This window comes from Ostrea edulis, chromosome 1, assembly GCF_947568905.1.
Source record: "Ostrea edulis chromosome 1, xbOstEdul1.1, whole genome shotgun sequence".
Classification (NCBI taxonomy): domain Eukaryota; kingdom Metazoa; phylum Mollusca; class Bivalvia; order Ostreida; family Ostreidae; genus Ostrea; species Ostrea edulis.
Genome location: NC_079164.1, coordinates 39,510,287 through 39,582,375, shown reverse-complemented (window position 1 = coordinate 39,582,375; position 72,089 = coordinate 39,510,287). Strand labels below are relative to the sequence as shown.

General features: G+C 34.8%; 3 protein-coding genes across 5 annotated transcripts in view; all 3 read right to left on the bottom strand.

The window, feature by feature from the left end:
* Window positions 1-21,450: 21,450 nt before the first annotated feature.
* LOC130047746 (uncharacterized) lies at window positions 21,451-22,422 on the bottom strand. The gene has a single exon (XM_056143121.1). It carries the CDS (start codon window positions 22,420-22,422, stop codon window positions 21,451-21,453), a length of 972 nt encoding a protein of 323 aa, XP_055999096.1.
* A 5,543-nt stretch (window positions 22,423-27,965) lies between these two features.
* On the bottom strand, window positions 27,966-56,941 carry LOC125656685 (ultra-long-chain fatty acid omega-hydroxylase-like). 3 transcript variants are annotated; one of them, XM_056148372.1, is made up of 14 exons: window positions 56,862-56,941; window positions 51,589-51,798; window positions 49,808-49,952; window positions 46,573-46,754; window positions 43,505-43,588; window positions 41,104-41,228; window positions 40,595-40,657; window positions 38,098-38,221; window positions 36,365-36,497; window positions 35,052-35,181; window positions 31,245-31,529; window positions 30,739-30,804; window positions 29,827-29,931; window positions 27,966-29,657 (listed from the first exon to the last, which is right to left on the bottom strand). In XM_056148372.1, the coding sequence occupies exons 2-14, from the start codon at window positions 51,772-51,774 to the stop codon at window positions 29,651-29,653; spliced, it is 1,635 nt and encodes a 544-aa protein (XP_056004347.1). In that variant the 5' UTR covers window positions 51,775-51,798; window positions 56,862-56,941; the 3' UTR covers window positions 27,966-29,650. The 3 variants fall into 3 exon arrangements, with proteins under 3 accessions (XP_056004347.1, XP_056004350.1, XP_048743248.2); XM_056148375.1 differs by lacking the exon at window positions 56,862-56,941 and adding an exon at window positions 55,883-56,279; XM_048887291.2 differs by lacking the exon at window positions 43,505-43,588.
* A 13,187-nt stretch (window positions 56,942-70,128) lies between these two features.
* LOC125656957 (uncharacterized) overlaps window positions 70,129-72,089 on the bottom strand; it is a 4,563-nt gene continuing 2,602 nt past the window's right edge. Inside the window, exon 2 of the mRNA XM_048887578.2 lies at window positions 70,129-72,089. This exon is cut by the window's right edge and continues 834 nt beyond it. The gene's annotated coding sequence lies outside the window, so the exon portion shown is untranslated.

The window sequence follows — 72,089 nt, the reverse complement described above, 5'->3', positions numbered from 1 at the left end:
GTCAAAAATGAACGAAGGTTTGGAATGCGCTCCAAAATTATCTTTATTACTGAAGATTCAACCTGACAAATTCGATTATGAAAATCATTTTCTAAGGGTAGAATAAACTCTTTATATGAAAAATTAATTATGCAAATCAAGAATATCTTTCCAAACAAATTTCTATGCAACAAAATCTAACGGGAATTTCAAAGTTGGTATGGAAATTGTTTTGTCTACATTGTAACTTGCATGAGACAAAACTGCTGTAAGATTTTTTGAAAAGTCTTTTAGGAAAATGTTAAAATCCTGTACGATTTGTTGCAATGCTAAGTGAATCTTATTTGTTCTCCAGGAAATGATTTCCTGCTGGAATACTTAGAATTCAGAATTGTAAAAATTTCCATAGGAATATGCTGAAATTGTTTTGTACGGTGCATTCCTCATTGCCATGTTAGAGTAACTTATGACGAAGATATATTGTAGTTTAGAAGTCTGCAGATGATTATTCCGTAGATTTCCCTGAGAAAGGGGAGGGGTCATCACTGTCGCTGGTGTTTTGGCAGATGTTTAATCAGGGCTGTGATATTATTGTAATGATTTTATGCAATAAAACGATGCTCATGTTTTCCTTTGAGTTTAAAGCTAAATTACACATCCTACACACTCAGAAGAAGTCCTCATAATCACTGATCATTGACTTCAGCATTTCTCATACACTTGCATATATATATATATATATATATATATATATATATATATATATATCTCCAAATTGTGTTTTTAAAAAAAATCACAGTGTCCGGTATAAAATATTAAAAGAAATAGAATAAACAGTACACAAAGTTAAAAATTTAACGCAAGCGCTTTCATTTTATAATCCTCAGGCGTTACATTTTAAAATAGTTTAAAAACTATTTTAAAATGTAACGCCTGAGGATTATAAAATGAAAGCGCTTGCGTTAAATTTTTAACTTTGTGTACTGTTTATTCTATTTCTTTTAATATATATATATATATATATATATATATATATATATATACACACACACACACAAAGCACTAAAATGACCAACGACACGAACAACCAGACTGTCAAATTTTCGGGACGACCCGTCCCTTCTTCAGGACAAACGAAAAGACTTACATAATGTGGCCAATATCAACAGAGAATAATAACAAAAACTACATATAAATACATCTAGCACTACAACTTCACTAATCTACAAAAGTATCTATGTTTAATCAGGGCTGTGATATTATCAGAAAGTAAATTGTAATGATTTTATGCGTATATATATATATATATATATATATATATATATATATATATATATATAATGTTCTAGTTCGTTACACTCAACCGAACATAAATAATTTATACTATAAATAAACACAGTGTGTAGGTACAGAAGCGCTCTCAAGAGTGCAGTTTATTGACGTCTATAAGTATATATAATAACATCTTCTTAGAAAAAACACATCTTCTGTTCACTACAATGAGAAAATAAGATCAGTAATAAAACAATTCATAAATGCTTTGTGGGTGGTGGGTGGGTGTCATGTCAAAACGCACGGGAAGATAGCCTTCTAATGGAGCTAATTCCTTACTCGCAAAATCACGAGAAGCCGTGCGTCTCTAATTTAAATACCTGTATAACAGGTAACAGAAACTCAAATAGAAACCAATGAAATTTGGTTTCCGGTAAATATATAAACAAAACACGTGTTCGATATACACACGTGTAACTATAACTACGATAAATACATTTATGTTCTAATTCAATTCGTTACACTCAACCGAACATAATTTATACTATAAATAAACACAGTGTGTAGGTACAGAAGCGCTCTCAAGAGTGCAGTTTCGACATATAAAGAAAGAGCTATATACCCAGATTTTTGGTAACTGAAAGTTTACTTTCTAAATTTTCGTGAACGTAGCGCTACCATCTTTAGCTTTATCAGATTTCCATCGGCCATGTTTTTTGAAAATTCTATCATTCACTCCTGAAGCTGCAGCTGCAGTGACCCCCACCCGACCGCAGACTATGAACACCAAATTTTGTTGAATCTTAACCTAAAGTTTTTAAAGTAGACAAAACAATTTCTCTAACTCTGGTATATGACAAAGGCACATTTCGCTTTCTAATTTTATAAGTATCTGACTTCTTACAATATGGCATTTGTCTGAAAATAAAATCGTCTGAAATTTCTTCTATACCAGAGATAAGGAAGTACCTCTGTAGTAAATTAACCGGACAGTTTGGTGAAAATGTACGAGAAATATAAACATGGTTTCCTTTACTATGAACATCTGTTTTGCTTTTTTGAACAAATACTTTCACATGAGAATCATAAAAAATGATATGAGATCTTTGGATGTTGGCAATCTCTGAAAATCGCAGAAACCCTACGTAGCCCAACAAAAATATGGAGCATGTGCGTAAATCAAAAAGAGATGCTTGATTATTTCCAAACAGGGACACAATCGAAGAGGGAATTTCAGGTGTTACATGTATATGGTCCTTCTTTGTCACGTAAGCAACCTTCATTTCTATACTTTACTAAGGTAGAATCACAAGGGTTCGAAAAACTTGGTTATGTGCCCAAGCTATAGCATGGGTAGCCTCCTCTATTTTAGCAGCGGAGTTATAATTTTTCGCAATATTTATCAAATATAAAGCCACATTCACATCCGTTGTTGGAAAATGTTTTACATGAAAGTCTTGCACCATTTCGTAAATCTGTCAAATGCGTACCTGTATTTTTTCGATGTATTTTCGGCCCTTGCTATAAGACAGTAGGACGGAAGGAGCTCTGCCAATTTCTGAAGCTTTGGGTCTTGGGTGCTGTTAAATATATTACTCCACCTCCAAACCGAAAATATCTCTGCAAATCGTATAAATGAACAATATATATATATATATATATATATATATATATATATATATATATATATATATATATTAGTTTAAAAACACCGTTATCGTATGTATATATATTCCTCTGCAGAATTATCATAATACCAGGAACAATTACTCATCTCGGGGAACTCTTACGTTCTCGAAAACACTATAACAAACACAATCTTCGTGCATATCAATCTACTGAAAATCTTCTGCAATACATTCATCCAGGACCTTCAAAAATGTGTACTACGAATTACATACAAATATTTTATCTGCAGTACCAACGTACCAGGACCTTGTGTGTAAAATGAATACAAGTCTATATACATATATATGACACCGTTATCGTATATATTTATTTTCCTTTGCAGCACCATCGCAATACCAGGAACACACTCGTCTCAGGAAACTTACTTTCTCGAAAAACAACAACAAAATCTTCGTGCATATAAAGCAATCTATTGAAAATCTTCTGCAATACATTCGTACCGGGACCTTCAAAAATGTGTACTACGAATTATAAACAAATATTTCGTCATCTGCAGTACCACCGTACCAGGACCTTATCGATGAATATCCAGTGTACCAGGGCCTTTTACTGCAATACACGTACATGTATCCGAATAAACTTTACTTTGCTGTAGCGTCCAACCGAATTGCTAATACTGTGGAATTAAAAAAAATTGAACCAAATATGGAATTATTCATTCCTTGTACATAAATATTTCCACTATTTTTAAGCTAAAATATATCTGCTACATAAGCAAAGGTTTTCATGTTATCCTTGAAAACATGTGGCCAAAAAAGCACAGATACCCACTTTGGGACGACCAAAGTCCCCACTGCCTTACAACTGTATTTAATAGTTTTTAAAACTAGATAGATTGGTGGCACTAGCCAATTATTCTAGTTTTTCCAATCTTGAGTACAACAATCTACAGCTTCTGAACTTGGGTTCCAAAAAACAGAATTGAATCTACTCATCTTTTTGTTATTTGCGTTTGCAAATCTGTCAACAGTATGTGGACCCCATATTGAATCAATATACTCAAAAAATTCCACTGAAACACCCCAGTCATCATAATCAATTAATTTACTAAGATAATCAACTTTTTCATTATCTTCTCTGGGTATATATTGAATGTTAACAGAGATGTTGTGTTTTTTGCAAAATTCAAAAATGTTAAATGCCAATTCTTGTAGCTCCAATTTCATGCTACCTGACTCAAATATTTTAACACAGTTTTGATTACCTGTGAACCATTTCACGGACTTGCATATCAAATTGTTTTTAAAAGAAAACAAAGCTTATTCAATAGCTTTCATTTCTCTCCACGTGGAACTCTTTTGAACCTCGTGTTCATTCCACATCTGATGAAACCTGTGTTCATCTACACCCACAGTACACGCCGCCACTGCAACATGACTTGCATCTGAATAAATTATTATACATTCTTGACTATTATTATATACCCATCAATGTATCGTTTGTTGATACTGTGGATTTCACAGCGTGTGATCCGGTTTTCCGGATCACCACACTGTGGTTTTCTGATTCCGTATCAGTATCCTCTGAAACTGATGACGTCACAATGACGTCACAATGCATCAACGCAACGTTATTTGTGGAAAATGTTGACCGCGTCACAAACGAAACTGCGTACACAAAACATAATTTCATGGTATGTCTGTGTTTTTGATAATTTGGATTGCATTTAGTATCTTATAAATGTGGATTTAAAAGGTAGAAGGGGGTATATAATAAATTTATCATTACTACAGTAACTTGATCCGGAGAGTCGGATCACGTCTCGTTGACAGGCGCAGATCATCAGATCAAACTCGACGCTTCGCGTCTCGTGTGATCTGATGATCCACGCCTGTCAACTCGACGTGATCCGATTCTTCGGATCACGTTACTGTAGTAATAATATATATGTATCTGAGTTTTCTGATATTATACTCACGTATATTCTGTAACCAAAAATTCAATTCTCCAATCGTTTTTTCTTGAAATTTTAGATCAAGTCTTGTATCCCACGATTTTCTCAGAGCAATCTCCATGTAGCAGAATCTAGTCATTAATTTGCAAACGTTTCCTAAAACAGAATGTAAAGACAATCTTTCCTGCGGCCTTTGCCAGAAATCTTGCCGAAACACGAGGTAACATATGAATAAATTTTGATAATGTTTCTTCAACATCTTTAATCCTTCTTTCTGGAATAGAAATATAAAATTTCACTGAGTTCCAAAGTATGCCCAGCCATTCTATTTCTTGCACTGGCCTGAAAACAGACTTGTTAAAGTTAATAAATAAACCTGATTCTTGTAAGGACTTCTGTAAGAAATCTGAAATACTTTCACATTTTTCTTAAGTCTGAGCCATTGCTAAACCATCGTCTAAGTATAAGACTATTTTGATGTTACACGCTCTCCAGTACCTAACCATAGATCCAAGACACTTTGTAAACACGAATGGTGCGCTCGATAAACCAAAGGGCAGTACAGTAAAACAATAATATTTTCTTTTCCATTGAAAACCTAGATATGTCTGGCATTCTTTACTAATATCAATGTGGTAATATCCCGACTTTAGATCAAACTTTATACAAAAACAATCTTTCTCAAAATATTTAAGAGCTGTTTTGTAATCTTCAAATTTTATCTTTTCTTTCTTAACATACTGGTTTAAAACACTTAGATCTAAAATTAGACGTTTCTTTTCTTTGTTCTCGGCTACACTCAAAGGGCTGACTTAAACCGGACCTGTACAACACAACCCGATTTCAGCAATTCATCAATACTATCTGAAACAAATGTAGAATTAGACTCAGCAGACTTGTTATTTCTAAGACATATTCTGGGAGGATTTTATTCAAAATTGTTCTATTATTCGCAATATGTAATCATAAGTTCCTATTCTTTTCCAGAAATCTAATTTAGAATACAAACTTTTCTTGATTCCTTTGTTATTTTCTGAACCATCAAAATTCAATTCATCAAAGAAATGAATGTGCTCTTTCAGTAAGATATGATTATCATGGAATGGGTCAAACATGTCAAAACTGAGTAAATACTTATCATTTACTTCACTTTGATGTGGAGGATGCAGCGCTGTTGAACTGAGAAGGTCATCTTGATTTCCAGTGCCCTGTCTGAAAACATTTGTAGCAGACGTCACTGGGTTGCGGGGTGCGTCTGCTACCCGAAGGAAAGGGCTGAAGAAATGAGTTTGCCGATTGTAGAGCGTTGTTCTGCTGTTGAAAACCAAAAGAATGCAACTGAGCAGGAGAGCCAGCCGCGGCCGCTGATACTGGCTTCGAATAAGGCTGAAATCTGTTTTTCCCCTTGTTTGGTCTGCCTGAGGGCCCCGATTTCCGCACTTCTGATTCGTTTTTCATCATCAGAATTTTCTGCAACGTCGTTAAGTTTGTGCTCTTGGACGGTTTTCCATCCTGCTGGTGACCCATCTGCAATTCTTGTATGCTTTTGTCGTGTGTTAATATATTCTTTCAGACGTTTAACAATTGCCTGGTCAGTTAAACATACTACTCAAAATTTGATAAGGATCACTAGGTTATATGTGTGTAATTTACCACTAACATGACAAAAGACATAAATTTGACTCAGAAACGTGTTTACTCAGGTTATGAATGAAAATTCATGAACGGCATGAACTTTTATCAATACGGAATTCTTGAAATCTGATAACAACACCAAAAGGCATTTCATTACAAAAAGTTAACAGCAAACCAGAGAAAGAATTACACAGTTTTTGGGGATAGTCCATCATTACACTTAGTCGATGAAGTGTCAATACCGGGTATGGCCTCCCCTTGCATCAATGACGGCATGACAACGTCGAGCCATGCTGTCAATAAGCACCCGGATGTTTCCAATGGGAAGGTTGCTCCACTCTTCCACGAGGGCGTTTCCGAGCTCTGCCAAAGTCTATATATATATATAAAGCACTAAATTCACCAACGACACGAATATCCAGATTGTCAAATTTTCGGGACGACCCGTCCCTTCTTCAGGACAAACGAAAAGGATTACATAATGTGGCCAATATTAACAGAGAATAATAACAAAAATACATATGAATACATCTAGCACTACAGCTACACTAATCTGCAAACGTATTTGCAACGCAGACTACATGTTTTTTTTGGTTTTCAGGCTTGCCAATCAATGTTAAAAGAGGAGCGAATTAGGACATGCCCTATTCGTCCAAAGAGCTGATCAAAAATGTACGAAGTAATAAAAATAGACTTAATTAATCTCAAGTGGAACGAATTAACCATATTACGTTGACAAATAGCAAAGCTAACTTGATTCTATTTTAACTATGCATTAAGAATAAATAATTTATAAAAGATAATAATAAATAAAATATTAATAAAAAAAACTAACAATAGAAATAATATATGTATATGAATGAATACTATAAAATTAAAGTATAAAATAAGAAATGAACAAAAATTTGAAAGAAAAATAATATGAATAACAAGTTTGAATAAGTAAACAAAGTGGACCAACTCCAAACAAAAACAAATAAGCAGCCTAGGAAATCGAATCAACATCAGACATTCCCGTACTGATCACGTCTAGGGTAGACGTGTAAAAAACATAGAATCACGGTAACTGACAGTAATAATTAGAAAACGCGACCAAATGATATGGCAAATTGCTGTAAAGTTTTGAGGACTGTGGCAAAGATTATGATAACTGGCTTATCGCCCCAACAAATTCAGAAAAGGGGTAGTAGTGTCCATACTTAAATACGGAAGCGTATTAGTGCCACGTTTTTACTTTTTATATTTTATATTTTACACATTAATCTGTAAAATTTACACTTTAATCTGTAAAATTTACACTTCAATCTTAAAATTTTACACTTTAATCTGTAATTTTACACTTTAATCTGTAAATTTTATACTTTAATCTGTAAATTTTACACTTTAATCTGTAAATTTTATACTTTAATCTGTAAAATTTACACTTAAAACTGTAAATTTTACACTTTAATCTGTAAATTTTACACTTTAATCTGTAAATTTTATACTTTAATCCGTAAATTTTGCACTTTAATCTGTAAAATGTACACTTTAATCTGTAAAATTTACACTTTGATCTGTAAATTTTACACTTAAAACTGTAAATTTTACACTTTAATCTGTAAATTGTACACTTTAATCTGTAAAATTTACACTTTGATCTGTAAATTTTACACTTAAAACTGTAAATTTTACACTTTAATCTGTAAATTTTACATTTTAATCTGTAAATTTTATACTTTAATCCGTAAATTTTGCACTTTAATCTGTAAAATGTACACTTTAATCTGTAAAATTTACACTTTGATCTGTAAATTTTACACTTTAAACTGTAAATTTTACACCTTAAACTGTAAATTTTAGACTTTAATCTGTAAAATTTACACTTTAAACTGTAAAATTTACAGATTAAAGTGTAAACTATAAAATATAAAAAGTAAAAACGTGGCACTAATACGCTTCCGTACTTAAAGGTACCTGTGGTAATATTCAGAAAACACGTTGGAATAGTAAAACAAGGGTCATAACCCCGGACTGTATCAGTTGAATATCATGACAGAGATGACGGTCTTGGCCTGTTATGGTTGGAATGTTTAGTGCAAAAAGTTTGGCCAGAATAGTAATGGTTGGGATATTGAGACAGATTAAACCAGAAGTGATGAAAGAATTAGATAGATTACATTAGGAATATGTATTGTGTGAAAGGTGAAGATAACGAACAGTGATCAATCTCATAACTCCTACAAGCAATACAAAATAGATAGTTGGGCAAACACGGACCCCTGGACACACCAGAGGTGGGATCAGGTGCCTAGGAGGAGTAAGCATGTGTCTTTGTAATGCTCATTATTACAAATATATTTTAAATGAACTTAGCTTTGATTCCACGGTTGGTAATCCAACTTTAAATACTCCAAATTCTCTTTCCAACTATGAAATTCTTCAAAATTATGTTTCAATTCTATACACACTTAAGAACGCAGTCAATGGAACGAATGAATATAAATTACCGCGTATGATCAATTTTTGAATCCAGGTAGGATTCTGACAAATAGGTTGATGTTATGAGGATTTCAACAATTTCGTTTAATCTCAGCATTTATGTTCCAAATTCTACCGAGTTATATACTGATCTAATTTGCAAAAACAAGCTATCACTGGGTTGAGTCGCTCTTTGGGTACTGATTATAACAACCGACTACTCCGTTTGCCTGGTCAAGATATAAGGCTCACGGCGGGTTTGACCGGTCAACAAAGAATGTTTACTGCTCGTGCGCACCTGATCCCACCTCTGGTGTGTCCAGGGGTCTGTGTTTTATCCTTCTCTTAATTTTCTATTAATCTTTATATGATTTATTGAGATTAATCATTGTTCGTTATCTTCAATTGTTCATTATGGAGCACAGTTATTTATAGAACTGAGACAGAGATTATAGACCTGGTTATTTATAGAACTGAGACAGAGATTATAGACCCAGGTTATTTATTGAACTGAGACAAATATTATAGACCTGGTTGTTTACAGAACTGAGACATATATTATAGACCCAGGTTATTTATAGAACTGAGACAGATATCATAGACCTGGTTGTATATAGATTATAGACCTGGTGTTTATAGATTATAGACCTGGTTATTTATAGATTATAGACCTGGTTGCTTATAGATTATAGAACTGGTTGTTTATGGATTATATACCTGGTTATTTACAGATTATAGACCTGGTTGTTTATAGAACTGGGACAGATATTATAGACCTGGTTGTTTATAGAATTGAGACAGAGATTATAGACCTGATTGTTTATAGATGATATACCTGGTTATTTATAGATTATATACCTGGTTGTTTATAGATTATAGACCTGGTTGTTTATAGATTATAGACCTGATTGTTTATAGATTATTGACCTGGTTGTTTATAGATTATAGACCTGGTTGTTTATAGATTATAGACCTGGCTGTTTATAGATTATAGACCTGGTTGTTTATAGATTATAGACCTGGTTGTTTATAGAACTGAGACAGAGATTATAGACCTGGTTATTTATAGAACTGAGAAAGAGGTTATAGACCCATGCTGTTTATAGAATGGGACAGAGATTATCAACCTGGTTGTTTATAGAACTGAGACAGATATTATAGACCTGGTTGTTTACAGAACTGTGACAGAGATTATAGACCTGGTTGTTTATAGAACTGAGACAGAGATTATAAACCTGGTTGTTTATAGAACTTAAACAGATATTACCTAATCAGGATATAAGGCTCATGGCGGGTGTGACCGGTCGACAGGGGATGCTTACTCCTCTGAGACACCTGATCCCACCTCTGTTGTGTCCAGGGGTCCTTGTTTGCCCAACACTCTATTTTGTATTGCTTATTAGATTTATGAGATTGATCACTGTTCGTTATCTTCACCTTTCATATACCATCTTCAAGGAGGAGAAGAGTAAAGATTCTAGACAAATTGAAGGACTAATATATGTGATCTTTAACAATGATAATGAATTAAAATTATTTTTTTAATCATACATATATTCTTATTTATTAGATAGGATACACACCGTTTTATTGCACATCTGATATAGGGCAGCAACTTTTATTGTATTCTTAGATGATATAACATTTTTTTTTATATGTAATATGGAATGCACCGGTCCCCCAATAAATATTGACCACTCCCTTGTGTGATGGTCAAATTCAATCTTTTATGTATAACTCTAAAATGTAGCTGACACATGGGTGTGACTTTACAAGTGGTATATTTTTCTTCGTTCAATTTCTGCAATTAGTGGTGTAATGATAAGGTCTATATTGCTCGCAACTTTGGTGTCAAATTCAAAAGTCAGGATATTGACACTTAATGAATGGTTGTAAATAAATCTTCATAGCATACCGTTTTGTTATGATAGTTGGCAAGGCATGTAATTTACTGGCGTCATTAGATAGAAATATGTATATGTGGCACATTCTGATACCAGGAAACGAGGAAAGGATTTTTATCCCCTACTGATATTAGTCTACCAACCAGAAATAGACTGACTAGAAATAAGGGACATTTTTAATTCGTATTTGCTTGACTAATTGATTCTTTTGGTAGCGTGATGCTTTTGTTATTCTGTATTATCTATATGTATATCAATACGAAGGAATTTCATCCAACTACTCCTGATTACCAAATATTGGAATACTTTCAAACCACCCTAAATCCTCGTTATACTGGTGTTTTATTAGCATGCGCTTTCTTATTCATTCGATTGTTTCCTTATAGATGCATTTTAAAGGTTTCTTCAGTATTCTTAAGAATTCTAAGTCATTAGAAGGTGCGGCATTTATATGGTTGTAACAATTGATCAGGGCACAAGAAGATTGTCCTCTTTAGAATTCATCCCACAACTGATTCACTCTGTCGATCATGTCCGGATTTGCACAAATACAGAAGATATATATAGAGTGCATTCTTTACCGCTAGTTAAACAGTTGTTTTATTTGGAATGTTTGAAATGACGTTTGATAAAACTTCCGTTTTAGCTCACATGAGCTGAAAGCTCAAGCGAGCTTTTCTGATCACGTTTTTTCTGGCGTCAGTACGTCCGTCCGGTCGTAATGTTTTCGGATTTTCAACTTCTTCTCAAGAACCATAAGGTTAATTTCAACAAAACTTGCCACAAGCCATTATTGGGTAAAGAGAATTCAAGTTTGTTCAAAGGAAGTGCCACGCCCTTTTTGAAGTGTAGATAATTAAGAATTAGTAAGGGGTCATCCATAATTATCAACCATTTCCAAAGTGTGCAAAAAGCACACTTTTTGAGACCCCCCACCCCCCACAAAAAGTGTACATCAACCATTTTTAAATTCCCAACAAGAAGGTTGACAATCAAGTTTATGAGCAATTTAGTTCAAACAATGAGTTCTTTAATATTGGTACCCCTATTTCTTGTTATATATGAATGATATGTTTTATAAATGTGCAAATCTTGTGTACATAGTAGATTTTTATAGAAAAAAATAAAGATGTCTGTCTTATCTTGTCGTCTTTTTTATAGGCATTACACTTTTGTAACATGACCAATACTTTTATGAAATAAATCCGGAAGAGAAAAAAGAGCGTACGGTAAAATTGTCGATTTTTTTACCCCCTCCCCCCGAGCGTGCCTTTTGCACGCTTTGGAAAATGGTTGACAATTATGGATGACCCCTAAATAATTGTAGTATTGTTTAAAAATCATCTCAAGAACCACTGGGTCGATTCTCTCTCTCTCTCTCTCTCTCTCTCTCTCTCTCTCTCTCTCTCTCTCTCTCTCTCACACACACACACACACACACACACACACACACACACTTGGTATGGATACACTCATCGAGAGGAAAACAGAGTCGCAGTTTGAACGGTAAACATACCATGATTAAGCACTATTCCAGTCAATTTCAAATAAATGGGGTCAGAACATATACAGACAAATCCGATATCAACTTGGAAAATGACAAACAAGCAAGATACCTTTCCTGATGATTTGCAGTTTGATAAATGTATTTACATATCGGTTTGAGAGACAGTTGTCATGAGTGGAAAAATTCAATATCCTGGCGATCTTCCTAACCTTGAATCTCTGAGCAGTAATCCAGTAGTTTTAAGAATAATGATGTTTATATGAAAACAATCTGTGATTTTCGTGCAAAAAAGTCATTCATTTTTCTAAAGTACTATACAAATTTAATTTTATATCATACATATATTTTGTATATAAATATACAAGGTATTTGTCCTTTTTCAATATGCATATATTTTTATAAAATTACACAATACTACTTTAATTAACACACTTGAATAGCATTTTTCTGAACATCATGTAGTTTTAATATCTTACATATTTTCTAAACCTTTTATTTGTGGACACGCCCTGTTCCCTGAGGTCATAGTTTGCATGCAAGCATTTAAATCTACACAACTCGAAGATTCGTTGTGTTGCAAGGCCCCAAACACTAGGGGCCATCACTGACAAAAGTAGACCCTACACTATGTGAGATTGTTTTTACAATAATTTAACAAATGCTATGAGATGCGTGTTTCTTTTGAGAGAATATTTAAGGGGGGAAATATTTTTTGTGAATACATGAGAGTTTTAACTGCAAAGCATTTCGTTGTAGGCCATTCCCTCATGTATTTACAAAAATGAAGCTTATTTTCTACATTTACATTCTATTTTTTTTTTCTGTCAGAATTCTCAATCGTTAAAACAGAAGTACTATTTTTACCAAGATTCATACGCGCATTGTTCATAAGTGCTGTTCTTTATGAGGATTGATTGATTGAATATTGTTTAACGTCCCTCTCGAGAATTATTTAATTTCAATTTGCAAAGATATCAAAGGCAAAGGCATTGGAAATTACCTGTTGGACAAGTTTGTTAATTATTGGAAAGATCTTAAACACACAACATATTCCTTATTGCCCCCTTACAACTGAAAGCCCCCGAAAAATGGCTATATAGTAGTTTTCCCCCCGGAAAATGGCTATACAGTAGATCTTCCCCCACGGAAATGTGGCTATAAAGTAGAATTTTCCCCCTTTTATAGCCAGATGACCCCCAGGAAAGCCTACTATTACTACTATATAGTAGATCCCCCTTCCCCTCGTTTCATTCCGGTTACGTTTACGGTGGACCATTCCCATACATATTCTTTCCATCCTGAAAGCAATCCTTTTCTGGCTATTCATTTCTTTTATATCCTCAATGTAGAGTTAATTTCCAAATTCCCTTGATTGGGATTTTTGGAAATATCTAATATTCAGGAAACAGTTCATTCAGTCGAATGTTATGTAAAACAATTATATATTTAGAATATAAAATCAGAATATTTCGTGCTTGTAAAACAGTACCTATTTAGGAAACTCAGAATTTGTTAGTTAAACAAATAAATATTTATCGTACGAGGAATCAAAATTGTCTCTCTCCATTTGATTAACACAGAAACTTTTCATACAGATAGTGGAGTAAAACTTAAATTCTACAACTCTGTTGATTGTCTACCCCTGATTCCAAATTGCCGCTACTAAGGAATCAACTCACTCTCTCGCTAGACATGATTCTTAACACCTCATTAGGAGAATGTGGAATTTTTCAATTAAATTAGAGGTTTTTGAGAGGAATCCCCCCCGCAACTTTTCTCGGGTCATTGGTGGATTAATAGATGTGAACATGTTATCGATATAATTGTAATTATTCCAGGCGGTGCAACTCAGTCCCAGCTGTACTGTCAGTACTTTGATTTATACATATTCGTTTACAAAATTTCTCCAAAGATGAATATATTTTGAATCTGACAGATGGACAACGTCATCATACTTTATTCCCATACGAAGAATATTCTGGAAAAGTTTTGATTTTTAACATACACTCCTAAAACTTTTAGCTCACCTGAGCTGAAAGCTTTTACAATTATTCATTTTGCCATCTCAATTTATTACATGTACATGTTTATGCATGTATATTACATGTATCTGCTATCCTAAAAGATCCTAGATTGTTTTAAAAAATGAAAACGAAGGCTCGGGGTAATATTTCGTCCATTTTGTATTAAAATATGTTGAACAGTACCCCCCCCCCCCCGCATGGAATTTTGAAATTTAAGTTTTTACTACATATTTGCACCCAAAAAAATGTTGGACCCCCTGGGAAAATTGAGTTTATACCTAAAATATTTGGACCCCATGAAAATATTGCCTGGATCCACCCCTGACTTAGGTTGGTTTTGTTTCGTTTCGTTTCGTTCCTACTTAGGCCTAGGCTCGTTTCGATTTCGTTTCGTGGTTTTGCAGGTGCCCTAATGATCAACATATACATGTCTATATATATACAAACAAACAAACAAAAATGACCAAAGTGTCAAAAGAACGGCCTCAAACCATTTGTTTCATCTAAAAATTTGAAGTAAACATGTTTTAGCCAGTAATAATAATGCATTGTACATTCATTATTTCAAAACATCGAAAATGAATCCTCATGAGAATATAAAAGTTACGTAAAATGATGGTACATACAATCTTTCTTTTTACATAATGCCTTTTGTTCTGCAGTTCAGACTTTGCGTTACCATGGTTATCAGGAAACGTTTTCTTTCTTTATTTTTGTTCTTACTTATAGGTTTGTCTTAATACATGAACAAATTCTTAGCTAAGAAACACTTCTACTTCACAAACGATGCGTTAAAATAGCGCAATTGAAACGCACAGCTACTTACAACTTGCGTATCCATACCGACCGCCTCATGTAGGCCCGTAAAATTTGTCCATCAAACTCATTCATGATCAAAAATTCTAATAATTATATGCGCTTTTCATCAGATGTGTTCAAACATGGATATAACATTAGAAATACCAACAAATTGAATTAATAATGTACATGTACTCTCTAAATTGTACTCGAAAATACAGATATCCTACCATTGAGCATGTTTTCAATGAGAATACAAATTAGAATTGTGAACTAGCTAATTCTCTCTCTCTCTCTCTCTCTCTCTCTCTCTCTCTCTCTCTCTCTGTGTGTGTGTGTGTGTGTGTGTGTGTGTGTGTGTGTGTGTGTGTGTGTGTGTTTATACATGTGTATTATGTGATGAATTTATTAATTTTTTTTTTAATTTCGTATGTTTTATACTTTCTCAGTAATACAGTAAAGCACATCTCGAAAATACATATACATGTATCTACATTCAAACTATTGGCAATATACTCTTTTCGATACTCAGATCTATACAATATTAATATTTGTTGTACAAAGCCCGACTGACTTTCCATAGTCTGTTTTCTAAATTCAAAACCAAAAACGTGAGGGGGTAACCCTACTATGGGGGAAGATCTATTATATAGTAGCCTTTCCCCCTAGGAGAAGGGCTACTATATAGCCATTTTCTTGGGGAGGGGAACATCTACTATGGGGGGGGGGGGGGGGAGAGGCTACTATAAACACCCGGTCACACCCGCCGTGAGCCTTATATCTTGATCAGGTAAACCCACAACGTTCACGTGATTCACATATAGAAAATTAAATCAAACTTGTGGATCAGCTCATTGGACGAACAGGACGTGTATTCATTCACCCCCCTCGTTCGTTACCCGCGGGTACTTCTCATCGATTCTATCCAGTATCACGTGGAGGAACATGTACGGCCTCAAAACCGTGATTTGCAACGACGATTCCGCTCCCTAGTCGACATATCGAATAACAAGCCAAAAACGATAAACATGTGATTTATAGTAGATCTATGATTTTATACGTCTGTAACTTTAGTGTAAGTTTAATGCTAGCTTTTAGTATATCTTCTACTATCACTAGTAATGTTGTATATAACTTAGTGAGCAGTATGATATTAAAGGCTTCATGCAGTTGTGTGGGATAAATGTCCATCCTAACGAACCTTAAACTGAATGAGGCATACACATAATGCTTAATTGTGTTTAGGAGGTAAAACCTAATTGAAATCAGACAATTTATATGATGTAACAAAAGAGTATAATTTAGATTAGACTGCTTGAAAACACATTTCTGATTTTCATTAAATGAAATTTTTGTGGTGGATAATTTTCGTTGTTTGTGTATTGAGTATCTCCTACGTAGACTAATGTTCTGTTTAGTTGATCACTTTGTGCATGCCAGGTTTTGAAAATTCTTTAAAAGAGGGCTTATCAGAAATGACTGGGATGCATTCTAGCATTTAACCATGTAATCAGAACATAGTACATATTCCTGTCCAAGTACATATGTTGCTGAATGGATATGGTTATGTAAATGGCTGCATGCGTACATACGCGTGTTCGAATGCATGCGTATACAAAATATACATATCTTTTGGTGCAATTAAATTGACTATACTTCCATTTAAAGGTTTTACAATATGCAATTCTTATATTCCATAAAGAAGTTCTTAATCGTAATAACAATAAATAAAATCGAGAGACTCCCATCCACGCCCCCCAAAAAATGAAAAATAAAAAAGAGTTTGTCGTATTTCGACAGCTCCGTAAATAATATGTGGATTCATATTTCTGTCATACACACTTACGATGATAATTCTTGCTATAAAAATATGATAAGAGAAAAAAGTCGTTTTTAATTAAAAACGTACATCACGAACTGTGAATTATTTGATATTACAGATTATGAATGTCGGATATAAATTGATAAGAAATACGAGTACTACAGTACGAGGGATTATATGTTGCAAAAAACAAAAAACCCAACTGCGATAAATATAATATCTCGGCAGTTTTCCTGTGTAGAAATTCATCAGTATTAAATTTATCACAACAGTTTCAATGATAATATCTCTACGAGGGCGAGTCAACAAGTGTCATTAGCCCAGAACTCCTCAACTGCCGTCACGACTTCTTCGCCAAACCGGATATGACGTCCACGGATATCCTTTTTCAAGTTTGGGAATAGGAGGAAGTCGCTAGGAGCTAGGTCAGGCGAATAGGCAAGATGTGGTATTAATTCATACCCGTTTCCCTCTACAGCATCCGTTGCAACTTTGCAAGTGTGGACTCTCGCGTTGTCCTGTTGCAGTAAAACACCTTTAGAGAGTTTACCTCGGCGTTTTTCACGGATGGCGGTTCTCAACTGGTCTAGCAAGTTTGCATAGTGTACTGTCTTTGTAGATTATTAGCTGTATATTCACTAATCAAAACACACTATTCATGGGTTCCGCCATTTTATTCCATGCTCCCTCTATATATTCAAAACCAATCACATACAACATTATAAATTCCGGATTCATTACATCCCTCTCCTTTTTGCTTTAGATTTCCATCCTAAATTTTGGTTAAAGTTTTTTTTTATAACTGTCAAGTACAGATGAGGAATACAAGATCACAGAAATAAAGACTTTTACCCAGTTTTTTTCCCTTATTTTTCATAAAATGATTAACATGTTGCTTCACATTCAATTAAACAAATGTGATACACAATTAAGAGCTTAATTAGCCCTCATTAACCTACTGGGGATTATTATGCTCCGTTCACTGTAGGTTCCCCTAACTCACTATAGCACAAAGTCTTTCAGCTTGACCGGTTGTTTCCTTTCCCGACCGTTACGGCGCACAACTGGTGTCTTCGGGCTCAAAGTAACACTTGGAGTCGCTTTATCCTTAGGCGATACAGACACACACTGTTTTGGATTAGCATCAATTGGATTCCTCATGGAAGATTCAGGTAACTTTGATTCTGGCCACTTTTGATCTTCATCCTCGAACTTTAACGTCACTTTGTCCATAAGATCACTACGAACATGATCACTGATTTTCTTGAAACTCGATGCATTGCGTGTAACAGAGTCATCTACGGTCACCATCGAGCCTTTCTTATCTGACACTCTCCTAGGGGTTTGTGTCATAAACTGGTTGCAGTTTGTTTCCACGAATCTCCTTCTTCATCAAAACAGTATCTCCAACTTGAATATTCGAGTTCATCGCACGGTTTCGTTGATCACCATACTGTTTCATGATGCGCTTCACTTCACTATCGCGTGTCCTCACCATCTCATCAAGAACTAGTTCAACTGATTTCTCCGAGGTCTGTGGTAATTTTGTTCTTGGTTCCCGATTAAAAAGTAGTCTGTACAAAGTTTGTCCTGTTGACGTATGTGGAGTTGCACGGTATTGCCGTAAAAATTTGTACATTTCCTGTTTCCAATTCTGCTGATTAATATGAGCAGAGCGTATCGCTTTCATGAGTGGTTTGTTAAAACTCTCAGCCTTGGCATTGTCCCGGGGCCATCTGGGGGTGATCCGTCGATGTACAAATCCCATGTTCTCTGCAAACTGCTTAAATTCATATGACAGAAATGGGCTACCATTGTCACTTTTTACAGCTTTTGGTAATCCAAATGTACTAATGACTTTGTCAAGTACCGGAATAGTCGATCTTGCAGACACAGACTTCACTATTTCGACAATAGGATAACGGGAGTATTCATCCACCATGACAAATAAGTAATCACTTGAAGGTAAGGGTCCACAAAAGTCTGTGCTGATGTTCTCCCATGATCCTGATGGTAATTCAGACATCTTATAAGGTTCAACGAAACGAAATTCCGGAGTGAGAGTTTAGCATGATGCACAGTTCTTAACTGCTTCTTCGATCATTCCATCCATGCCAGGAAACCACACTTTGGTGCGTAAAAATGATTTCGTCTTGGCCACACCCTGATGACCTTCATGTGCAATATCAATAGCTCTCTGCCTTAGACTTTTGGGTAATAGAATACGATGATTCCGAAGCAGAATATTATCCGAATGGACAGTGACCTCATCACGAACAGCTTTGATTGCTGTCAATTCACTCAAATCAAAATCTTCACTATCATTAGTCTTCATCATGTACCACGTTCCAAATCTTGTATAGTGGATTGCTCTTTGTAGGGTACTGCATTTCTGAGTTGCTTCCCGTACTGTATCCAAGTCAATAGCTTGTGGTAGTGGTGCTCTCGTAATAACGTTGACATAACTCTCTGCTAAATCTTCTTCTTGTGATTTCTGATTTCCGCTGACTGGGTGCCGGGAAATATAATCTGTAATATTCTCGCTTCCGGGACGATACTTTATCGTAAAGTTATACGGCTGAGGACGTAGTCCCCATCTTTCAATTCGCAAAGGTTTCTGAGGTTTGTTCCAAATTGTCTCCAAAGATTTGTGGTCAGTTATGATTGTAAAATGTGGTAAACCTCGCAAGTATAGGTCAAAATGTTCGCATGCCCAAACAACTCCCAATGCTTCTCGTTCGGTTTGACTATATCTTGACTCTACTGGTGTTAATGTACGGCTTGCGTAACTCACAACCTTGTTATCATCCTGGATCAGTATTGCACCCATTCCAACAGGGCTAGCACCCACCTGCACCGTCAATGCTTTGCAGGGATCATAATATAAAATTACAGTTTCGTCACACAACTTTTCCTGTAGAGTCCTGAATACTTACTTACTTACTTACTGGATACTGTTAGTGATTGTTATCACATCAGTGCCGCTATGGTATCCCTCCATGTCACACGGTCTTTGGCTATATTTTCGGCGTCCTGATATGTTAGGCCCGCAGTTGTAAAGTTTCTTGCCAGCGTGTCTCGCCATCTCTGCCGTTGTCGTCCTTGTTTTCTTCTGCCTCCGACCGATGTAGGGTCCCATTCGTACATTCGTTTAGGGAATCTTTCGTCTCCCATCCTCGACATGTGACCAAACCATCTCAGCCGATTCCTCATGAGTAGTGTTGAGGCATATGGTTGATCTGTGAGCTCTCGAATGTCACTGTTACGCCTTCTTTCCCACCATTTGGTCTTCAGAATAATTCTAAGGCATCTGGAATCGAAGGCGTCTAGTCGTTGCTCATGTTTCCTGGTTGTGGACCATGTCTCAGATGCATACAGCAATGTTGGAATGACAACTGCTCTATATATTCTCATTTTTATTTTGAGGCTGATCTTTGCTCTCCAAGTGTTGCGCAAGTTCTTAAAAGCATTGGCGGCTTTTCCTATACGAATGTTCAGCTCAGTATCGATGGAATTAATTGGTGTTACAGTTGAGCCTAGGTAGTTAAACTTCTCAACTTTATCAATGGTAGAGTCCTGAATGCGTCCTCACAATGTTTGTTCCAAATCCATGGTTGGTCTTTGTGTGTTAATTGCCTGAGAGGTCCACATATTTTAGCATAATCCTTGATGAAACGGGAACAATAATTTTTCAGCCCTAAAAAGCTTCTAAGGTCCTTCACACTTTCTGGTCTATTGAAATCACGTACTGCTTTAACCTTCTCTGGGTGTGGTGAAATTCCACTAGTTCCAAAAATCACTCCAAAGAATGAAATTTGATCTGTACGGAATACACATTTTTTATAATTCAAAGTCAGACCTTTTTCACTCAGCCGCTTCAACACTTTACGTAGAGCTATGTCATGTTGCTCCTGGTTTTCTCCAAATACCACTATGTCGTCTGAAATATTTCACACTCCCTGAATATTTTGGATCACTTGACGTATGGTTTCATGAAATATTTCCGATGCCGACGACACTCCAAAATTCAATCGTTTGTAGCGAAAGATACCCAAGTGCGTACTAAAGGTAGTAATATACCTTGAGTCAGGATGGAGTTCTAGCTGATGATAACCACTAAGCAAATCAAGTTTACTGAATACTTTGGATCCATTCAAGTCTAGTATCAATTCTTCTATGGTAGGCATAGTATGTCTCTCGCGTTTTATGGCTTTATTGGGTTGTCGCATGTCGACACAAAGACAAATTTCTTTTCCATCCCTCTTTGGCGGGGTCACAATTGGTGATACCCATGGTGTAGGTTCTCCTTCTATTTTCTCTATTATGTCCAATTTAAGGAGCTCATTTATCTCCTTCTCAACTTTGTCCCTCAAGTGAAATGGGGTCTTCCTTCTTTTCTGAGCCACTGCCTTGACTGTCGTATCAATGTGAATCTTCACTTGATGATTCATCAGTTTACCAATGCCTTAAAACAAATGCGGAAAGTCATATTCCACCTTTTTCTTAGTGCCATCAATACTGTTCACTACTTTGATTATCTCAAGACAATCAGCTGTGGGATATCCTAATAGAGAGCCGTTTGCACCTTTCACTACATAAAATTTAACCACATCATAACGCTTCTCCGTTTCTAACATCAAGTCACAAGTTCCTAAAAGTGATATTTTGCCACCTCCATAGGGCACTAGTTCACAACTTCCTTTCTTCTTCAGTAGCTGAGGACTTCCCACTTTCACATACTCATCTTCATCTAAAATGTTGACAGATGAACCACTATCCACTAACAACTTCAGTTTGTGTTTATTCAGAGACACAGTAGCATACGGACATTTCACACGGTTTATACCAGATTCCACTACTTTGATTCCATAACAGTAATCATCACTATCACTTTCAGTTGAATCTTTGTGCTGTGTCATGACCTGAACTTTCTCCTTTTTAACATTGTCTTTCTTACTCCTACACACAGATTGGAAATGTTCCATTTTCTGGCACTTATGACAGTTTTTGTCTCGAGCTGGACATGGTTTATTTTCCTTATGTGGAAACACACCACCACATTTCCAACATTGTTTGTTGAGTTTCTTCGACGAGTGATAACGTTTTTCTCCTCGCGCACTGCGACTGAACTGTTTGGGACCACTAACATCCACCTTGTTAACGGCTTGATCCACATGGCGCTCCATAGCTTGGGCCTGGGAATCAGATAATTCCATAGCACGTCCTGATTGAATAATGTCCTCTAATCCTTTGTCAGGTTCTCTCAGAGCACGTCTCCTGAGTTGATTTGACCTGCAGTGTTGAATTAACTGAGACAGAATTTCTCTGTTTATATTCGTAAATTCACAATGTTTAGCTAGTTTCCGTAATTCCGTAAGGTACTCATCCAGTGTCTGTCCCTCTTTCTGTTTACAATTTCTGAACGTATATATCTCCATTGGCGTGTTTTTTCGCGGTCTGAAATAATCAGTAAGAACCTTCTTCGTTGCAGCGTACGTAGTTTCAGTTTCCCCTTTTTGGGCCTCATAAATGTCAAAAGTTTGTTCACCCACGTAGTGCAATAGCAAAGCTCGTTTCCGATCATCTATGCTTTTAATTAAAGCTTCGTCGGGTTACTCGCCGTCCGGAACTATAGGGTTTACTAATTTTAGTGCCACAAATAGATTCTCTAAACGTCCTACCCACCTGTCCCATCGAGGGCCTACTGTTGACTTATCCACGTCTGCATCAAATGCTGGAAAAACTGGTATAGCGAGTTGATCCATCAGAAATCCGGGGTTCTTTTATTACCGTTCTCGTCGCCAAATTGTACTGTCTTTGTAGATTATTAGCTGTATATTCACTAATCAATCAAAACACACTATTCATGAGTTCCGCCATTTTATTCCGTGCTCCCTCTATATATTCAAAACCAATCACATACAACATTATACATTCCGGATTCATTACACATAGTACACTCCAGTTAGTGTACTTCTCTTGGGTAAAAAGTCTTAACATAATAACGCCTTTTGCGCCCCTAAATACTGTGGCCATCATCTTGCCAGCAGATGGTTGCGTCTTGAACTTCTTTGGCCTTGGGGACCCAGGCCCTACCCACTGACGACTCTGAGCTTTATTCTCTGGCTCATAATAATGAACCCAAGTCTCATCTACAGTCACCAGACGCAAAAGAAAATCATCTTTTAATATAAAACGCTTCAACAAGGCACTGCATACTGATGCTCTGGTTGCCATTTGCTCATCGCTAAGGGATTTGGGGATCCAACGGGCTGTTAGCTTGCGCATACCTAAACGATCATGTAAGATTGTTAAAACGCTACCATGTGAAATGCCTAATGCCTGCGTTATTTCTTCCACCTAAATTCGCCTATCAGAGTATACCAGATCTCGAACTTTCTTACACATTTCTTCGTCAGTGGCATCCAGACCTGGTTTCATCTTCTAAAGACGTTCTACCGCGTTGGAATTTCCCTACCCAGAATTTAACCTGAGTATAAGATGGTGCAGAAGACCCATAAACATCGTCTAACTCGCCGTGTATTTCCTTGCCTGTTTTACCTTTTAAATACAAGTACCGAATTACAGCATTATTTTCGTAAAGCAGGAAGTATATTCTGGTCAGATGTCTCGTTACGATCCCAAAGTTCACCACTGTGTACGTAGCAAAATGAATTGCTGATTCTAAATTAAAACATTTTTGTGACGTCGTTTTTATGTTCTACGAATCCTATATTTCTAAGACCGGACTGGCTCTAGTCCAATATTTATGTGAGGAGTCCAGTATTATCGCATTTTCCGAATTTGGAAAACTGAGAAATGGTGTTTTGGTTGAAATTTTGAAAACGGTAACCTTTGGTAGCAGGGGATAGTTCTTTTTTAAACTACTTTCTTTTAAAATGGAAATACCTCATATTTGACGCGATATTACATTAGGATATATGTCAACTGTAGTCAAGTGCTTAATAACAAAAAAGTTGATATGCAAAATGTTGGTGTCACCATGATTCCTAGCATGTAGATGGGTGCAAATACAAAACTAAGAAACGTGGTGAGTGGCTGAAGACATTCAGATGAAATCCTACATGGTCCAGCAAAACGTATGTAGCCGAGAGGGAAGGTGGATAGTCCTAGATGAAAGGTAGATTTTTAAGAAGGGCAAACAGACTTTTGATTGTGCATAGTGTTTAAATCCATTCGCACAATATGTTCTGATGGGGTTTGGGTGGTGTGGATATAACTCAAATGAGAGAAAATCAAAGCGAAATATAAAGGGGTACCTGCTCAGAGCATCTTTTGTGCACCAGCACCAGTGTGTATGGATAACGGGTCTCCCAACCCCAAGATGGAAATAACGTTTTAGAAAAGCACCCTCTCTACAGACCCAAAAGCACTTGGGAACCACCTCCGGGTAAATGCGGTGCTTTGGAGTCTTACTTTGATGCGGTTTAGGAAGAAATAGACAAAATCCTTTCAAAGCCAGATTTAACCCGTGTCAATCTAAACAAAGAAGAAAGGTCGGTATTGCAAACATTAATAAATCGGGATGATATTGTCATAAAAAAAGGAAGACAAATGTTCTACTGTTGTTGTCATGGACAAAGACAAGTACATAAAAGAGGATCATTGACGTACAGCTCTCGGAAGAAAGCTTTTACTAAATATTACGGCCTGACCCCATTCAATGGCAATAATCACCGTTGGGAGGACATGGCAGTAGTGGTTATTGACCATGACCAAAGTTGGTCAGATACCGAAAATAAGCAGAAGAAAAAATTCTGGATACACAGGTTGAAGTCATCCGAACCTCATGGTATCAACAAACCTACTGACTTCACCAGGGTGAATACGGGTTAAACTCTTACTAGACTATGAGCTTCATCTAGGCCTACTCGTCTGATAATGTTCCTAACAGTCGTACTCCGGCAGGCAGAATCACCCCCCCCCCCCCTTTTTAAAAATATGACCTTCATCTGTCATAACCAGCTGCTTATGTGTACATCTACCCTAGGCATGACCAGGACGGGGATGTCTGACGTTCACTGGATTTCCTAGGCTGTTTGTTGTACATGTATGTTTTTTTGAGTTGGTCCACATTGTTTTAAAATGTTTGTTTATTTCTTATCATATACTTTATTTTTATAGTGTCCATATATATACATTATTATTTATAAATGATTTATTCTTAATGCATATAATCTCTCCGAGTAAACTTTACTACATGTGTAATATACAATGTACATGTAGTTAACTCCTTGCACCTGAGATTAATCATGTCTATCATTACTACTTCGTACATAGTGGATCAGCTCTTTGGACGAATAGGACATGTCTTAATTCGCTCCGCTCTTAGCATTGATTGGCAAACCTGAAAACCAAAATCATGTAGTCTTTGGTGTGAATACGTTTGTAGATGACGTGTAGGTGTATTTATATGTAGTTTTTGTTGATTTGTTATTATTCTCGGTAAATATTGGCCACATAATGTAATTATTTCCGTTTGTCCTGAAGAAGGGACAGGTCGTCCCCAAAATTTGACAATCTGGTTGTTCGTGTCGTTGGTCATTTTAGCGCTTTGTATATTTTTTTGCATTTGACCTTGTATCCACGTTGTTGATCCGACACATCTACAATGTAGGTATTGGGTGTTGATGGAACTTAGTTTATATATATTTAAACAATTCTGTTCGCAAGTGTCGATGTCGTTTATATTGCAGAGGTATATGAATAACGGAAACCTGGGGTACTTTGTGTTTGTGAAATCGATAAATCCATATTATATACAGCACTTACCCGCATATTTCCATATGCCCATGATACGATTAATCTAGATTTATATATAAAAAAGTAAAGATAACGAACAGTGATCAATTTAAAAAAACAACAACATAAAAATAGTTAAGCAAACACGGACCATTGCACTCACCAGAGGTGGTATCAGGTGCCTAGAAGGAGTAAGCATCGCCTGTTGACTGGTCACATCCACCGTGAACTCTCTATTTTCAATAGGTAAACGGAACAATCCGTAGTACAAATCAGTGTGTAAAGAATGGCCTAAAATGGTATGGAAAACGTCAGACAGCATTCGCCCTATCGACAGGTTGTATTTGCAAGTACGATCATTATAACGACCTTTGTGAAATGCTGACTTCAAACGAGACTGTTGAAATCCCTGTAACATCAACTTGTTTGTCAGTAGCCTGCCTCGATTTGAAAATTCGTCATATGCAGAACATGCTCTCGCATCAATTGGGAATATAAACACCATGTACAGGTGATAATGGAATATTTCTACTTAAGTGTGGAAAGTCGACGATATATAAGCTGAAGTCATCCATTTTCTTATCAAGTTAAATTGTTACTTTGTAGTTTGCCATTAATATCCATGTTCAATAAAATATCCATCCCGTAGACATGGAAGCCTCTGCAGTCTTTTATTTCAGTTCACCGAGATATATCGAATCGACATATAAATGAAAATGAGTATTGTTAATGCATAAAACGTCGTCAATATACATACATGTAATATCAAGTTGAAGGTCATAGCAAGAACTTTTTCCTTCTCATTCAGAAGCTTTTGAATAAAGTCTACCTCGTAAAAATATAAAAACAGGTCAACTAGTAAAGGAACACAATTCGTGTCCATGGGATTCCCAACAGTCTGTTGAAAGAACTGATCACCAAAGACTACGAAGATATTGTTAATGAGGAACCCCAGCATCTTTTAAATATCAACTTTAGAATACTACCTTGTACGTAGAACCAGAATGATGTTTAACAACGTACGTTGTTGAATGTCTGATCACAAGATATGAATATTTCCGTGTTATATTTTATATACATGTAGAAGATGCGTCTATGAAGTTACAAAGTCTAGTCTAGTCTTTACAAAGTCTAGTCGATCTTTGATTCATCGCGAGGAATGGCCATGTAATGTGTTGAAGTCATACGTTCCGACATGATTTGGAAAATGATTTGCGATTTCAAATTTACTATATATAAGTAAATCCACTCTTCCATTGAAAGTTTTGAGTACGCTATTTGAAGAAGTCGAAGCTAGTCCATTCTTGGATTCTTCAAACACCAGAATACAGACTGAATTTTATGATTATGGAGGCTGTCCATTACAGGCTCCCTAAACCACCGCGGGTTATGGATGATAATCCTTTCGAATCATGCGGTCAATTCCTTAAATTTGCATTTACTAAAAATGAATAGATGCTTACTATTAACATAAGCAATAATTAGTTCAGTCTTGTATTCCAGCATATTTCAACTTTTAGGTTTACACCCTGAATCTCCAACAAATATACAGTGAACTTCTACTATTGCATCTAAAATTTTAATTACAAACTTTGCAGGGCTTTAGATATAGAGCATCTTTTACATAATCTACCTACATGTTTTTCTTTTAACTGTCCAGCTGGACATGCAACTGGTAGTGATGTCAATATAATTGAAAACGAGGACTTAAAATCATTTAGTTTTGGAGGTACTAAATTTCAGAGAATTAACGACATAACTTAAACTCTATTATGAATTCTTTCAGAGATCATTCCAGACGATGCATAATTATATGCTTATCTAGAAACTAAAGTTCCACCAAGACGTAGAATTTAGGCCTTAGTTTTAGTCTTTTAGTATACATGTATATACATGTATAAGGTCATACTAATCTCTACACTAGTACTAGCCCTTGATTTACTTCCGGACTAATGTTATACACGGGCTTACATCCTTTCATGAAGAGTCCCTAGAACCAGTTTCTATGTACATTTACAAGAGGAGCTTGTGTTTGATATGTTGAATGTATATAGTGCCGACTTCAAATAAAATTTACTTTACTTTATCGTACTTTAAGAGGGCGCCACGCAAAGTAAAGATTCCGTAGCGCCCTCTGGTAGAGAATGTCCAATGACAAGATCCCTTACTGATCCACGGGAATACGATTTTACGAAAATGAATAAGAACAAGAAATACAGCAATTGAAATTATTTAATCAAATAACATTTGCATATCATTATATGGTATTTGGCACAATGGATATGATCATTGCTGGTTATGCAAATTTATTCGTTTTCCAGACTATACAAACGTTAACATGTAAATTGAGAGAGGACCTTACATGTATCTACATAAAGTTTTCTTTTAATCTCAGCCAGTGATAAAATTCATAAGACCAGTATCAAGTGCATCGTCGGATACCCACGGGTGATATCGTCTTTTACTCATCACCCGTGGGCAAACTCGTCGAAAAATCATCGTATGTACATGTAATTAATATGCGCGGATCATTTGATTGGCTGCTGCACAGAATCGCGATGGCAAATCAAGGAATCAAAGTTAATTTGATGAGTACCAAACGAGATTACTGTGGGCATCCGACGATGTGTCAAGTGTTGCTGTAAATATAACAGTTCACTTCAATGGTACTGTACAGAGGGAAATGCATTTCAAGTAAATTTTCTCCTAATCATTATAGCTGGGCCGGGTGAACTTAAATCAACTCATTGTTCTACAATAGCAATAATAGTTAAAGTAAATTTGAAGCAAAACATTTTTTTCAATGCATGAGAGAGAGAGAGAGAGAGAGAGAGAATACGGGGTAAATTTCTTGAAAACATCTCCATTGTTCTTTTCTAAAACATATATACTTAGCAAAACTTTCCGCACAAATTATGTTTGTTCTCTACACTAACGAAGACAGGTATAATGTACTTTACTAACTATGGAATTCATAAGCTCTGAAATTTGATCTCTTATAAAATAATGTCATCACAAGTATCCTATTCATCTAGCAACGCAGGTGTGTGTCTGAACTATGTGCACCTTGTTTGAAATGTGAGTAACCAAAACGAGGCAGAATGTTTGAAGTGAGGTACTAAACATTCTAAAAATGCAAAATATACAAGTTCTAGATTTCTCAATAATACCATGACTATGACAAAGAATATTCCCCAGAAAATATATCCACGACATATTTTTACTATAACATTAAATATTTACTGTAAAAAGATTTTCACGTTATCCTCTTCATATAATAATTACCAATAGTTGTTATAAACGAGTACCAATCTGTTATAAACGAGTACCAATGGTTGTTATAAACGAGTACAAATAGTTGTTATACATGAGTACCAATAGTTGTTCAGCATAAATTACATGTAAAAGGTCACATTTCTAGATGACGCATTAGCATTGCCATTAAGCTGCACTCTTACTCTATGGCACACATTATGGTTATCACAGGTAAGGTGCATCCCTTATGCATGTACATATACAAATATATGTCTATTAATCATATTGCAGTTTCTGGCAAGACATTAAAATCTCTAAGTTGATAAGTTTCTTTTTTCATTAAGTGCATATAAACTGTAAAATATTTTGTTATATATCTATACATAAAAAAAAATCATTTGAAAATCACTGTCATGTACCGGTATGTAATAAATAAATAAACAAAAAAGCCCTGCGTATTTGGAATCAATACATGTAAATAAGAGTATAACATTCACAGACTAGCAATCACAACTACCGGATTCAAGGAGCATAATGGAATGGAAATGGAATGGTATGCTATGGAATTACAATTTATGAATCATCATGATAGTCCTATTTGATAAACTTTCCTTTAAAGTAATAATTGCTTGCTGTCTCTTTAGATCTTTAAGAACTGCAATGATCAAAGAAAATCTTCAAAAGTTTTTCTTTAAGTGTTTTCATTCAAAGAATTTTCATTTATTTTCATATTAATTTCCTCTTGTGAAGCAGCAGCATTTGTCAAATTCTATAGAATATTTATCATTCTCTTTTGAATGTACTTCAGACTTTGCAGACATTACATGACATGTCTCCTCTTTGCTTTGACTTTTATTCCGTCTTTGGTTCTCAAGACAACCCCAATCTTAATGTTCACCTCATGGTCAGGATCCACACTTAATTCATACCTGTAAATACAACATAACTACAAATACCCATGTAAACACAAACTACACAGAAAATTTGAGAGGAAACAAAATTCAGAATAATAAACCAGGTGCTGGAAGACTTCCTAAATATAAAGTATTAGCTTCAGTAACAGTCTGTAACTTAAAGATACAACCAACGAACCAAGCAATCAAACACGTAAGTCAGCCATAGTTAAAACAAGATTGTATGCGTAGCCATATCTCCCACCTCCGCAAAAAAGGTTGAAGCACAAAAGTCCCATAAATGTAACTCCTCTAAAATTTGTTGAATCAAAATTGTGGTGGAACATGATCAACTACATGTTGTGGCTAACAATCCTACAAAATTTGAACAAAATCCGTTCAGCAGTTTCAGAGGAGTTGCGTCCACAATATGTTCCTATAGTTTAATTAGCATGTGCAAATTCAACAAAGTCCAATAACTCCTGTAAAATTTATCGAATCAAAATGGAGGCGCAATATGATCGACTACACATGGTGACTAACAATCCTACAAAATTTTGAACAAAATCCGTTGAGGGGTCAATGAACAACAAACAACTAATACTACAGAACAAAAACAGATAGCAAATATCAATTTAACTCAGAATTTCACTCAGATTACTCTTGTTTTCCAAGATGAACATTTGTGTAAGTAATGCCATTTGCAACAATTTTTCATATGAGAGAAAAATGCATTTGATTGTTTAGTAAGAGCTTGTTAATATATTTCTCCAAAACACCAAGATAAATACTATCAATGCAGGTTAACGATCACTAGAAAATCAAATTGCATATGTTACAAACCTTCTTAAAATATGAGTCAGAATGATTTTCATTTCATTCATTGCAAAATGTTGACCAATGCAATTTCTGAAAAGAGAAAAGTTGTAAGTATCAATACTGTAACAGTTTACAAAGTAGGAGGTGCAACATCAGTAGGAATACCATTTTACATGTATATCAAATAAACAGCAAGATCTGAAATTAAATCTGTATTGAGGTGGACAAAGCCTGTCTCTGTTCCTTTAGGGTGTACCACAAAGTGCTAAACTTCAGCAATACTTACCTGTATACGGTAGACAATTTATACTATGTCCTCAACTCTGGAATCAACTTCTACATCAGACATAAAGTCACTAAATGACCTCAGCAATTCTAATTGGTTTCATTTGTGACAATTTTCAGTTCCTCATGTTGCTGATCAATTTGATCAAAAGTGTGCATTTAATGTCATGTCCACTGGTCTAAAATTTACAGTAAGTTTGACATCATGACTTAGAATAATAAATACATCGGGTCATACAATGTACCTGGGTCCTGCAGAAAATGGAACAAAAGCAAACGTCTCATTCTTTTCATTCCTTTCCTTCTCTGACGAGAACCTCTCTGGTTTATAAGTGTAGGGGTCATCCCAGACTGCTTTGTTATGATGAAGGTTATAAATCTGGATTCCAATGGTTGTCCCTGAAGGAATGGGGTGACCGTCCAGCATGGTATCCTTGGTAGTGACCCGCTGTACAAAGGTCACTGGAGGGTACATGCGCATACTCTCCTTAATGCACTGTGTCAGGTAACTTAACTTAGCTAGATCTGACCTGAAAATGATAAAAAAAAGAAGTCAAATCAGTTACTTCATCATAATGATCATCATAAACAAACAGCAACACAAAAGGGTTGTAAGATTATTTCATTGTCTGGTTTACAGAAAAAAGCTATGGTGGACACTTAAGCAATGGATTATTTTTTAGAAAGATGTAGTCTCATAGCTACAAAGGTGTGTGCATGAAAATTTAATTACTCGCGTTAGCATATTATAAACTAGAGGCCCAAGGGCCTAAAATCGCTCTTCTGATAAATTGTACAACCCCACCATTTCTATTCTTAGCCTCTTAGTATTCTAAATCTTTAGTTAAATCCTAAGAATTCAAAAAAGTAGGTCAATGTGACCTACTTTTTGGTTTACACATTTTGAGAACCCAAGAAATATCAACTGACAAAGTTTGATGATTTTAAGCCAATTAGTATCTGAATATTGAAATATAGCCGTCCAATTCCAAAAGTAAGTCATGTTGACCTACTTTTTGGTCGAAACCCTTCGAACATGCAATACCCAACAACTGACAAAGTTTGATGACTGTAGGTCAAATAGTATCTGAAATATATAAATATAGCCGTCCAATTCCAAAAGTAGGTCAAGGTGACCTACTTTTGGTCGAAACCCTTCGAACATGCAAGACCCATCAACTGACAAAGTTTGATGACTGTAGGTCAAATAGTATCTGAAATATATAAATATAGCCGTCAAATTCCAAAAGTAGGTCAAGGTGACCTACTTTTTGGTCGACACACTCCGTAGACTCAAGATGCATCAACTGTCAAAGTTTGATGATTGTAGGTCAATTAGTGACTGAAATATATAAATATAACTGTCAAATGCCAAAAGTAGGTCACAGTGACCTACTTTTTGGTCGATACACTTCGAAGACTCAAGATGCATCAACTGACAAAGTTTGATGATTGTAGGTCAAATAGTGTCTGAAATATAGTAATTTAGCTGTCAAATACCAAAAGTAGGTCACGGTGACCTACTTTTTGGTCGACACAAACCGAAAGCCTGAAGACGCATCAACTGACAAAGTTTGATGATCCTAGGTTTTACAGTGCCCAAAATATGCATCTAAAATTGAAAATGTGAAATTTGAATATCTGCAAAATTCAAAAAGTAGGTCACTGTGACCTACTTTTTTATAAATATGTTTCAAGGCTTCAAGATGCATCAACTTACAAGATTTGATGATTCTAAACCTCTCGGTATTTGAAATAACAACTTAAAATATATCTATAAATGATAAGCCATAAAATTCAGAAAGTAGGTCACGGTGACCTATTTTTCAGTTGACGCATTTCAAGGTCCCATGATCCACCAAGTGACAAGTTTTGATGATCATAGGCTTCAAAGTGTTCAAGATATGCATCAAAATTAATTTTAAAATAAATACCTGCAAAATTCAAAAAGTAGGTCACCATGACCTACTTTTGAGACAACTTGACACAAGGTCCTAAGATGCATCAACTGTCAAAATTTGATGATCCTAGTCCTTATAATGACTAAAATATCAAAGATTTAAGGAAATATAAATTTAGGTCAACTTTGAAGTGACCTTGAGACCACGCCCTTTGCCCCAGGGTAATGCCTTGAACAATTTTTAATCTACAACATATCCTCATTCTTATGTGTAAGTTTGGTGATAATCTGCCCAGTGGTTCTTGAGAAGAAGATTTTTTAGCAACCACTACTTTTGTTTGTATTTTCCTGATTATCTCCCCTTGTTAAAGGGTCACATCCCTCTTTTTAGTATGTATGAAAGCCCTTGGGCCAATGATACCCTGTAACAAATTTGAAAAAAATTGGCGAAGGGGTTCTTGAGTTATAGCCCTTTTTCTAAAAAGTTTACGCACACCGCACACTGCACAAATGGCCATAGCATTAGCTCTTTGAGCCTTTGGCTCAGAAGAGCTAAAAATTGTTTCCACACATCATTGCAGTTATGAGACTACATTTTTCAAAAAATACATGTAATAATTCTTAGTTTACATGTATATTCACATTTTTAAAACCTTTTTAATGTGTGCATATTTTATAAATATTTTAAATTCTTTGGGTAAGTAGCGATTAATGGAACAGCCATGAAACAGTAAAATGTAATGTTGTAACTTAAAGAAAAGAGTGTGCAATGCTGAAAAAAATTAATAGCATATTCTTGAATTGATTTTCAATTAAATTTTCATAAACATCAAATCATTAACAAAGATGTACAATCTGAACTTTATACAGTTCATATCTTTTCAAATCTATCTAATTAGTGTTAGTCGGCCATGTTGTCACGTCAAGAATTAAATTGAAAGTACAATTACTGAATGAAGAATTGTTGAAAAATAACGCATTTGGATTAATTTTTTGTGTTTGTTTGGTGATATTAACCATATTAGAGGTAAGATCAACTTCTCTTGGCATCGAATGAGGTGTACTTATGTTTTCCGAGATAGGAATGAGCATTACAAAGCTTTCTAGGTCACCTTGGTAAACTCAGGTGACCTATTGCAATCGGTTGTCGTCTGTTAACATTTGAACATTTTTAACTTCTTCTTGATAACTACCAGTCCCAATTCTTTTCAAATTTGGTATGAAGCATCTTTGGGACAAGGGGGACTTAAATTGTAAATTTCGGGTTTTCAGCACCCCTGGGGCTGGGGCCTTAGGGGCGGGGCAAAAACTGCCCAAAATTGACCAATTTTCAAAAATCTTCTCAAGAACCACACGTGTAAGAAAAACTAAATGCATGGTGATGGAGAGCAGGAAGGCCTCTGCCAAAATTGTAAATTTGATGATCCCCAGAGTAAGGGTTCTGACCCCAGGGTGAGGCCAAACTTAGTATATAGTATTTATGTGTAAGTTTGCTGATACTGTATAAAATCTAAATGTATACTTAGGAATAGCAGAAAAGGATGTGAAAAAAATGGAGAATTTCAATCAAAACCCAGGGTTAGGACTTTAGGATGAGTCCAAATTAGTCATAGCTTTTGATGTTTAAATGTTAATACATCTACATAATTATGTATTATTTAAAGCCTTTCATCAGTGTATGCACTATTGAAGGCAGTGGAGTTTTAAGAACACATCTTTATACTGTTGCTGAACATTAGAATTTAGCTTAAATATTCAGAACAGGAATTTTTTTTCTAGATATTTCATAGCCCATGGAAGTAGTGACACTTTTTCACTAGTATTCAGGTGACTGATTAGGCCTGTGGGCCTCTTGTTTTTCATTCTGCCAATTTCATGACTGTGTGTCTATGAAATAATGAAATTGTTTTAACCATAAAATGACATATTAATATGAATTATGAAATATTAATCAGTATTTCTAACATCATTAACACCATATTTACATTAGTATCTCACTGTCTGTCATTATGCCTGCACTTGAAATCTATGTCTTTTATTCTATTGCTGAAGATGATGTTTCACAATACTTGTGGCCTCTGTTTTTATAATCAGATTCTCACTGCCTACATGACCGAGCCCCTCATGAGAGGACAATAAGATAACTCCTCACCATTCCAGGTCTGCATTTTCTCGACCCTTCAGGAGTTCGTCAATCTCCATCTGACACCGACGCTGATGTTCTGGATGTTTGGCTAGTAAATACAGAGTCCAGCACATGCCACTTGTAGTCGTATCATGACCTGAAAAACAAGAAATTCTCAGGTTAAACAAACAATTCAACAACTGAATTGCCTCTTCCGAGAAATCCAACACTTGAAAAGGTACATTGCACTGATGCAACATTCATCCATTGAAATACGTCAAACAATATCATTCAATAAGCATTGATGGCAATGTGAGTTCTCTTAATTAAATGTTGTTGAAACTGAGCAGTTAAAAGGGTTATCATTCTTAAATATAAATATAGGATCTTCCATGGTTTGTGGTTTGATATGATTTATATTCAACGAGTTGTGTATTTTCTATCCTGGAACACCCCCAACACCCCCTTCTCAGTTATTCACCTATTTTACTGTGTTGTTGGGAATTTTGCTTCGCTCCCTGACATTTTATAAACAAACTTCATAAAATTGGAGTTTGTTTGTGATATCACAAATGGCGTAGAAAAACATAGTGTAATAATTAAAATTCATGTAATGGGTGATATCCACTGGATAAAGCCAGTGTTTGAAATTGATTTAAAACTTTGCATAGACCACTGGTCTATGCGAAAACAAGATGACATAGACCTCATCGAATTGGCATAGACCGCAACATTGAAAAAAAATGACACGTATTTATTACATTTTCATTTATGTCTAATGTACCTAGAAAGCGTATTTTCTTTACATTTCCATAACAATATCTTCCTTTCCTCATAACATTTATCAGACGTCAACTGACCATGCTGGGTCCTTTGAGATAAATTAATTAATTGCTTTAAATCTAGAAATCGGGAGAGACAATTTCGTCTATCTCAATTACAATTGGCATAAACCAGTGTCATTTGACATAGACTTTGTCTATCGGTCTATGGTTAATTTCGAACACTGTAAAGCAGTAAACATGTGATTAATAATAAATAAAAAATAATGATTACAGTATAATGAATAGGACATGAAATGTTAGATAATGAATACAACATAACAAATATGTAATAATGAATATATCATAATCAATATTACATATTAAGTTCAACATAATGAATACGACATATTCAACATTATATATTGAGTATTATATATACATAAAAAATGCAACACAATAAATATAGCATAACAAATATGATATATAAGTACAAAATAATGGATACATGACATAAAATACAACTTGAACATATTAGTACATACACTGTAGAATATAATCAAAAAGCTGTACGTATACCTTCAAACAGAAATGTGTCCACTTCATTCCTGATCTCCAGCGAGGTCAAGCCTTGGTCATTTTCGTCTTTAGCCGTCAATAAAATGTCCAGAAAGTCGAGGTGGCGAGATTTTGGATTTGTACCATCTTCTTTCTGCAGATGATATATACAATGTAAATACATGAGTTCAAATATCATTTTCATCTTGAAAAATTAACTCTCCAGTCGGTAAAACATATTCACACCTCTCCATCACACCTCTCCAAGCAGACACTTTTGTTAAGGTTATTTTAGTGTCCTCTCTACAGACAGTGGATTGTCCTTGCATAGATTATGTGCATTGCCCTTTATACAAAGACAATATACAGTGGCAGATCATAATATACATGTACACTGTACATTGAAACCTCATTATCTCAAACTCAATGGGACTGGGGGAAAAACTTCCAGATACCCAAGGATTCAGAATATTGAGGGTAAAATACTTCAAGAATTTGGGACTTCCAAATCACTTTGACATATCTATGGTATTCAAGATATCGGTGTTCGAGATACCGACGTTCAACTGTATTTACATTTCCAATCTTTTTGCCTTTGATACATGTATCTTTACAAATTGTAATCATGATAGGCCTTTCCTTATCAATGTGCTGTAAATAACGAACCTTGTTCTCCATGCGTTAATTTAATACCTTGTTTCAATCAAAATAGCAGATGCACAACTTCATTATTCATATTAGATATATGTGAAGTTTTAATGAAATCTGTTGTTAAAGATGTCCTCTGGACAAATGGTGTCTACGGACAAATGGACAGACAGACAAGGTGATTCCAGTATACCCCCAAACTTTGTTTGCGGGGGGGAGGGGGGGTATAATAAAAACAATAATTCAGATCAGCTGTTTAAGTAAACAGCATCAGGAGAATTAAGAAAAAATGCTTCATTTCTGACATCTAATCATAACTCCTAACATGAAACCTGGCCGTCATAGATATTACCATAATCATACAAGATTTGAAGTGTGAAAAAAAGATACAGTATTTCAAATCTTAATAGGGCATTAGCTACAGGTATCATTTTGTCACCAAAAATTTAATTCAATGAAAATGTTCTACATTATATACTTCAGTAATAACACCAGAACTTAATTATTTCAAATACTTTTTAACCTCAAAGCAGGCATATGAATGTAATTTTGGTGATTAAATAATTATTGTCTTGCAAGACAATAAGTCTTCCTTATAAATTTTTAAATACTAAAAGTGGTACATATACGTTATCTAACGTACTTTTATTAGGTTTCTCTTGTTCTAGTGCAAAATAAATGTTTTTATGAGTCATTAATATTATATATATATATATATATATATATATATATATATATATATATATATAATATATATGTATGTATGTATATCCCATGCCAATGAGAGATTTTGAGAAAAAAAATGGTTGCCATCACTTTCACAGCTAATGCCCTTTAATTCACCTGATTTTTTTTAATTATTAGGGTCCAAATTGGGCCCTTTATCATATATCACAGTTCCTTAAGCTACATATAACTCTAAAGTATGTAAAGTACTGAATATCAGAAAACATAAGATAACAACAAAACTAGCATACTTTTCGATACATTTTCCTGTTTTGAGATTTAACACATATGTTTAACATCTGTCTTCCTTAGGCAACAATTGGTTACTTTATAAAGACACAAATATTACATTAGAGAGAAAACAGGTGTACACAACTCACCAAACTTAATCTCCGTTTCTCAATAATGTCCTCTGCCACTTTATGCACATAATCACAGTTTCTTTTGAACTCCCGTCCACTGGGTGACATGTAGAACAGCATGTCTGAATAAAACCAAGGCTTTCTGTGAAGAGAAGCATGTTAAAATCATAAATAATAACTTTAAAACCTCTTCAATCACAGCATGGACACTTGTCATCATTCAACTTTTATATAGCACAATAGGATAAGGGTTTAAGATGAAAGTGATAGTGTATCAGAAAACCACAGTTACTGAAGAATTACACTCTAAGATCCGCTCACTTAAGATCTATACACTCTTTGATCTGCTCACTTAAGATCTATACACTCTTTAATCTGCTCACTTAGATCTATATACTCTTTGATCTGTTCACTTAGATCTATATACTCTTTGATCCACTCACTTAGATCTATACACTCTTTGATCCACTCACTTAGATCTATACACTCTTAGATCCACTCACTTAGATCCATACACCTTACATCTATACACTCTTTGATCCACTCACTTAGATCTATATACTCTTTGATCTGCTCACTTAGATCTATACACTCTTTGATCTACTCACTTAGATCTATACACCTTAGATCTAAATGTATATACTCTTTGATCTGCTAACTTAGATATATACACCTTAGATCTATACACTCTTTAATCTGCTCACTTAGATCTATATACTCTTTGATCTGCTCACTTAGATCTATATACTCTTTGATCTGTTCACTTAGATCTATATACTCTTTGATCTGTTCACTTAGATCTATATACTTTTTGATCCACTCACTTAGATCTATACACTCTTTGATCCACTCACTTAGATATATACACTCTTAGATCCACTCACTTAGATCCATACACCTTAGATCTATACACTCTTTGATCCACTCACTTAGATCTATATACTCTTTGATCTGCTCACTTAGATCTATACACTCTTTGATCTACTCACTTAGATCTATACACCTTAGATCTAAATGTATATACTCTTTGATCTGCTAACTTAGATATATACACCTTAGATCTATACACTCTTTAATCTGCTCACTTAGATCTATATACTCTTTGATCTGCTCACTTAGATCTATACACTCTTTGATCCACTCACTTAGATCTATATACTCTTTGATCTGCTCACTTATATCTATATACTCTTTGATCTGCTCACTTAGATCTATATACTCTTTGATCTGCTCACTTATATCTATATACTCTTTGATCCGCTCACTTAGATCTATATACTCTTTGATCTGTTCACTTAGATCTATACACTCTTTGATCCACTCACTTAGATCTATACACTCTTAGATCCACTCACTTAGATCTATACACTCTTAGATCCGCTCACTTAGATCTATACACTCTTTGATCTGCTCACTTAGATCTATATACTCTTTGATCTGCTCACTTATATCTATACACTCTTTGATCTGCTCACTTAGATCTATACACTCTTTGATCTGCTCACTTAGATCTATATACTCTTTGATCTACTCACTTAGATCTATACACTCTTTGATCCACTCACTTAGATCTATACACTCTTAGATCCACTCACTTAGATCTATATACTCTTTGATCCACTCACTTAAATCTATACACTCTTTGATCCACTCACTTAGATCTATACACTCTTAGATCTACTCACTTAGATCTATATACTCTTTGATCTGCTCACTTAGATCTATACACCTTAGATCTATACACTCTTTGATCCACTCACTTAGATCTATACACTCTTAGATCCACTCACTTAGATCTATATACTCTTTGATCCACTCACGTAGATCTATACACTCTTTGATCCACTCACTTAGATCTATACACCTTAGATCTATACACTCTTTGATCTGCTCACTTAGATCTATATACTCTTTGATCTGCTCACTTAGATCTATATACTCTTTGATCTGCTCACTTAGATCTATATACTCTTTGATCTGCTCACTTACATCTATACACTCTTTGATCCGCTCACTTAGATCTATATACTCTTTGATCTGCTCACTTAGATCTATATACTCTTTGATCTGCTCACTTAGATCTATATACTCTTTAATCTGCTCACTTAGATCTATACACTCTTTGATCCGCTCACTTAGATCTATATACTCTTTGATCTGCTCACTTAGATCTATATACTCTTTAATCTGCTCACTTAGATCTATACACTCTTTGATCCGCTCACTTAGATCTATATACTCTTTGATCTGCTCACTTAGATCCATACACCTTAGATCTATATACTCTTTGATCCACTCACGTAGATCTATACACTCTTTGATCCCCTCACTTAAATCTATACACCTTAGATCTATATACTCTTTGATCTCCTCACTTAGATCTATATATACTCTTTGATTCACTCAGCTACACTTAGATGACCATACACAAGGGGATTCTATTGTATGTATATACTTTTAAAATGTGTCAAACAAAAGATAATCTTCATTTGATAAACTTTTCTAGTAAACTTACAATGATCTTGCCACCCAGATATCTGACAGCAAGTTGACTGCATGGACGTAAGGGTGGGTGTCCCTGTAACCAAACATAGCAGCAATCATCAAATCAGTTATCATCTATAATTGTATTCTTACACAATACTAATATTTATAGAAAATTTTATGTATGACTATTGGAAACTGTGTATGTAGTTAATCAGCATCATTATCCTTATGTGATTAATCTTCACCTGTTAAGGCGCAGTCTGATTAAATTCATACCTCTTACTCCAATATTTTGATTGTTGTGACAACGCAATGATGGGATAAGTTGACAAAAGAAATGTGGAAGTGACATGTATGATTTTAATCAGACTGGTTAAGGTGAAACCTACTTTTAATTATTACTATTAGTAACATATATATACATGTATCTGTGTTAGAATTAATTAATTACCAGTTCCTGTTGATATATTTTTAGTATCAAAGACATAATATACATGTACATGACTTGTATCTATATATATGTAGATCATATATTACCCTATCTGTTGACAATTACTGTTGTAGGAGAAAGCACACTGCAGTATGATATCTAACGAAGCCAGTCCCACGTAAGAAAACAATTCAAAGCTTCTCCCAGCCTCCACCTGCTTATCTATCTTGTCCTGAAATTTGTTATACATGTATATATATACCAATCCCCATGGATACTTGAGCAAAAAATCATGTCAAATCTTAGACATAGAATACACACCTGCCAACCCTAATCACTTCCTTAATTTGTTTTCTAACCATTTATCAAAAGAATTTATTAAACTTGAGAATCAGATAAATACATAACTGTCACATGAACTTAACAGTTTTACATTAACTTAAAGAATAACATTACCAAGTGAAGCATCCCCTCCCTGTACTGTCAAACTCATATATCATAAAATTAACACATCATAGATGATATAATGACCTGCAAAGATATCGAATATACTGTAGAAGTACTTTTTTCCGCGCTGTATTAATTTACGCTATGTACGCGGTCACAAATTTTCTGCGGAAATTTATCCCAGCGTACTTAAAGTAAATGAAAAACATTAAGTGGCAATCTAACAAATCCGCCCAATTTTCTACCCGCGGAATAAACAGAAATTGTGATTCCGCGGACATATGAACCCGTGGAAAAAAAGTATGTTTACAGTATCCATCCAATGACCTTGCCCTTTAAAATATGACCTTGAAAATCAATAGGGTTCACCACAGGAAACAATATCCAAAGATTGATGACTCTCAATGCTACAGTTTCATGTGAATCCTGCACACATGAACTTTTAAGGAAATTACCTTCAGTGGCCTTGACCTTTTGACCCCAGACCTTGAAAATCAATAGAGTTTGGCATCTCATATCGATCATGGGGAACAAATATGTACGAGTTAGTCTGAGGACCCCCAGTGTTAGTTTTCTATATATCTTGCCAGTAAGTCAACTGACACACATACTCAGATACCCAAGTACGAGCAGTGTGACTATATCCACCTGAAACTCGTTACTAGCAGATCATTAACACTATAAAAACATTTAAAAATTGTAAGAGAGCACTTCAAACAGCAATAGATAAATTTTTGATAAATTCAATAAAAGTCAACAATACGGAAATTATTTTAAATCAAAAGGATTTACAAATTATTGAATTAATTAATTCAGGTTTGTGAAATGTGAGCAAATGAGAAGGGAAGGCAGGTTTGATCTTAATTACTAATGATTAATAATGATAACTCTTCATGCTTCAATTTTACACATGTAACAGAGATCATTCTATCTCCTAGTATACGTAAAATAATCAATAAAATTAATTTAACTGATATGTACTATCTATAAAATCAATTTTTAATTTTCCACAAGCACCCATAGTGTAAGGAAACATTAGCATACTTTTGGATACTCAACAAGCAATACATAAAAATACACTGTAGACAAGAGTACCACAAACGGTACATTATACACCTGTCTGACAGTGGCAACAAAATTTTCGATGCATTATCTGTGTCCATAATGAGAAAAAAGTCCTAGAAACAATTTGACCTACTTTTAGACCTAAAGTAGGTCAAGGTGCACCAAAAGCAAACTGAATCTGCATTTGTTTGAGAGGAAGGTTGTGTCTACATTTCAGGAAAATACCTGAATCCATAAAGAAAAAAAATCTGGAAAACTGTTTGACCTACTTTTAGCCCAAAAGTACATGTAGGTCATAGTGCACCATGGTATCCAGCTGAAATGCAAATTGAACTTGTATTCCTCTGAGAGGAAGCTTGTGACTAAATGTCAGGGCAATATCTGTATCCATAACAATAAAAGGTTCCGAAAACTGTTTGACCTACTTTTAGCCCTAACGTACGTCACAGTGCACCAATCCAGCTGAAATGCAAACTCACTCTTATGCTTCTTGAAAGAGAAATTGTGACCAAATTTCAACACTGTACATGCATCTGTTATGGATAAAAGTCTAGAAAACATGACCTTGAATGGACAGCCTAAAGTTTAACTTCAGAATCAAACCCTTTTTTTCAAAATACTGGCACCAACACCATGGGTAAAATATCCAGTTGTATCCTTGTCTCAGATTGGTCAAATTCCAATTGAGGAATGCAAGTTATTTTTGTATAACCTGGTTTGGTATGGGGACACACCCCCTTGACAACCAGATGACGGAACTACTTTTTTCTCTCTCTCTAAATTTACATCACAGCACTGTTTTCAGCCTTCTATAGAATAGAAAGTCAACGTGTAGGCCTACAATAAGATACTTCGGATTGATACACATATATTGTTTTCTCGTTGACAATATTAGCATCTACTTGTACGCAAATCACTGTTGTAAAACATCTTTCTCTGTATGGTGGTCGAATAATAGATTAAAAGAAAGATATTATATTTGAATTAATGATTTACCAAGTAAGCATTGCTCTGTTCATTTTGAAATACATTTCTCTCTGGGGTAAAGGGGGAGGGGGGTTGTTTCATTGCTTGATCCGCCTTTCAACAAAGCAAACAAAAATTCATAAGTCACATTTTATCACATGACGTCAGTCACATTGACATGTGGATCGTGATTTGTCACTTGCTTGTACATATTTTCTTGTGTTGGATTTACTATTAGCGACAACTCTGCATGCAAGGGTAAATTTTCAAGTTGTAGAAATTTTCACAGAGTTCAAAGCCGCAAATTATTGCATTCTCTGATATTTGAAGATTTATTTTGGGTAGGCCTAAACGATGCAATTTCCCATATTTTCTCAATCTGTCAAAGATGAGTGATTTCAAAGTCGATCTCTATCTCTAAAGGGCAGCGAAATACGCATTGTATGCATAGTCTACACATATTTTCTATCATGACACCTTCGATCAAATATTTTGATAAATAGGCTAGGCTCCATAGAACTAAGATTAAAGATGGTGACCTTCACAGCTAGACGCTTCCTCGTTGTTACTAAGTGAATCATTGCGTGGCTCAGTTGACTTGTATTTTTATATGTGTATATGTACCAAGTTTGATATCTATGTAAATTTGTCCATGGGCCACATTGCTCACCTGAGTTACCTTGGCTCATATTTAAAGATTTTTCCTATATACATGTATTCGCATGTAAAACTTTGATCCCTATTGTGGCCCAAACCTACTCCCAGGGGCCATGATTTTTTCAAAATTGAATCTGGACTATGTCAGGAAGCTTTCATGTAAATGTAAACTTTTCTGGCCCAGTGATTTTTCAGAAGATTTTTAATGATTTTCCCTATATATTTGTAAGTAAAACTTTGATCCTCTATTGTCACCTCATCTTACCTCCGGGGCCATGATTTTAACAAACTTGAATACGCACTATGCCTGGAAGCTTTCATGTTAATTTCCACTTTCCTGACCCAGTAGTTTTTGAGAAGATTTTTAAAGATTTTCCCTATATATTTGTGTGTAATACTTTAGTCTCCTATTATGGCCCCTTCCTACCCCCAGAGGCCATGATTTTTGACAAATTTGAATCTGCACTATGTCTGGAAGCTTTCATGTAAATATCAGCTTTTCTGGCTTTGTGGTTCTTGAGAAAAAGATTCTTAAAGATTTGCTCTATATATTTGATTGTAAAACTTTGATCCCCTATTGTGGCCCCATCCTACCCCCTGGGGCTATAATTTTAACAAACTTGAATCTGCACTATGTCAGGAAGCTTTCATGTAAATTTCAGCTTTTCTGGCTCAGTGGTTTTTGAGAAGATTTTTAAAGATTTTTCCTATATATTTGTATGTAAAACTTTGATCCCCTATTGACTGGCCCCATCCTATCCTCGGGGGCCATGATTTTAACAGACTTTAATCTGCACAATGTTAGGAAGCTTTCATGTACATTTCCACTTTCCTGGCCCAATAGTTGTTGAGAAAAAATTTTTCCCTATACAGTGAAACTTCTCCAAACCAGCCCCTCAGAAAACCGGTTCTCTCTGAATATCGGCCGATTTTCAAAGTCCTGGCAGAAATCTTAACATTTCCGTACAAAGAGATTCTTACAAAACCGGCCACCCCTGAACACCGGACACTTTTTAAAGAACATTTGTTAACAAACATGCATAATTTACCCTTATAATACTGGCCACTTTTTGAAGATGAGAAAATTTTGGCCAGATGGGTGATCAAGATCGGCCAGGTGTGAAAATGACTGACCAACAGGCCAGGTGGGAAATTATCAACCGGAGGTGTGAAAAACACAAGTGGCCTCTTTAATTTCTATGGTTTACCTGTGCTTTCAAGGGTGCTGAGTGACACTTGGCTAATCCAAGTGACCCTTCCAAATTCTGTAGAAAATGTAATACAGTCTACTCTGGATATGATGAAATTCAGGGGACCGATCTGAATTGTTCATTATATCCAAAGTTCAATATAACCAATGCTGAACTACACAAATATTGCTACTGGGGGATTTATTTTAACTTCAATATAACAGATAGTTCAATATAACCGACTTCAATATAAGTGGAGTGGACTGTAGTACAGTATTAATGCCATATTGTTGCATTAGACTTTCGTATGGATATAAGCGGTAGTTGATAAAGAACAAACACATGACTGTTAATAATAATTATCAAAAGATAGATTAATATTCTTGGTTTCCATAGACTTAGAATTCCTAAGAAATATCAAAATTAAAATTTCAAATTTTCTACTGTACTTTTTAAAAATGTCAAAACACATTTGATGACATAAGCAATGGAATGTAAACGGTGTGTTCATAGGTAAGAGGAATTCCAATAACAGGCCTCTGTGCTTTCTTTATGTATCCTGTTACAGACTTTCAGTTTAAAATTAGATTATTTTAGCAAGAATATTTCATGTAATAATTACATGTTGGTACAAGCGGACTAATTTGATCTCCACCGATAATTGATCGATCATATAGAACACCAGATTAAATGAACAGTACCTACATGTACTTTGTGAAAATTGAGATAAAATGTCTCTCATTGCTAATGTCTCGGTAAACCGGCCACCCCTCTAAACCGGCCGTTTTTGTCGGTCTGAGAGTCAGCCGGTTTAGAGAAGTTTCACTGTATATTTGTATGTAAAATTCTGATCCCCTATTGTGGCCCCATCCTACACCCGGGGGCCATGATTTTAACAAACCTGAATCTGCACTATGTCAGGAAGCTTTCATGTAAATTTCAGCTCTTCTGGCCCAGTGGTTCTTGAGAAGAAGATTTTTAAATTACCCCTCCCTATTTTTGCATTTTTGTGATTATCTCCCCTTTGAAGGGGGCATGGCTCTTCATTTGACAAAACTTGAAAAGCCCTTTACCCAAGGATGCTTTTTGCCAAGTTTGGTTATAATTGGCCCCGTATTTATGGAGACGAAGTCGAAAATGTAAAAAGTTTACAGACGACGGACAATAGGCAATCAGAAAAGCTCACTTGAGCTTTCAGCTCAGGTGAGCTAAAAAACAGTAGCCTAAATATAACTATCATAACAGAAATACCGATAAAACTATGGCAGCCTTGTTTTTGAGAGCTATGTAAGATTGTAGAATATCAAAGTGGAATGCTGGAGTGAGGAGTCTGCGGTTCCGAGCCCATTTCTCTCCATTGGCAATCAGTAGGCCTTCCCCCAACCAGTCCAGACCCATGATGTACACTGTACCCATCTGTCGGGGCTTGGGTTCTGTTATTAAGGTAAAAAATTTGTAATTAAAGGTAGTCACTCTTGGTTAAACTATTAAATGTGCAGTATTAATGTCATTCAAATTAGAGTAAATAGGTTTCCTTTACCAAAACGCTGGGGTCTGGTTTTGTTAAATATGTCCTGAGATTTGTGCAACAACTTGTACTAATCTTATAAATATTACTTTGTTCATTAGAATTCATTTCAACATTATAGAAAAACTCTGTTCTCCCTATTGAATAATTTCAAATCAAACATTTTTATGCATATTGCACTGCAGTTATACGACACATTATAGAGAAATATAATTTCTGAAAATAGAAATTAACTCATTTAAAGTCAGCATTTCATAAATTCTATGGTCATTATAATGATTTAGTTTGCCAATACAACACTTCTTTGGGTCAAATGCTGTATGATGTGTTTCAGACATATTGCTAGGTTCTTGGCACAATGATTTTGACTATGGATTAATCCATTTACATGATCAAGGGCTCACGGCTGGTGTGACCAGTTGACAGGGGATGCTTACTCCTCCTTGACACCTGATCTCACCTCTGGTATATCCAGGGCTACGTATTTGCCCAACTCTCTATTTTGTATTGCTTATAGGAGTTATGAGATTGATCACTGTTCATTATCTTCACCTTTATAGGAGTTATGAGATTGATCACTGTTCGTTATCTTCACCTTTATAGGAGTTATGAGATTGATCACTGTTCATTATCTTCACGTTTATAGGAGTTATGAGATTGATCACTGTTCGTTATCTTCACCTTTTTAGGAGTTATGAGATTGATCACTGTTCGTTATCTTCACCTTTATAGGAGTTATGAGATTGATCACTGTTCGTTATCTTCACGTTTATAGGCGTTATGAGATTGATCACTGTTCGTTATCTTCACCTTTATAGGCGTTATGAGATTGATCACTGTTCGTTATCTTCACGTTTATAGGCGTTATGAGATTGATCACTGTTCGCTATCTTCACCTTTATAGGCGTTATGAGATTGATCACTGTTCGTTATCTTCACCTTTATAGGAGTTATGAGATTGATCACTGTTTGTTATCTTCACCTTTATAGGAGTTATGAGATTGATCACTGTTCGTTATCTTCTCTCATTATTCTAGAGATTCTGATTAGTTAAAGTATATTTATATTTCAAAGAAGGTTTTAGTTATTCTGAGTAAATATGTTTGAAAAGTTAAGGTAAAATGCAAGTAAAATATCTGTATTACCATAATTTTTACATGGACCCCCATAATTTCTTTTTTAATAATCATTGTATCTATGATATAATGGTGTTAATTACATGATTTTCCAAAAATGTTGTATGACTTCAGAAATATTTATAGCATGCCAGAAATTAATTATATTTCTTCTGATTTATGAGGGCCCTTGTAAATCATTGTGATTTCCACAGCAAAAAAAGGTCACAACTGATGTAAGAGATCTAGATAAAATTAACATTTCAATCCTCAAGTTTTCATATATTACATGTATCAATTAGACTATGATATCATCTTATTTTTCAAGAAATATATTACAAATTAATATTCAGATTATACTACTTTTTTCATACTCTCCATCCTTAGCTTCTTTAACATTAGCAGATTCAGGGTTCGAAATTAACTTTTTCAAGTACTATTCCGTGCGGACTAGTCACTATTGATGTTCACTAGTCCGCAAAGCATTTCACTAATCCGTCATATTAATATCATATTAAATGATCTTCATTTTTTTAAATAGTATTAATTAAACCAAACACATCACAGTTGCAAGCAATTCAGTTTCTGACACCTACAGAAGAAAAAGACCACCATACTTTATTTTGCATTCAAGATCTATAGAAGCATACAGTAACCTCCGAGTTAATCCTTTTATAAACGTCTATAACTACATAAGTGCGTTCGAGATCGACGTTCCTGTTGTTTTCATGCTCAGTTCTTAGAGTCACAGGAGTTTGAAATTTTGTCAATAAATTCAATAAAATTCACTCGATTGACCAAGCCATGAGCTATAGTGTTACGAACTCCTGTGTTAGATTCGCAAATGACAAGATCAGGATGTCATAGTCATGCATGCAAACACTTAAGGTATCACACCGGTATTTGTCCAATCAAAATGAACTTAGTCAATTGTAGTTCCATATATTTAAAGAAATAATTTTTTTCCTTGCGTGATTTTTCTCATTTCCTCTTCTTCTTTTCTCTTAATTTTTGTACCCCTGATTAGGAAATTTTGTGTAATTTGTAGAAATAACCAAGTGTATACAAAGGAACTATTTGCTGTTGGTAGCTGAGGCTACTTCCTGAGGTGCACTCCGGCTGTTTACATACATGTGAAAAACACTTGGATTTGAGGGTAGTCTTGTTTGCGGGTAATTTATTTTCGAAAATGCCGCATAGGGTGTTGTTTTTCTGGTGTCGACAGACGAGATAGGTAACATAGAACGTTTCTGACTGCGTTATTTGGCATCAATTCCGTAAACTGATTTTTAATGATTTTTTTCCTCTATAGTAATATGTAGTGAAAATAATTACCAGTGTGATACCTTAACCATGCAGGTAATCGACCATAAGTTCAAACATCTAAGAGACTCAGACAAATCTTGCTAAAATCTTAACCAATGCAAGATTGATTTCCGGATTTTCACTAGTCCGTACGGACTGGTGCTATAGAGAATTTACTAGTCCGACACGTTTTTTACTAGTCTCGGACTTACGGACATGAGGTAATTTCGAACCCTGCTGAGATTAAGGATCAAACTTCCTCAACATCATTAACATTAAACAGATGCTTAACATTGCAAACTTTCATAACATTAAAGAGTGAATATATCTAACTTCATTAAAATTAAGGAGAGGAAATCTTTAATTTCCTTAACATAAGGAGTGAACATCTTCCTTAACATTGCTGTGGTTGCCTTACACATTTAATTTCCTTAACATTATATATATAATACAGTATATGTGTGTGTGTGTGTGTGTGTGTGTGTGTGTGTGTGTGTGTGTGTGTGTGTGTGTGTGTGTGTGTGTGTGGTTACCTTACCTACAGATTTCAAAAGTACTTTGACTGTGTCTGGATGGTGGACAATCAGTACAGGTCTAAAACTGATCCATAGCAGGTGAAACATCGGGTACTTGTCACATCGCTCCATCTGGAATTTCAAACCCTTCTCATTGGGGCCAGGATACTAAATAAAAAAAGATTATTTGTAGAAGACTGTCTATAGAAAATCAGAAGAATCTGCTCATAGGTGGCATGTCAAGGCTAACCGGGTTATCTGATTCATGAGGTTTGCCATTGTTGGATATTCACATTGGATTTGGTCATCCTACTGAGTGGACACCATAGGTATCCTGCGATGCAGGTTAATTTATCTGATGTGCCAACCTCTACCTGATTTTTCATGGACAACCGATATAAAATTCATTTTGAGAAAAATATGAATGTACAGCTCAACTTTGAAAATTGAGTAGCTTTCGTTAAAACATATATTCAACATTACATATGACACTTTTGTCTGTCTATATTCAACAGTATTGCTTCCTTCAGATAGGTTAATCCTTCCTTCCTGTGTGTTTACATGTGGACAAAATATCACATGAAAAGTTTCTTAATTTCTTTAATCTTAATTGTCACACAGTATATTAACATTTATATACCATAGATATGTCAGATTTATGTTTAGAGAGGGTGTATGATTATTGAAACAGTGTATTCCACTGGTTCCAGCAGGTGGGTTTTTATTACAAGAAATATCACACTTTTGTGATCAATGTTCTTATATGTGAAACTGCAACTTCAAAATCTTATTTCTCTGTTCATCTCATGGTATGAATACATAATAGAAATATGATATCTTTATCCACAAAATTAGAACATTTTATCAGCCATTGTTTTTGTTTAGAAAATCTAAAATGATATTATTTTTAGTAAAGCATATTTGTAAAGTTGTTGTTTGCTCACAATCAAAATTATGCTAAAAATGCAGAACTTGATCATTACGGCTGAAATGATATGCCCCTTCACAATATGATACATATTACAATATTTGCACTATGACTCAGTACGATACAATTTACAAAAGCAACCATGAAAAATTTAATTACCAAGATACACAATTATAATTTTATTAAAAGCAAAATGTTTCTAAATTGCCAAACAGTAAGATGCCTTTTGGCTCTGTAGTTTAAACTGATAAAGATCATTATTATTTTCTTAAGACTCAAGGCAAACAACAGTCTGAACATTATTCGACACTATTTTGTCCCTAATGCAGGTAAAAATAATAAGTAAGCCTGCAGATGTACATTGTACTTCACTGAACCAGTTTGTAATAAATGTATCAAACCGAATATCGAGACAATGAATCGAACATTGAATCGAGCATTTATATTGAACAGTATAGATATTGCGGTGAATCGTTTCAGCCCTATAATGATCATACTGCCAAAATTTAATATTGTTTCCCCTTCTCTGAGGCAAAATGTACATAAATTAGTACCTTTACCTTTATCCAAACTAGAAATTTATGAAAATGTTATGTAAAAACACAAACAGGACAAAAAACATATCAGTTACCTCCATGGCAGGAGCAGGAGGACACATAGCTACATGTACCACTTGGTAATCACTCAAATTTTTAAGAAAAAATATATAGGTTGAATGACCGGGAAGAGCAGAATGAATTTTTGGAGTGGTACTGAGCTGAGAACAGTTGTGGTTGGGCTGTGGAGGTCTGATGTATTCTGAATGATAAGATCTGTGAAGCCATGTCTTTGTTTTATTTGGAGATGTTTACCATTTAATGAAGTCACAATTCTTACCATCAGCAGATGCCCTAGAAGTTTGCTAGGGCAAGGATCCCCTGGGAGGTCTTTGTAGTAGTGGGCCCAGGTCAGGTAGTTCATATAGGCTAGGGTCAATCTGAGAAGGATGTAGAAGAGGATTGCGACCACTCCAAAACTGACCCATGACGAGGAGGACAGGACATATAGTCCTAAGACTGCCATCAGATAAACAGCTGACTAATGGATCTATGAATAGAAAAAGTGTGTTATTCATGATCAAATCATATTCATTGATGACACACATTAATTAATTTGCAGCAGCTGGCTCATCCCTCTAAAATTCTGTTAAATGCTTTTAATGGTCAAATGACTTCTGTCAACAAAATTCCAAACACAGGTTTCCTTTTGGTCCATCTATTTTCTTTTATTTGTTTGTAAGCAAACACATTTTAAAAAGAATATTCTCTGAGGAAATTTTTCATTCTTCTGATGCTCATGACTCTAGATCACGCGGACGAGAATCAGTAGGATAAAAGAAATCTTTCATTAGTTTTATATCAAAACTCAAACTAGAAAAAATACAGTGTATCTAAAGTCTATGGAGATGATTTTACATAATTTAGATTTTAAAGCCTTCTAAATATCACAATCATATCAAATGACCCAAGTGTATATGGATCCAATCAGTCCACATGATCTCTGTTCATTATCATCAACCTTGGAAAATAATATGCTCTTTCAAAGGTACACGTACAATGTACTGCTATTAGTCAATGTCTGCTAGGGTACATGTACATGTAGGTCACTGACTGAATGCTATATTGTCTATGACACTACTGCTCAGTGTTATTATTGTAATGAACAATTTCCAATTTCTGTTGTAGATCTGAATATGATCCACACATTGCTACAATATTCTATTTTTGTTTGTACTAAATGCCTGATATGTTTTGGATTTAATGTAGGATTTGATGCTTTTAAAGAACAAGGTACGATTGTATACATAAAAAGGTCCAAAAAATTTCTCTCTATAAAATGTGTCTGGAATTAACCTTATTCAGCGTTTTAAGAAAGTAAAATATATGCCAGGTATACTATGTCAACAAAATCAGAATGATATTCCTAATTGGATAGCATTATGACATCATGAATAAGACATTCCCCGCCTTTTTTTCAAAATAAGCGGCCTGAAAACTGTCAAATGTCATACAGATTATTGCTCAGGAAAAAATGTGTGCATTTGTTGAGCAAAATGAAAATGATATACATGTATATTGTGTATCATTTTAAGATGAAAAACATACTTGAATATGAATTTGCTCAACGCATGCGCTGTATGTTTTCTGAAAGGAAAACCACCTGAATTTGTGGATATTTTCATTGAAAATGGCATTTTTGCAATGTTATGCCAACTTCTAGCTCTCGTCATATGACACAAATCATTTTGCTGATCAAACTGAGCGGATTTTGGGTTTGCTAAACTATTCCTTATTTGAATACCAGGGTTTGAGCTCCAAGTGAAATCATCGATATTTTGGGCCAAATGACTAGAAACTGTACCTACTTCTTTCTCATTAAACATTCCAATGTTTTATTTCCAATTGCAAAGTTCTATGTTTTAAAAGTGTTTTTGACTGAATAATTATTCCAAATTAAGATACTTTGCTTGCTGATAATAAAGAGCCAAGTTAATTATTCTGAAGAATGTTATCATGATTTAGTTGAATTTTTGTTGTTGTTGTTGTGTTTTTGTTGTTGTTGGTTTTTTTGTTTTGTTTATTTGATTTTTTGTTTTGTTTGTTTGTTTTTTAAGATTGTGTCCAAGTAAACAACCTCAACATAAGCCATCTATTTCAAATTTTCATAATTTTGTAATGTACATGAGGTTTTTATGCTAAGGTCAAGTAAAATTAATTAGTAGATTATCATTCCCGCCCGCCCCTCGAAAATCGCCCCGCCCCGATTTTTTTATTTTTCAAAATTACGATTTCCGGATATTTTTATGTCCGGTCCGGTATCGTAAATGTACTTTGTTTCACTTTGCCTTTTAGAAACCCAAATACACATGTAATTATGATTTATATAGCCTTTTCTCAATGAGAGAAGGCATTTTCGAGGTCAAGAATACCATGGCGAAAAATAAAAAATAAAATCCTCCCACCCGCCCCATTTTTTTGTGAAGTTTGAATGATAATCTACTAATTAATTTTACTTGGCCTAAATTGAAACTGCATATTAGGTATATTACAGACAAAACAGTAAATGTAAGAAAAATATCTTCACAAATCAATGTGACACAATTAATCCATTTAATAATTAAAGCACTTGCATAATATTTACAATATATAATAAAAACTGATAGCATTAGGGTGGGCTACGTGGCACATATATTTGTTCATATTTACATATTCATGCATGCCAGGTCTTGAAATTCATTGAAATTTGAATTTGTCATTTGGGCAAGACAGGCTAAAAATCAGGTTGCCCAGGACAATTTTAACATGCCCAACATTTTTTTTTTTTTATACATTCTATGAAAACAGATGTATGGAATCTTCTAGGAAGTTTCTTTCTCACTATGTTGATTACTATAGTATATACTGTTTACTCTAATTCATCAATACAATACATTTCATAGTTTTGATACATACATGTATCATTATACAAGTACCTATATTTGATCCATTCTGATGCTCTTCATATGTTGTATATTTTTATGGTATATTATATACAATAAAAAGGTTTCTAATTTACAAATGTACTATTATTGATATAAACAGATCCACTAAAACTTAGGCCAATCTACATGTAACAACGTTTCAGAATATTTTCCACTGACAACTTTATATATGTGAGACAGGAAGCATCTGGACACAATAACATTGTTAAATCCTACAGAGTAAAGATAGGGGACCATTGTCAGCAAACAAATACTGGGCAGATCTTCTACCTGTCACTACAGATGTTTACCGCGCGCGACCACTACATTTCAATCATCAAAGCCTGCAGAATTTTGGATTCCTTATAGTGGCCCCACCCTATCCCCGGGGGCAAAGGTTTTAACAAACTTGAATCTGCATTATATCAGGAAGCTTTCATGTAAATGTAAACTCTTCTGGCTCAGTTGTTCTTAAGAAGAAGATTTTTAAAGATTTTCCCTATATATTCCCATATAAATCTTTGATCCCCTATTGTGGCCCCACCCTACCCTCCGCCCGGGGCCATGGTTTGAACAAATTTGAATCAGCACTATGTTAGGAAGCTTTCATGTAAATATAAATTTTTCTGGACCAGTGGTTCTTGAGAAGATTTTAAAAGATTTTCCCTATATATTTGCATGTAAATCTCTTATCCCCTATTGTAGACCCATCCTATACCCGGGGACCATGGTTTTAAGAAACTTGAATCTGCACAATCTCAGGAAGCTTTCATATTCATTTCAGCTCTTCTGGCCAAGTGGTTCTTGAGAGGAAGATTTTTAAATGACCCCACCCTATTTTTGCGATCATCTCTCCTTTGAAGGGGGCAAAGCCCTTCATTTGAACAAACTTGAATTCCCTTCACCCAAGCATGCTTTGTGCTAAGTTTGGTTGATATTGGCCTTGTGGTTCTGGAGAAGAAGATGAACATGTGAAAAGTTTACGAGGCCTTCGGCTCAAGTGAGCTAACAAAAACTGGGGGCAAATATTAAATGGAATTTTTTCAGTGTACCTACAGATTTGTAGCTCTTTGAAAAAATATGAAAATGTGAACATTTTATGAGGACGATGACAGACAACAGACAAAATTTTATCAGAGAAGCTCATTTCATTTGAGCCTTCCTCTCAGGTGAGCTAAAAATACTGGGAGCAAATATTAAATGGAATTTTTTCAGTGTAGTTGCAGATCTGTAGCTCTCTGAAAAAATATTGGGACAGATAAGAGAGCTACAGGTCCACCCCTTATAAAAACCTTCAATTTAAGACACAGAAAAAAATGTGCATGGTTGAAGCCTTATATTATTGTATTCTTGCATTGCCATCTCATAAATTTTATATCGAAAAATTCTTAACATATTCTCCTACTATATTTGTGTCCAAACTTACCTTCAAATATTCATCAAGGCCCCATAAGACACAAAAACTCAGTTTCAAATGATTTCATTTGTTGACATAGCCATGTCAGGTTGCCAGTCAATTCGAACCCCGTTGCTATTTGTACCTATTTATAATAGAGGGCAAAGCCCTCTCATGGCCTGAAGGGCAGCGAGAGCGGAGCTTTCCCTATCGGTAACATGTATATACATCTTCAAAAGAAAAATATAGAAAACTAATGAAAAATTAAACCATACCAATGGAACTTGAAAATTTGGGTCCAAATCGTGTAGATTCAAATACGAGCATGTGGAAATGTATTTCTCCATATTGAATCTCATGTACCCAAGTTCACGTCGTTCTGAGATGTACGTTACATAAAATCCGTAAAAGCATGTAAATCTTATTTTCTTAAGCACTCCTCGATCAACACGATTACAAGTACCATGTCTCGTACGTTTGTGATTTGCTAAACATCGACGCTGCATATGACATCACATTGCACTGTGTACATCTATTAAAGTTAAGAGGATGCTGTCCTCACACGTTTACTAGTAGTTTAGTGCTAACTTTGGCATATTTTTTGTTCCTGTTATGGATTCTAAAAATGCCAATACTTTTTGCTTCACCCTCAAAAACGGTCACGCCACAGTGATTTTTTTAGGCCCATTTTGGGTCCGAATTTCGGCCCTTTCCCCTCCTAAAAATTGCCAATTTTTTCCCAATTTAGTTTGCAGTTTTCCCAATAATAAAATTATGAAAGGAAAACGTATTTGAATAAAAATAAACATTCAATGTGAATTATATACATAAGACTTTGATTTGGATAGAATAGTTGAAAATTTTAGAAGGTTAAAGAAAATTAGATGTGTAAAATAAATATAATATAATGTTTGATACGATTTAAAAACTTATGTACAATAATTTGAATAAAATTGATTTTTCCCAATTTGACTGAAATGTCGACAATTTTTCCTTATTCGTGAAAGCCACAGGACCCATGTAAAAAAAAAATGTAGAAAAATCACTGCGCCGTAAAACATATCATTCGATATGGTATTAAATCGAAGGGTTTCATAAGGGGTGGATCTTTTCTCAGAGAGCTACAGTTCTGCAGCTATCTTCAACGATGACATAGGACAATTTGTTTTCTCAACTTCGGGCACGCAATTTTAAAATAAATTCGTATAATTCACTAACGATAAAGTTAAAGTTTGTGAAACGGTAATTTAATACCTTGAAACGTGACCAGAGTCACTGCTCAAACCACCGGATCATCACCGGATGTAAATAAAACTTTGAGGTGCTACTAAAACCTCCAAACGGTTAACAAACTTAGAGGTGACGCTAAAATCCGCAAACGTAATCTGGAGATTAGATATGTCATCAATCTGTTTCATTTGCGCGTAGAATGATTATACAAAAGTTTATCATATGGTTTCTTCCTGATAGCAGTTTTCCATTTCTAAAACAAAAGTTCAAAGATCGGTAAAGTTGGCAACTAGTAATCAGCTACTAGTAACTGGCAACTTAAAAAGAGAAAAGTTGGCTACTAGTAGCCAGTTACTTGAACCAGGAAAAGTTAGTTACTAGTAGCCAGTTACTACTTGAATTTTCAAGTTACCAGGAATCAAAAGGTATAAGTAGCTGATTTCCTTAATGGGGATATCTGAAAATTAATGGCTTATGAAGATATATAATACCACTCCTCTTCACATGAATATTGGTGAATTAATGAGATATCTAATACAAACATAGAGTGTATTAAGATATTTGCGAAAAACTTGAAATTTCAGTTTACCTGCCATCAAAAGGTATAAGTAGCTGACTTCCTTAAGCGTGATATCTGAAAATTCATGACATATCACGATACACAATATCACTACTCGTCATACGTATCGTTGTAAGTTAGTGAAATATACAATATAAACACGGAGTTCCTTAAGGTATTCACACATATCTTGAAATTTCATTGTACCGATTATCAAAATGTATAAGTAACTGATTTCCTAAAAAGCGATATCTGAAAATTCGTGGCGTATCAAAACACCATCTATCACTTCTTGCCATATGTATATAGTCGTAAATTCGTCAGATATCTAATACAAACACAAAGTTTCTTACGGTATTCACACAAATGTTGAAATTTCAGGTTCACTCGTATCAAATTGTAAAAGTAGCAGATATCTCAAAATGGATGGTATATCAAATTAATGAAGGTCTGAATTCAATCCGTATCATTTTTAAAGTAAACACTCAGTTGAAAAAAGTTTATTCGTATTTTGCATTGCAACGTTATGCAATTGGGGATAATTGAGCATGAAATTTCATACGACTCCTCGTCCTCTTTAGAAATAAATCTGATAGATAATAATTTTCAAGTTCATTAACCTTTATCTGGTAGCTGGCTATCACAAATTATAACTTTTATATTTTGTAGTAGCTGGCTACGAGTACCTAACTTTTCTTACTTTTAGTAGCTGGCTACTAGTAGCTAACTTTTCCTGGTTCAAGTAGCTGGCTACTAGTAGCCAACTTTTCTCTTTTTAAGTAGCCAGTTACTAGTAGCTGGTTACTAGTAGCCAACTTTACCGATCTAAAGTTCAAAGACTAAAATATTGATCTGAACGTATTAACAAAAATAACATACATGTATCAAGTATATAAATATATGATTTTTAAACCTGGCAAAGTGACAAGTGTATCATGATTACGCAATTTATTATACGAGAATATATCTCAAATAATGATGTCAAAATTTTATTTTATATGGCGCCGTTTTGACATTTATCAGCGTTTCACAGTTATGAGATTGATCACTGTTCGTTATCTTCGCCTTTCATCTGTGAAGGTTATTGATTGTTTTACGTCTCGCCGTAAGGTCATATCTGATAGACCCGTGATTCTCACCTCTAATTAATGTCTCGAGCGGTTGGCGAAGGAGCAGGTCTATTTTTACGTCCTAGGTTTGACGCGGCCATGACAAAAGCGGGACTCGAACTCACGACCTCGAAGCAAACGCTCTACCAATGAGCTAGGTAGTACCGTGATCGGACACAGGTTATTAATTTACAAGTGCATGCACTAAAACAAATCAATGATACATAATATGTTACCTAATGTTGTATGTTACCCAATATATTATTCAGATTCAGAATTATATATTCCAGCATTTCAATTAAGGTAGCTCATTATACTGATTAAAATTCTATTTAATGTCTCGTTAAAACACCCCGAGCTCTTATGAAGTATGATTTCACAATCGAAAGAGTGGTCGTGAGTTCGAGTTCCGCTTTTGTCATGGCCGCCTCACACCCAGAGCCAATCTCTACCCAGAGTTGTCGTCCCTTGCTTTCACTTACACCTCTGTTAACGTCTCAAAATAAGCAATGTTATTCCACATGTAAATCCACTTTTTTACGGCTAATAAAACTAAGAACTATTTTATAAAATATCTGGAAAATGTAGGACAAGCAACTATTTGTATATTTTTTTCCATTACTATATATTCTTCATGTACCTATCTATAGGCCTGGTGCAATAAAACTACCCAATATCTACGTTTCAACCCAAATCAATGCTTCTTGTGTCACAAATAGACTTGACATCTGCTCAATATTTATTTATTTACGTATATTTTTGTAACTGAAGTCAAAACTATACTTTATTTGAGCATACGTGCCATTTTACAAAAATCTTGTAAAACCCCTGAGACGTTTACAGAGGTGTAAGGGAGTGTAAGGAACGATAACTCTGGGTAGAGATTGACCCAGAGCTTGTAATTTCTCAATTGTTATATATGATTTTTGTGTGTGATTTTTTTTCCGGAATGATGAAAGGGGTGTTTGGTTTGCAAATAAGAGATTCTTGAGTCAAAACACTGTGATTTGATGCATGATATGAATATCTAAGACAGCATGACTAAAAGATTCAGATATAAACGTTCTGCATTTTTAGGAGAAAAAAAATATGAACATTGAAAACGTTATTTGTTAATATTTTTTAAATCTACGGAAAAAATCTTTAAAAATATAGCAGTTAGAAAAGAGATATATCGAAGAAATATATTATAAAAAGAAATGAAATGACCAAATTTCAGATATAATCACTATATTCAAATAGGACAACAAAGTACCGATCCCGATCAAAATTGATAGAAATTACTAAAATAATTATATTGTTGCTAATTGTATGCACTGTTAATCAAGAAATTAGTTTCCTTTATAAATTCGTTTACTTTGTAAACTATTTTACATCAAGGGAATGTAGTTTTCTGATTACAATGTTCTCTATGACTTTTTTATAATTCCGAATGGGGATTGGTTCACATTAGAAAAATCGTAATATTTCTGAATGTTGACCATTTCATTTCAATTTCTTTTTTAAATATATTTCTCTGATATATATATATATATTTTTAACTGACATGTTTTTTGAAGATTTTATCCGTTGATTAAAAAAATCTTTGCAAATAACGTTTTCAATTTTCATAAATATTTTTTTATTTAAAAAATTAGAACGTCTATCTGAGTCGTTTAGACATGTTTTCTTGTCATATTATGCATCAAATCATAGCGAAATTTGGACTCTAGAGTATCTTATTTGCAAACAAAGTACATTTTCGATCATTCCGCCATAAATCACAAAAAAATCATATAAAATACTTGAGAGCTTGTGTCACTTTTTCGATGGTGAAATCTTACTTCATATGAGGTGTTTTAACGAGCCATTAAATAAAAATTTAGAGTAATGAGTTACCTTAGTGGAAAAATCATGAATGTGCGTAAACTTTGAAAAACAAAGCATACATGTATCTCAGTAAAAAAAAAAAAACAACAACAACAACAAAAACCAAGAGAAATAAAGAAAACCGGACACTATATCAGACCCTCCACAGAATATCTCTTTTATTTGGTTATATTTATTGGGGTAGTAAAACGTGTTTTTCAAATTTATCTTATCTTACTATAATCGTGAAAAGCTACGGAAGTTATTGCTCTTCGCGTTTCGCAGAACCGGACGTCTGATGTGAGAGCGCCCTTGTGGTGGTAATACAGCGATAGAATTGTTGAATAAATCATAATCATATTGCCAGCCAGAATGTCAGACAGACTCATTTTCCTCAGCTGATACCGTTGATATTAACTACAGATTGTCACTTAATTTGTCGTAATAAGTGTTCTTATTCAGAACATTAAGCAAGATGAAAGCTTTAAACGTATTGATGAAGGCATGACTTTTCAATATTTAGAGCATGATTTATTTGTTGGGACTCCTTGACACTGTACAACATTTCCTGAATATTTTGTAAGCAAGCATTAACAATAATGGTAGTATTTTAACTCACCTGAGCCGAAGGCCCAAGTGAGCTTTTCTAATGATTTGGAAATTTGTCTGTCGTCGTCGGCGTAAACTTTTAACATTTTCATCTTCTTCTCCAGAACCACTGCGTCAATTTTAACCAAACTTGGCAAAACGTATCCTTGGACAAAGAGGATTCATGTTTATTCAAATGAAGGGCCACGTCCTCTGCAAAGGGGAGATAATCACGAAAATGCAAAAGTAGGGTGGGGTCATTTAAAAATCTTTTCAACAACCATTGGACTGTAGCCACGGTTTCGTGACCGCGTGGTCGTGGGTTCGAGTCCAGCTCGTTCCTTAACTACGCAGGTGTATCTGCTCCTCCTGCCAAACATTCGACATTTAGAAGTGGGGGGGGGGGGGGGGTCGCTGTTCCTTTTTAAAACGGAGGTCCCGGGTCGCGGCAGGCGTTGGCACGTTAAAGAACCCTCGCTGCTTTGGGCCTTGAGCATCATGCATTTAGATATTAATAGGTCTAAATGTGTGGTACTTCACCTACCGCTGCTGACGTCTCAATACGTGTGGGGAAAATTTCGAGGGGATGCACTACAAACAATAAATGATGAAGTATATATGTGGCAATATTTAAAAGAATCAACTCTGAATTCAAAATGTCTGAAATGATAGTGAAAATTATCTACTAGATCTAGTCAGGGGCAACATACCACAATTATTTGATCCCTATCAAGCAAAAGGTTCGAAAGACGATAAACAATATCTTTTATATCCAGAGTGAATTGATTTATAACCAAGTGCACTAGATGCAAAATGAAAAGAAATCATAATACCCCGAGACATTTTGAAGAGTCACCAAAATATGTAGTTCATTATAAATATAAATGGCAATCTCAAAAGATTCTTCACCTATCTTTGATATGAAAGCATACCTATATATTCTGGCCTGGAGGTTATAAAACATTTTTCATACTCAAACTCAATGCTCTAAATCGTCCTCCTACTCAAAAGTGAAGGTTATAAAACTGTTATGAAATCGTTCTCACACTCAAATGGAGTACAGATGTTTTTTGAGTATGCTTCGAAGTTTGCTCATAATTGTACTCAAAACAAATATGGCTGAGTTTGAGTATGAGTACAGTAAAAGTTTTATAACCTCCAGGCCTGGTCATTATCTTTGCTATTATGATAAGAATTCTCAAGATACTGAACGGGTATTTCCAAATACTAATAACCAGTTACGTGAACCATGACCTTTGACCTTGTGACTTGAAAATCAGTAGGGTTCAACTACACCGAAGATGTAGTATCGCTGTACCAAGTTGATGTCTGCAAAGCAAAGGGTTCTCAAGATAATGAGTGGACAATATCTTCCTAAGTCTAGCGTAGTTCGACCTTTGACCTTGTGATTTCAAGATGAATAGGGGTCATCTCTACTTCTTAGGTAGAATCCATTGTGTCTGTCATACGAATGCAAATTCTCAAAGTATTGAACAAGTAATATTTTACTATGTCCCTTTCGACCTTGGATTTTGTGACCTCTACTTCTTAGGGGGAACAGGAACCAGTGTATGAATTAATTAATTGAATATTGTTTAACGTCCCTCTCGAGAATATTTCACTCATATGGAGACGTCACCACTGCCGGTGAAAGGCTGCAAAATGTCGGCCTATGATCGGCGCTTATGGCCTTTGAGCAGGGAGGGATCTTTATCGTGCCACACCTGCTGTGACACGGAACCTCTGTTTTTGCGGTCTCGTCCGAAGGACTGCCTCATTTAGTCGCCTTCTACGACAAGCAAGGGGTACTGAGGACCTATTCTAACCCGGATCCCCACGGGATCCAGTGTATGAAGCTTGGTGTCTTCAAGCAAAGAATACTCAAGATATTGAGCGGAATTCGAAAATATCTTCCTATGTCCAGAGTAGATTGACCCTGTGACCTGAATATTAATAGAGAGCATCTGCTCTTTTTAAGAGAAACCAGTTTTAAAACTTTGATGTCTGTCAAGCAAAGGGTTCTTGAGATTTTTATCTGAAAACACTTGGTCTATCGACCAATCGTATGACAAGTGCAAACCAATATCCCCTTTTTCAAGGGGGATATGATTTTTTATACGCCCGTCGAAGACGGGACGTATTATGGTATGGCGTCGTCCGTCTGTCTGTCCGTCTGTCCGGACCTTGTGGGCAGGATACAGACTGAACCATAAGCCCTAGGGCTTTACAACTTGGTACATTTGATCACCATGATGAGAGGAAGATGCCTATTGTTTTTCAAGGTCAGAAGTCAAAGGTCAAGGTCGTAGTATCACTTATTAGGAAAACTTTGTGGGCAGGATACAAACCGAACCATAAGCTCCAGGATATTATAACTTGGTATATTTGATCACCATGATGAGAGAAAGATGCCTATTGTTTTTCAAGGTCAAAGGTCAAGGTCGTAGTATCACTTTTTAGGAAAAGCTTGTGGGCAGGATACAAACCGAACCGTAAGCTCCAGGATATTATAACTTGGTATATTTGATCATCATGATGAGAGGAAGGTGCCTATTGTTTTTCAAGGTCAAAGGTCAAGGTCGTAGTATCACTTTTTAGGAAAACCTTGTGGGCAGGATACAAACCGAACCGTAAGCTCCTGGATATTATAACTTGGTATATTTGATCACCATGATAATGAATTAGCTCACAGAGGACAGTGCTAACTTCACTAAAATATGAATCCCACTAAAATATGTTTTCCTTGAGCAAAATCTACGGGCGTATTTTGCCACGTTGGCGTTGCTTTTGTTAAAAAGCCGGTCCTCTTACTAGTATTTCTTTTTTGTATCAGTGGGTTTTAACATTTTTATATTTCGGTCAATGCTGATCCTGTGCATTTAAGAAAATATCATCGATCTTTATTCATTTTGATAATAACCCTGTATACTCGCATGTAACTAAGGGATGAGGTCAAAATTTCAACGTCTAACAAAGAAACTAAATTCACATAGTTTTCGCCAAGATCTCCCCTTAAAACTAAATATGATGAATGCTGAAACTAATCGTAAGAACAAGTAAAAACATACGAGTATAAATAACACTCTGTATAACTCGCCTACTGTTTATTCACAAATGAAAGTGTAAATTAAAACTATTAAATGTTCATTAAAATGTAATATTATCATGTGGATTTTAGCATTCACTTGTCGTTTGTCTTTTTCCACTAAGGTGTAATTGATGTCGGGTGGCAGAAACTTACGACAGTTTTACCCCCCACTCACCCTAACTATTTGAATTTAGATTTTTATCCGACATCGATCTTTTGCTTTCCTCTCCTAACTTTTTGTTCTGTTACACAATTTATTTACACGGACAAGCATCTCTGTAGTTATTTTTATGGCGTGGACATGTGTACATGTTAATAATATCCCCCGAGTACTGTAAGATAGTACTCTTCAAGAGTTCAGTCCCCACATATTATTTTGTTTAAACTATTAAATTATACATGTAGATGTAACCTACAGTTATCTTTCTTTCTATTTCAACCTTAGACGCTTGAGATGTTGTTTAAGACTTACATGAACGTATCTTAGTAATAAACTATTTTTATTTTCTAAAAAGTCCACGTTGGTATATATCTTTTTTTCTTAGATTATCCTAAAACTATAAAGAAAATTCTAACGTGCGCAGTCACCTGATGCTTTTGTATAATATGGAATATAGATTAGGATAACTCATTACACTAAATTTTTATTAAATGGCTCGTTAAAACAACTCTTATGAAGTACGATTTCACCATCGAAAAAGTGACACAAGCTCTTCAGTATTTTGTAGAGTCCAAATTTCGCTGTGATTTGATGCATAATATGAATATCTAAGAAAACATACCTAAACGACTTGGTAGACATTCTGATTTTTTAATTAAAAAAATATTTATGAAAATTGAAAACGTTATTTGCTAATAAATTTTTAATCTATGGATAAAATCTTCAAAAAACATGTCATTCAAAAATCAGAATGTCTATCTGAGTCGTTTAGGCATGTTTTCTTAGATATTCATATTATACATCAAATCATAGTGAATTTTGGACTATAGAGTATCTTATTTGCAAACGAAGTACCTTTTTTATCATTTCGGGATAAATCACAAAAAAATTCATATAAAGTACTTGAGAGCTTGTATCACTTTTTCGATGGTGAAATCATACGTCATAAGAGGTGATTTAACGAGCCATTAAATAAAATTTTAGCGTGTAATGAGCTACCTTAACACACAGGGAAAAAATGAACTACAGAAACTACAAGATTATATCAGTTCTGTTGTCTGTCTGAGGGATTTATGTTCTATGTCTATCAGTTCTAGTCTGTGTGGTGTACGATATGTGTATTAATTCTGTAGACTGTCTGTGTGGTGTATGATATGTGTATTAATTCTATAGACCGTCTGAAAGGAACACAATATGTCTATTAATTATATCTAGACTGTCTGAGAGGTGCATAATGTCTAATATTAATTCCATAGACTGAGGTGAACACGATATGTCTATTAATTCTGTAGATTTTCTATTATTTCTGTAGACTGTCTATTAATTCTGTAGATTGTCTATTAATTCTGTAGATTGTCTATTATTTCTGTAGACTGCCTATTAATTCTGTAGATTGTCTATTATTTCTGTAGACTGTCTATTAATTCTGTAGATTGTCTATTAATTCTGTAGATTGTCTATTAATTCTGTAGATTGTCTATTAATTCTGTAGACTGTCTATTAATTCTGTAGATTGTCTATTAATTCTGTAGATTTTCTATTAATTCTGTAGATTGTCTATTAATTCTGTAGATTGTCTATTAATTCTGTAGATTGTCTATTAATTCTGTAGACTGTCTATTAATTCTGTAGACTGTCTATTAATTCTGTAGATTGTCTATTAATTCTGTAGACTGGCTATTAATTCTGTAGACGGTAAATTATTTCTGTAGACTGTCCATTAATTCTGTAGATTGTCTATTAATTCTGTAGACTGTCTATTAATTCTGTAGATTGTCTATTAATTCTGTAGATTGTCTATTAATTCTGTAGACTGGCTATTAATTCTGTAGACGGTAAATTATTTCTGTAGACTGTCCATTAATTCTGTAGATTGTCTATTAATTCTGTAGACTGTCTATTAATTTTGTAGATTGTGTATTAATTCTGTAAATTGTCTATTAATTCTGCAGACTGTCTGTAGACTGTCTATTAATTCTGTAGATTGTCTATTAATTCTGTAGACTGTCTATTAATTCTGTAGACTGTCTATTAATTCTGTAGATTGTCTATTAATTCTGTAGATTTTCTATTAATTCTGTAGATTGTCTATTAATTCTGTAGATTGTCTATTAATTCTGTAGACCGTCTATTAATTCTGTAGATTGTCTATTAATTCTGTAGACTGACTATTAATTCTGTAGACCGTCTATTAATTCTGTAGATTGTCTATTAATTCTGTAGATTGTGTATTATTCTGTAGACTGTCGGGGGGGGGGGGGTTACAATTTGTCTATTATATCTGTAGACTGTCTGAGAGGAGCACGATATGTCTATTAATTATGTGGACTGTCTATTGATTCTGTAGACTGTCTGACAGGTGTACGAGATATACATTCTATCAATTAATTATATAGACTGTCTGAGGGGAGCACGATATATCTATTAATTATATAGACTGTCTGAGGGGAGCACGATATATCTATTAATTCTGTAGACTGTCAGAGGGGATCACGATACACCTGCCGCGATATGGGTTCTTCGTTTTTAAGTTCATATCCGAAAGACATGGTGATTTCCACTTCTAATTGCCGAGCGTTTTGTGAAGGAACAATCACTACCCATGTTAACGTCTTATGTTTGACGCGGCCATGACACGAGCGGGACTCGAAATCACGACCTCCCGGATAAGAAGCGAACACTCTACCACTGAGCTACCGCGACCTGGTAAGTCAACACATATGAAGATATGCTGAACTCATATGAAAATATACTGAACTAAAAAATTTCCATAATTAGCTTATTTTCATAATGATGAAACTTGCATGTGTGATATATATGAGAATGTAATCAACCACACTTGCTTCAAATAGTGCGTCTGAACTATGTTTTATTGACGAGATACCAAATGTTGGAGCAAGTTCGTTGTTTAGTAGCCAGAAAATGCATGATTCTATGACGTCATGATTCTATGACGATTACATTTACAAGGATGATACATAGGTAAATCAAGCCTTACATAAAGTTTCTTAAATCTAAAAGGCAAACATCTGAGGGTGGGGATATTACTGTAAATCCCATTATATTCACGAGAACATCATTTACGCGCAATTTTGCGAAAATAGTAATTCATGAAAACCTAGTTCTCGCGAATGAACTCTTAAACATAGAAGACTTGAACATTAGATGATGAATCGTGAAATTTATATCTCGTAGATTAATGCATCATAATGATTGTATCCACGCAAAATTAAGGTTTCGCGAAATAAAAGTGATCAGTACTGTCTTAATGTGTCTACAGTAACTGATTACGTGTAGTCTCGGAGACTGGCAAGTCGGGTTAGTGGTTCTCCATTGGGACGAACTGAGTTGAAATTTAGCTGAAAACTGAGCAGACGTAGAAAGAATTGTGGAAAATAAAATTTATATTTAACCTTATTCTAAAGACCTTCAAGTTAACAACTTGATAGTAACACGATTTCCTAGAAGGTTTTATATTTATATAAAGCGGATTTTTTCTAACATATAAGGATATGTGGTTAAATGCCAGCGGCTTAATTGTCTGGTTTTTGTCAAAAGATGCACTTGTTCCTAGTTGCGTTGAATTGTCTTTTAGGTCTATTGTCGGTACCAGACACTTGTTCCGAGTATGTAGATTACGTTGAATTAGCTTTTAGATCTATTGTCGGTACCAGAACACTAGTCCAAGAGAGATAATCACAGTTCTTTCACGAAATGTAATTCAATGTCATACTGAACATACTCTTTTACCATTGACGGCTTACTTCAAAGGCAATGTATTTAACACAATACGCTGTAAATTGTGTTTAGATTGAACGATTATATTCATATTCAATAGATGGAGAATACTGCAGTGTATTTCATTATCGATTGTTACTAACGATCCAAGGAGATAAAACATCAAACTTTTGACAATGCACTGAAATGTTACGTAGCTGATTGAAGTGCGTTTTCTTTTCTTAATGAATTTTATTATGATTGATTTCTTGTGTATAGAATTGTTGTATTTAGAATGCTGGTGTACATGTTTCAGGGGCGGGGGTTCCACCCTCAAAATGCGGGTATTTCTAATCCTTTTTAGCAAAGTGTTTTGACAAAAGGGGGTGGGGTTCTAACCCCCGTAACCCCCATCTGGATTCGCCACTGTGTTATATTCCAGATAAGATACAATATGTGATCATGCCGGTATTTTAAAGTTGCAAACGAGGGAGGAAGAATTAGGGTATTATAACGGCGTACAAAACTGTACGCCTGCTGCCAAACTCAATTCAGTGTTTTGAAAATAAATCTTTGGCCCTCTATATTCCTGACCTTTGACCCAACAATAAATCTAAATTCCTGGTCCTTATTACCTATCAAACAAGGGTCGAATATTTAATTATGATGTCATTGGAACTTCTTAAACTAAGGATTGAAATTTGTCGATAAAACTTTTTGTGCTCAATCTGTAAAACAATAAAAACAAACAACAAACAAAATAAACATACAACAATGCATGTGCGTCAAACATTTACACAGATCTGAAAACAAAGTATAGTGCCCATTTAAAAACCTTATACGTGTATGTGTAAATGCATTATTTCATGTATAACCTTGAACTTATAATCGACATGAATGAAATAACAGGTTTTGATATTTGATAAAGTAATGTTATTGAGATCACAGAGACAGCCTCCGACCGGAGTGACATATTCCCAGGGTGTCAGAGTTCATGAAGAATGCCGACATTATGATGCTAATAGTGCTGGAAGCTTTGTGTAGAAGACCCCATTGTGATTACGTACTTTTATCTACCATCAGATATATATAGGTCACAGACCATCTGATACAAAACCCCAATTAACAGGTATTAAGTACACTCATTAACACTAGTCGGTAATGATTTCCGTTAACAAGTTTATTCATCGATTTAAATTTGTTACCGTAAACAAGAGAAAAATAGCTTCGACTTCCATACATATGTAAACCATATCACTACAGTACTCGTACTATTCAACAATAAATGAAAAAGATCAGTACAGAGTTGCTGTTTTTTAAAATTGCCAGAGACGTTTTTCCCCAGTAAAATCAAGATATAAGAAATCAATAGCCTCTAACTATCAACATCGAGCAGATACGCAGTGAAAATAAAACAAAAACCAAACATAACTCTTCGTGACATAGATGAACAGGGCACGGACGCGATCTGAGCTGAAAAGTTTCAGATCTTTTTTTTTTTTTTTTTTCATTTTTATTGTTTACAATGCTCAACTAAAGTATTTCTAATGGTCAACCATAATTTGAATAACAGTTGCTGAGCTACATGTACAAGTGAGATATAGCACTCCCAATTCTTTATTATGTAAACAAGGTTCGTGCTATGTTTTTGTTTATATATGTATTGATTAATAGAAAATAGCATGTTTAAAACAAAATGAGATGTGACAAACACTAGAAACTATCTAATTGTGTTCAGAATTAAAAATCTGCTTTAAACGTAACTTTCACTAGTATATTTAACCTAATATGTAAACAAAAACATGGCACAGGCCTTGTTTACATAACAAAGAATTATGACCTCCTATCCCCCATGACAATTGACATTAAAAAATTTGCTGACCATTAGAAATAGCTTAAGCATTCTAAACATTGAACAATTTGAAAATTTATAGCTCAACTCGTGTCCATGCCCCTTTAACAAGGGGTCCTTACTCTTCCTAGGCACCTGATCGCGCCTCAGGTATATCCAGGGGTCCGTGTTTGCCCCTCTCTTGATTTTGTATTTTCCATTAAGTGGAAATAAAACCAGCTCGTGACAAAGATTTTACTACGATACATCTATATATCAAATTCAGTCGTAAAGACATGAATGACGTATCACTTCTTTTGGCGATTGGCTAAGCCTTGCAAACGCAGGCTTCTTAATCGTGTCTTGGAACAAACATTACAGAATACCAAGCCGTACATAATAACTTTATTAACAGAAATCAAAACAAGAAAGACGTGCTTTTGAACCACAGACATAAATCATTCAGACAGCATCACTATTATAAAAACGTTTATAAATAGCTGAAATCGACAGTTTATTACTTTTACTCATTTCGCGGTTAAAAGATTTTGGAAAAAATTTAACAAAGATTGAATTATCATCAAGAACGTCTATTTTATTTCCAATGTTTCTGAGAATCTTTTACATCTCTCTCGTTTTTGTACAAAGAATTATACCTGTGTTTATGCTATTATGTTTGCCTAACAGTTCTTCGAAATAAGTCTGAAACAATATAGCACTAAAATAAATATACACATTGTACATGGAATCTAAATTTTAACAGATTGTGTAGAAAAGAATATTTGATGCATGGATAAATATATCTAGATTATATGTATTTAAACCAATTTGAAATCTAATTACCTAAACTCGTGATTAAAAATACTTTAAAAAGCTTCCTTGTCGGACAAGAAATAATTAAAATACTCTGCATATGATTTGACAAAGTAGTATCTAAATAACGTCACCTTTTCATTTAAATTAAATTCTAATCAGGTTTTTGATAGCAAAGTACATATATCGTCTTGATTTTACTATATAAAGCGAGTTAGGTGAGGCAAATGCCACATTAACTTTCCTCAACTTTGATTTACACGAATTTGTGGTATGCACTCTTGTGTAAACGAAAAACTGTAAGCATGTTTTACGTGCAAAAAGTATCTTATTCATAGGAGATGATCATTATTGAATTCGAGGAAATTAAAGACAGAATTACCACTGGCTATCTTAAATAATGTAATATTCAATTATCGTCAAAATAATAAAAAAGAGTTTCTGATAATTACATATTTCATAATTATTCAAATGAAATAACCTCGAATAAATTGAAGTGATTTTTAAGCAATCTTGCCTCATTGTAAAGGACTCTGTGCGTTTGGGGCCAAATTCGGCCCCGTGTTCAAATCAAAAGATATTCCTCAAAGTTCCTTTATATGGTATACATGTATGTTTTCATAAAATGATTTTCATATGTTCATAGGAAGCTTTATTCATATATAATACATACATATATACAGTATAATTTACGATAACGTTGAGCCATTTTGACGTTACGTTATGAACAAGAAGGCTCTGTCTCATAGTGTTTGTTTGGTTTTTGATGTTGTTGGTTTTTTGTAAAACTAAAGTGATACGACACGGTATATAACAACGAGACGGCATGTAACAATTTGTTACATACAGTGGCAAAAATGTCGACTTCTTTACATGAAAGGTGAAGACAACGAACAGTGATCAATCTAATAACTCCTATAAGCAATACAAAATTGATAGTTGGGCCAACACGGACCCCTGGACACACCAGAGGTGGGATCAGATGCTTAGGAGTAGTAAGCATCCCCTGTTGACATGTGAAATATAGTGTAAGATTAAGATATAGTGAAATATAGTGTAAGATTTTCAATGAATGATAAAAATATACTTGTACATTTCATCGATAAACAAGTAAAAATATCATGAAGGAGATATTTTGATATTTCGTAGACTATGCTTGTTTTCTCATTGTAGATAAACGCCCCTTTTCGCAGAAACACTTCGCAAAACATATCATTTTTTAAATCTATCTATCTATCTATCAGTCTATCTATCTATCTATCTATCAGTCTATCTATTTACCTACATATAGGTTATAGACATATGTTTGTCACAAACATTGATGTTATGATGGTGTGGAATTTGAGGTATCAATACACCAAACATTGCATAGTAATCTTTATCACTGTACTCTGTTCTGTCGATTCTCTTCCAAGCAAAACACGAAACCGTCACAATTGTTTTCTTGCTTCAAATTACCACAATTCCTTTAGTTATGTCAAACTACATGACATAAAACCTAAATAAGCTACATAAATATTCTATTGTCCTTAGAGTTAC

Bases quoted from the DNA above. Each gene is read 5' to 3' on its own strand.
- LOC130047746 (XM_056143121.1), bottom strand. From the start codon at position 22,422: ATGGAGATATATACGTTCAGAAATTGTAAACAGAAAGAGGGACAGACA.
- LOC125656685 (XM_056148372.1), bottom strand. From the start codon at position 51,774: ATGGCAGTCTTAGGACTATATGTCCTGTCCTCCTCGTCATGGGTCAGT. The intron at 31,530-35,051 runs GTGAGGAGTTAT...TATCATTTTCAG, and splicing joins GAAAATGCAGACCTGGAATG to GTCAGATCTAGCTAAGTTAA. The intron at 30,805-31,244 runs GTACATTGTATG...TTCTCTTTTCAG, and splicing joins CCATTTTCTGCAGGACCCAG to AAATTGCATTGGTCAACATT.